The sequence below is a fragment of the Mesocricetus auratus genome, unplaced genomic scaffold (genome assembly GCF_017639785.1).
Source record: "Mesocricetus auratus isolate SY011 unplaced genomic scaffold, BCM_Maur_2.0 Super-Scaffold_100026, whole genome shotgun sequence".
Lineage (NCBI taxonomy): Eukaryota > Metazoa > Chordata > Mammalia > Rodentia > Cricetidae > Mesocricetus > Mesocricetus auratus.
The window spans coordinates 3,105,981-3,178,069 of record NW_024429207.1 but is presented as its reverse complement, the minus strand read 5'-3'; positions in this window follow the sequence as shown (position 1 = coordinate 3,178,069).

The following is a 72,089-nucleotide window of genomic DNA, read 5'->3' as shown; positions in this document are numbered from 1 at the left end:
GTGTTCAATTCAGTTTTTAGCTGTGGGTGTCTACCTTTGCTTCTGACAACCAGTGGATGACAGTTTTAGGATGCCATATAAGGTACTCATCAATCTCATTATCATGGGAGGGTATTTAAGGTAGCTGTAATGCCAGTTGGTGTCATTCTTGTAGATCTGTGAACATCTCACTAGTCCCAGACCTCTCCTCAAACTTATAATGGCTCGCTCTATTATGACATCTCTCATCCTTTTCTCATCTATCCTTATCCTTGCTTACCATTCCTGCTCTCCAATGTCCTCCTCTCCCCTCCTCTTTTCCCCTTCTCTTTCCCCCATATCCTGTGCTTCCCTTCTCCCCACCCCAACTGCCAATCCAATTAGGAGATGTCCCATGACGCTTCTCTGGGTTATCATGCATATCTCTTTTAGGGTCCTCTCTGCTTCCCAAACTCTCTGGAGTTGGTATTGTAGGCTCACAATGCCCTGCTCCCTGTCTAAAATCTATATATGAGTGAATACATATCATTTTTGTCTTTTTGTGACTGGGTTACATCACTAGGGGTGGTTTTCTTCCAGTGCCATCCATTTGCCTGCAAATTTCAACATTCCATTTTTTTCTGCTGAATAGTACTCCATTGTGTAAATGTACCACATTTTCTCTATGCATTCTTCATTTGAGGGGCATCTAGGAGCGTCCAGATTCTGGTTATTATAAATAATGCTGCTATGAACATGGGTGAGCAGATGTCCTTAGTGTATGAGTGTACATTTTTTGGGTATATGCCTTTGAGTGGAATTGCTGCATCTTGTGGTAGACTGATTTCCATTTTCCTGAGGAATACTCATATGGATCTCCACAGTGTCTGCACAAGTTGGCATTCCCATCAGCAGTGGAGGAGTTTTCCCCTTTCTCCATATCCTCTCCAGCATAAACTGTTATTAGTGTTTTTGATTTTAGCCATTCTGACTGAAATAAGACGGTATCTCAGAGTTGTTTTGATTTGCGTTTCCCTGAAGGCTAAGAATGTTGAGCACTTTCTCAAGTGTCCTCTAATGAGAATTCTCTATTTAGTTCTGTATCCCACGTTTTAATTGGATCCTATGGTGTTCTGGAGACTTGCTTCTTGAATTCTTTTTGCATTTTGGAGATCAGACTTCTGTCAGATATGGGTTTGGTGCATATAATTTCCCATTCTGTGGCCTGTCATTTTCTATCGTTTACTGTGTTTTTATCTTGCAGAAGCTGCTCAGTTTCAAGAGGTCCCATTTATTAATTGTAGATCTCGTTTCTGTGGTAATGGTGTTATGTTCAGGAAGCGATCTCCTGTACCAATTCATTCAAGGGTACTTCACACATTCTCTTTTAAGTGATTCAGTATGACTGGATAGATGTTGAGGTCTTTGATGCATTTGGACTTAAATTTTGTGCATGATGATTGATATGGATCTATCTGCTGTCTTTTACATGCCAGCATCAGGTTACTCCATCACTATTTGTTGAAAATGCTTTCTTTTTTCCATTGTATAATATTGGCTTCTTTGTCAAAGATCAGGCGTTCAAAGATGTGTGGGTTGATATCAGGGTCTTTGATTTGATTCCATGGGTCTAACTGTCTGTTTTGTGCCAGTACCAAGCTGTTTTCAGGACTATAGCTCTACAATATAGCTTGAAGTCAGGGATGGTAATTCCTCCTGATGTTCCTTTATTGTACAGGGATGTTTTGGCCATCCTGGCTCTTTTGTTTTTCCTTATAAAGTTGAGGATTGTCCTTTTGAGGCCAGAGAAACATTGTGCTGGTGTGTTGATAGATATTGCATTGAATCTGTAGATTGTTTTGGTAAGATTGCGATTATTACTCTGTTGATCCTACCTATCTAACAGCATGGGGGATTTTTCCATTTTCTGGTATCTTCTTTAGTTTCTTTCTTTAAATACTCAAAGTTCTTGTTATACAGGTCTTTCACCTGTTTGTTTAGAATTATCCCAATATATTTTATGTTGTTTGTAGCTATTATGAAGGGTAATGATTCTCTGATTTCTTTTTCACCCCCTTTTATGTCTAGTATAATAGGGGTACTATTTTTTGTTAATTTTGTATCCTGCAACTTCGCTGATGGTGCTTATCAGCTGTAGGAATTCCCTGGTATAATTCTTTTGGTCGCTTATGTAGACTGTCATATTATATGGAAATAGTGAACGTTTGATTTCTTTCTTTCCAATTTTATCCCCTTCATCTCCTTTTCTTGTCTTATTGCTGTATCAAGAACTTCAAGTACAATATTGAAGAGATTTGGAGAGAGTGGACATCCTTGTCTTGTTCCGATTTTAGAGGAATTGCCTTGAGTTTTTCTCCATTTAGTTTGATGTTGGCTGTTGGTTTGCTGTATATAGATTTTATTATTCTTAGGTATGTTCCTGTTATTCTGGATCTCCCCAGGACCTTTATCATAAAAGTGTGCTGGAATTTGTTTAAGGCTTTTTCGGCATCTAGTAAGATGATCATGTGGTTTTTCTTTTTCAGATTGTTTACATGGTGGATTACATTGATGAATTTTAATATGTTGACCCATCCCTGCATCTCTGGGATGAAGCTACTTGATCATTGTGTATGATTTTTCTGATGTGTTCTTGGATTCAATTTGCCAGTATTTTATTGAGTATTTTTCCATCAATGTTCATGAGGGAGTTTGGTCTGTAATTCACTATCTTGGTTGTGTCTTTGTGTTGTTTAGGTACTAAGGTAATTGTAGCCTTATAAAAAGAGGTTGACAGTGATCCTTCTGCTTCTATTGTGTGCAACAATTTGAAGAGTATTGGTATTAGCTCTTCCTTTAATTTTTGGTATTAATTCCAATCTGAAGCTATCTGGCCCTGGACTTTTTTGTTGGATGACTTTTTATGGCTGATTCTATTTCTTTAGGGGTTACAGATCTGTTTAATTTTTTATCTGTTCTTAATACAATTTTGGTAAGTGATGTCTATCCAGAAAATCATCCATTTCATTTAGATTTTCCAATTTAGTTGAGTACAGATTTTCAAAGTATAATCTGATGATTCTTTGGATTTTCCCAGTGTCTGTTGTTATGTCCCCATTTTCATTTCTGATTTTGTTAATCAGAAGCATGTTTTCTGTCTGTTGGTTAGGTTTGATAAAGGTTTGTCTATCTTTGATTTTCTCAAAGAACCAACTCTTCGTTTCTTTGAATTTTTGTATTGTTTTCTTTGTTTCTACTTTATTGATTTCAGCTCTCAATTTGATTATTTTTCTGGCTTCTCAATGAATTTGCTTCTTTTTGTTCTAGAGCTTAGAGGTGTTCTGCTAATTTTTTAGTGTGTCAATTCTCTAGTTTCTTCATGTGGGCACTTAGTGCTATGACTTTTCCTCTTAGAAATTCTTTCAAATTATCCTAAAATTTTGGGTATGTTGTGCCTTCATTTTCATTGAATTCTAGAAAGTCTTTTATTTCTTTCTTTATATCTTCCTTTACCCAGGGACGATGCAATTGAACATTGTTAAATTTCCATGTATTTTTGAGGTTTCTATAACTTTTGTTGTAGCTGAATCCTAATTTTAAGCTATGGTAGTCCAACAAGGTACAGGGGGTTATCCCAATTTTTTTGTATCTGTTGTGAATTGCTTTATTGCCAAGTATGTGGTCAAATTTAGAGAAGACTCCATGAATTACACCTCACACCCTTATAGTGGGAGACTTCAACACCCTACTCTCACCACTAGACAGTTCCACCAGACAGAAACTTAACAAAAAAAACAATGGAACTAACAGAAGTTATCACCCAGTTGGGTTTAATAGACATCTATAGAACATTACATCCCCCCCCAAAAAGAATGTACCTTCTTCTCAGTCATTACTTTTCAGAAGTAGTTGGTTTAAATGGTCATTTTGATGATGAGCAGCATGGCATTCTTTGTTATTGGAGATGAAAATTTAAAATATTCCTCATGATGCATTTGTTAAATTGTTCACAATTCACAAGGACATTGATTGTATTGGATATTTTGTATTTGTGTTATCAAAATTCTGTATTTAAAGGTACATGTGGTAGAGATAGTTAACCACTAACATATTCCAAAGGGTTTGTTGCTACTGACAAGTGATGGGGGATATACTTCTGTATCCTGTGAATGTAAGTTTCTCTTATTGATTGATGAATAAAGCTGTTTTCAGCCAATGGACAGGCAGGATTCAACCAGGTGAGAAATCCAAACAGGGAAAGAGAAAGTAGTAGGCAGAGTGAGTAGACTTCATGTAGCAGCTGAGGAAGGCCTAAAGATTTAAAATACAGCTAACTGTATGCAAAAGTTTAGGCTAGTGACTCCTTTAAAATCCCTTATAGATTACCTTTAAAGATAAGCAATAAAGTAATTGGCCCTTTCTTTGTAACTGCAAAATGCAGCCTGCCAATAAAAGACCTGCCAAGAATACCTTGTTTTCCCACACATTTAATCTGTCACAAGTTGCTTACATACGAATGTATGTGGGGTTCTTGGGATACTTTGATTTTTACTTGTAGTATGTAAAATGTTTAATCATTTAAGAGATGTGGAAAACATGCTGTTTTATAATATTTGCTTTGGATTCATTATAATAATTCACTTGAAAAACATAATGTAAGCACATTGCAATTCCTATATTGCCTGAAAAAAACATTGCTGTGATATATAAGCTGTGTAAAAAATATACAGTGGAGAGAAAGCACACAGAAAGAACATGAGAAAATCTAGACTAAAGAAGGAAGCCATCAAGAGAGTGTGTGAATGTTTGCCTTGAATTCCTCTGGAAGCCCTGTGGTCCTTGCGAGGAGGCTGACTCCTCCCCTCCCTGCCCGCATACAGCAATATTGTATATGTTTCCAATGTTGCCTATTTGTTATTGGATATTCCATCGATGTACTCTTCCCTGGAGAAGACTTGTTATTCCACTCTCAGCACTTCAAATTTTAACTGTACTTTGCACAGATGTATCTCTTTTTATTTATCCTTTTGTGTTATAGGAACCTTCAATTTGAAAATTAATTTCTCTTAGTAAATTTGGGAAATCAATGCACATATTTTAACACAAAGTTTCTTCAGCTTCACCTCTCATACCTTTCATTCTTGGGCTCCTATTACATGCTTAAATTTTGACGTCATTATACCCATTACAGCTATTCATCTCCTTTATTCTTGTCATTTACAATCATTTCCTGACTACCTTATATGCCATCCTAGAGTCTTCATCCAGTAGCTGATGGAAGCAGAAGTAGACATCCATGGCTAAGCATGGAGCCAAACTCCTGGAATCCAGTTGTAGAGAGGGAGGACGGATGAACAAAGGGTTCAAGACCATGCTGGGGAAACCCACAAAAACAGCTGACCTGAACAGATAATAGCTAATGGACCACAATCCATAGCTGGGGAACCAGTGTTGGACAGAACTAAGCATTCTGAATGTGGGTGTCAGCTGGGAAATCAATGGGACCTGTAACAGTAGAGACAGTGTTTATCCACAAGTGGACTTTGGGAGTCCATTACCCATGGAGGGCTACTCTCTCAGCCTAGATACACAGGGGAGGGCCTAGGCAGACTTTGATGATTACCCATGGAAGGCCTCGCCTTCCATGTGGAGTGATTTGGTTTGGGATGGGGGAGTCAGTGGGGAACATGGCAGGATGGGAGGGAGAGAGAACTGGGATTGATATGTAAAATAAGATTGTTCCTAATTTAAACAAAAATCCATATAAAATGATAAAAAATAAAACCATTTCTATTAATTAATCATTCTCTTGATAAATAGTCTTTAAGTTTTTCTACTTTTTTACAGTATTTCTATGAATTTTCAGGTTTAATGTCTCTAGAGTTTATGTAATTTCACCTTAAAAATAATTAGAATATTCATTTTGTGAAAAATGTTAACCTGATTAATATTAATCAGCCCTAATATCTAGGTAACTTTGAAGTTAATTGTATTGATTATCTATTTACAAGACTAGATTTGTTTTGAGGTTTCCCTTTATTTATGTTTTACTTTATATTAATGAATTCAAGGATTTTTCAGATGTTTCTTCATTTTATTAATCTAAAAATGTCAAAGGTTTATTTCATTGTTTTTCAGATAAATGCTTAATTAAAACCACAAAGCTTTTACCTTATTTGGTGTTCAGTAGCTTAACTACGTTTTCCTATTTTCAGTGTTCAGCTGTGTTGAATGAAGGCTACTGTCTACAAGCATAACTCAGGAATCCACTTATTTTTGAAAAAGTTTTAGTTTTCTTTGTGTGGATTTTATTACCCTAGCACCCACCACTTTTCATTTTGGCTGTCCTCTTGACCTCATTTTACAGAACCTGCTTCATTTTTAAAATAGTTCTATTAGTTATTTGAGACTCTTACATGATGTGTTTTGATCGTACTCAGAACTGTTCCCACCTAGTTCCACCCACATTCATTACTCACCACACACAAAAAGTCTGTCCTCTTTGCTCTTTGTTCCTTCTTAAATACAATTCTATTAGGAAAAATTTGTGCTTCTCAAATATTCTAGGATATATGGCTTTTCCTTGGAGAGTGGTCACCTTACCATGGCTGACACTTTTAGAGGAGACTGATTATCTATCTACAAGGAGATATAAGTTGTCCAGTGTTGCCGGGGTTATTGCTGGGATTTCCTGCCCAACGCCCTTTCCAATGACTGGATTTAATTTGTTCTATGTATGCTGTAACAGTTGCTGTGAGTTCATATGTGCAGCTGTTCTTCTGTGTTCAGAAAACTGTTCTTTTATAGTTCTCTACTGTCTGACTCTGATACTCTTTCCATTCCCTCTTCTTCGCTGAGCATTTGGAGGAAGTGTTGTGCTATACAAATTTTTTCTAGGGCTGAATGGTTTGTAGTGTCTTCTTATCTGCAATCTGGACAGTTTTCAGTCTCTGTGTTCATCTCCAACAATGGAAATAAAATACGAAAGAAGACCTTATCTCAGATAAGAGTTGAGTTATAAATTTTTAGAATTTAATTTAATTGCAAGTTAATTTAATAATGTAACAATCATGGGATCTCCCCTATGGCCTGTGACCTGACTAGCCCAGTGTCATTGCCCATATATTGGTAAAAAACATGGATTTTGTCTTGTGGAATGTGACTTAAATCAAATAATAAAGCAATTGATTACTCCCATGATGTTCATGCTAATGTTGCACTGGTAAATGAACAGATCTTCACTGGTAAACTATCATTGTATATCCCAGGGATTAGAGCTGTGTGAGACTGATCATTTCCATTTTCGTCTGGTAGGCTGTAGAGCACCTTCCAATATCTGTGGGGATGAAACTTCCATGTCAGTGCCAGGTTGAGTTGTCCAATCACATCTCAAGTATGTGACTCCTTCACCAAAAGAAGCTTTCTATCAGGTCCTGGAAATTTACCAAATTCAATTGCAAAAGCCTATGTTATGTGAACCCCTCATTAGTTAACAACCCCAAAAGAAGTAACCCATTTCTTGTGCTGGGAATAGTTAATAAAAATGGTTAAATATTGGTAGATCATTCAGTTAGTAGGTAAATTTTAGTTATGAAGAATTGTAAATTGAGTGACAAGCAATTTGGATTGGGATAACTCAGACCCATTAAGAAAAACATCTGTTGGTTAGGGGTGACAAATGTCTTTAATCCCAGCACTCAGCAGACTGAGGCAGGCAGATCTCTGTGAGTTCAAAGCAAGCCTCGTCTGGACTATAGAATGAATTTTGGACAATCAAGGCTATACAGAGAAACCTTGTCTCACAAAGCAAAACAAAAACAGAAAAAATAAAAATGTCATATTTTTCTCTCACTTATAAAGATTAGCTTTGAATCTTCAGATATGTTTGTCTCACTTGAGATATCTATAGAGGTTATAGCAATAGGCTATTGCTGGGAAGCCTACTTCCAATGGAGGTGATAAAACATACTATATAAAGGCTTAAAGGGGAGTCATGATGTAGGAAGGGGGAAGGCAGTGTGCAGAGGAGAATACAGGCAGAAATAAATAACACTAAGTACTTCGTATATATGAGTACTCTATCTGCATGTATACATGCATGCCAGAAGTGGGCATCAGAACCCTTTATAATGTGTTGTGTAACACAATGTGGTTGCTGGGAATTGAACTCAACCTCTGGAATAGCAGCAACTTTGCTGACTCCCAAGGAAGGCCTTAGACCCTCTGAGGTGTAGATGTGGGTGGGAACTGGAGGAGGGTCAGGAGGGGGGCATGAGAAAGAGAGGGAGAGGTAACTGGTGTTGGTATATAAAATGAAAAACTATTTTTAATAAAAAGTAACACTAAGTACCTCTTGAGTAGTCATAGGGACTCATACTACTATAGAACCCTCCTAAGTGCAAACAGGAGCAGTTCCCCACCACAAACACAGCCACTCCTCACACACACACACAAAACAACCATTGTTAAAACATAGTCTACAATGGAGCAACAATGCCCCAATGAGATACTACAAGCTAAAAAATAAACACGTTCTTCTTAAAGATGGAGAAACTATAAGGTTTGATGTAAAATAGTAATTGCTACATCCCAAAGAGACTAGGACCAAAATTCAGTCAAAAAGATGAAAATGGAAAAATGTTTTGTAAGATTTTCTCTGGAATATTCCCCCCTTTTTTCAAACTTTGAATTATTTTTGGGTTTCTAAAAGCATATTTTTGTAGTTTCTATTGCTGATTTTTATGTCCAGAGTTCACCTAAGTCTGATATTTTTGTGTAAAATACAGTCATCGTGTTTGACACTTTGGTAACAACTATTAATTGTGACATTCACTAGTTGTATAACTCAGGAGTATAATATGTGGATCAATTGCTGGACTGTTTGTTGCTAATCTGAGTCCAAACTTTCTTCACTGCTTTCCTTCTTTCCCAACTCCTGCCCTGCCTTCCTCTACTTTCCTTCTTGCTTCTCTAATTAGTTTCATATTATATTCAACTTCTTTCTTTTAAGGATTCAAAAATTAAGGCCTAGAAACTATGAATCAACATTTCCTTCATAAGTAAAGTTTTATTGGAATATATATACACCCATTCATTTCATCACTATCTTTGTTTTCCTATTACAATAGCCAAGTTGGGAAAACCTGAGAAAGCCTCTGACTAAAAACAAGTAAATATATACTATTCATCTACTTATAAACAAAAGTTTCTCATCTTGCAGATTAGTACAATCTAGAATAGAATTTGTGTGTTAGTATTAGTGGAAACTAAATTCATATATCAGGACTGACGTTTTCTAAAATTGTTTTTGTTGTTTTTCCTTAGTTTTCTAAATACGTTTAATCTTTAGATATACTCCTCTATTTCTCGTTTCCTAGGAGACAGTATCAAAAATTTGTGCTGAATTTGTTTCAATTGTACTTTGAGGATCTGTTGAAAATAACATATGATATGATATTTCCCCTTGTATTTGTTAATGTAGTATCTCAAGACAGATCCCTCAGGACATAGGTTTTGGAATAATGATTTGCATATAGAGTATTTGTAAGGAAATGGTCTCAAAATCAAAACCTGTAGAGACAAAATTGTAAGTGGAAGGATTTGAGCAGCAACAGTGAATAAAAACACTCTAGCTCTCTTGTGGTAAGCAATGGGGCTGTAATAGCCTTATACAATTTTCTTGACCTGAGACAAAGGTGACATAAGATCACTATTTTTTCCAAAGGAGGCACAGATAAAGAAATCTTCAGCCAACTGTAATTTATGAAGTTAAAGGTGACTGTGTCCACCATCAACTCTTCCAACAACTGCTTGAGTTCCTCAATATAGGGGTGGCTATATGTTGGTGAATCATATCTGTATACACTCTATTAAAACAAATTACCATTTTAATGAGTTTATAAATATTTAATATCTTCTGTTTTGTTTCTTTTAATGAGACAGGGTTTCTCTGTATTGTTTTGGAGACTGTCGGTCCAGCCTGGCCTCGAACTCACAGAGATCTGCCTGCCTCTGCCTCCTGAGTGCTGAGATTAAAGGCGTGTGCCACCACCGCTCGGCAAATATTTAATATCTTCTATAATAGGATTATGCACGTAAAACTTTTAAGCTATTATATCATTTTGTAAGCAATTGTTAAAATCAATTTACTCATACTTTGAATAAAATATTGTATTAAGTATATAGTTGATTTTAAGAAATAGTTTGTGTATATATGTGTGTGCTTGTGTGTATTATAGAGAGACAACACACACACATACACACACACACACACACATATTTCTGTGTTCCCCGGATTGTTATGTTTGTTGCAATAGATGGCTCTCCAAAAAGGTTTGCACCAGTTATCTTTTGTGCTCTTCCTTAGAGGCTAAAAATCATAACACATGTCATGATGGTAAAGAGACATCTCAGTGGTTGAGAGCATTTCCTGTCTAGTCAAATCTATGTTTGATTCCTAGCACCTTATAGCAGCTCAAAATCATCTGCAACTCCAGTTTAAGGGGATCTGACATGCCTTTCAGGCTTCCAAGGGCAATAGGTACACATGTGGTTCACAGAAATACATTCAGGTAAAATAGACATACATATAAAGACACAAAATTATTTTTAGTATTAAAATTAACATGGTCTATATTTTCTTAAAGGGAAGCCCTAATTTTACATAAATTAAATAAATGCTAAATATCTTAAATTAAAATTTAAGGGACATCATACTTTTACCACACTACATTACATATACTGGCACATTAATATTTAGAGATTGCAAGTGTTACTTTTTTTCTGCAGCCTTAGCAGAACTCTGTGAGGGCCGTGTGTTTAATACAGGGTACCTTGGTTTCACATAACATTGTGTTATGTTTTCCAAAGTTATTATGTTATTAATTTTCAAGTGTGTTATTTACAATAGAAGTGAATACGAAAGTAACTTGCAGAGTCCCCCTGTTTTTTCTGTGACTCATGACTTCAAGGCTAATTACAGTAAGAAAACTAAACTAGAAACTAACAAACTTCCCTTTAATTATGAAAGAGGTGAGTCAAAACCACATATCTCAGATTCCTGACAAAAATATGGAATCTGGATCCTCAAAGGAATTCCACAACTTAGGTGTTTCTCTTCTCAATACATACCTTCTCAGGTACTTGAGCTACCCTGGGTAGAAGAAAGGTAGAGATTGTATTGTGGTAAAGGGTCTCCATGAGTGAAGTTAGCAAACTCTCCATGTATAGTTACATGTCAAGATAAGCTTAACTACCGTAATATAATAAAACACTACTTGGTAACTTCCCTGAAGCCTTTTATTTAAGCCTTGAAAAAATATTTTCTTTTTTTCCTCTTTAGATCTTTTATTAAAGACTACAAAAACTAGGTTGTGTTCAGCAGGCAAGGCCACCAGAAAACTTTTAATAACATACATCAGGGGTTTATCAACTCTGTAGACCTTTGCTACAATTTAGAAGTAAAACGGTGACCTGAAATGTGAGATTGCCATCCGGCCACTCTGGATGCCCGTGTCTCAGAGTGAACAGTCCAAAAGTAGGATTACTACACTACCTAGGATTATTGATCCTGGTGACCCAGGGGAATTGAATTGTTACTCAGAATGGAAGGAAACATTAATGTGTGTTTGGAGTGAGGCTGTGTTTAGCTGGCCCACTCAGCACTGCAGTAGCCTATAACTATGTCAGAAAAAAATAACAAAATTCAGCTTATGTATAACTGATTCAAGGTCTGCCATATTCATACAGGAGCATTTGAACTCAACTATCATATAATATCATGATAAAAGGACAATAAGGATACAGAAATGCTCATATAAGGTAAGGGCAAATTCACTATATATGACAAAAATGCTCTCTGTATATGACAACTTTCAGAAATGATCATCTGGAGAATAATAATTTCTTTATTTTGCTATGAACAATTTCAATTCTCTTTCATGATATTATAATATAACATATATACACTGATGAAATTTTTGTATTGTGATACTTTCATTATAAGATACAATGGAATTGTACTCTCAGTTAAGGTTAGTGTAAATTTAGTTTTCAGCAAGATATCTGTGATATAAAGTAAAACATTGATTTGCTGCTAATATTATTTGCAGACGAAGTGTGGCTGGGGGAGCTATAACTGTATCTTTTCATTTGTATTTTGATTAAACAGTACTCACAGTAATTCAGTCAAAGGAACCATGTTATTTTGTAGATAATATTAAGATCTGGATATGCTGGATTCTATCAGCAAACAGTTTAAAAATATAGAAACAAGTCTGTCTTAATAAGAAGAAATTCTACCTGCAGACCGTATCTTGATTCTAAGTATAACTAAAACTTACCTTCCTGAATGCATGATGTAGATTTTGAACTTGACTAGCTAGCTATATTATTGTGCAAGCACATTTCTTGCAATACATTTCTCAATATGTAACACTTGCTATTTTGTTTTTATAGTAGAACTTTTTATTATTATAGTATGCATCTTTCTGTAAATTGAATGAGACATATGTTTTTAAGAATTGTGAATAAGGTGAGAATTTGGCATTGAGAATTCAATTTCTTAAAAGTGACCTTGAAAAAAGTCTTTGAAGGGTTTAGAAAAGCATGGCTGAAGAGATTCAGTACTTTTACAAAATAAGAATGGGGGAAGATTCCTACATCCCGTGAGGTGAAGGGAAGCATATAAAAGAAAATAGCTACAATATGTAAGGACAATTTTTTATATATTTTAAAGGAAATAAAGCCAACCTTTTATACTTCTAGGATAATAAATAGTACCTTTCTGAAAAGGACATATGGAAAGGCTTATTTGTATATTTCTTACAGTGAAACCATCAGATTTGAATTTGGTCCTCAGCATCCATACTATTGAGTATAGTACCTTGGTCTTTTCAATCTTATTTCTGGTGAGGTGTGTACAAGCCAATCCCGGCAGCCTGCTGACCTAATCATCAAGCCAGATGTTTGCTACTGTAAGAACTTGTTACACCAGTCAAGGTGGACAACTTCTGATACTACCCACTGTGTACCTCTTACCCAAGATGACTTTATTAGTGGGTGGTGCAGTAGTAGGAATGTGATGACTAGTACTTAATGTTTTCTTAAAACTAGGAAGCAGGTCTCTGGACACATCTGTAATGGATTGTCTAGATTAAGGTCATCTAAGAGAATATCTGTGAGAGATTGAAGCTGAAATCATTTTAACTATTGCTGGCATCACCCGCTGAACATGATATCCTGAACTGTATACAAGGGAAAATTAGTTTAAGCCTTCAGATACAGAAATTCATTTTTGTCTTCTTCCCAGTGTGATATTTAAGTAGACCCTTTCTCCCTTAGGTTGCTTTTGGCAGAGCATTTTTATCATAGTAACATAAAAAGAAACCAAGATGGGAATATTTTATTATATTCTTATTCATAACTATGAATTATGAATGAGGAGAATTTGTCTAAAGTTTAAGGACAGATGAAAGTATGAAATCCAAATGTAAAATAATAGAAGAATGTATGGACTATGTAAGAGGTTTCTTATGTGACAAGGCAGGCATATTTAAACCAGATTACTTTGTATGGCTGTAGAATTTTTCACTACATTTTATTCAGTTCCAAGGATGTATTTTAAATAAGCAATAATGAAAAGTGAGTTAAAATGTGGGCTTGTTAAATATATGAAAGATTTGAAGGAGATAAACTGTAGAAGAAAAGATAGAAAGGGATGGAGAGAGAGACACAAAGAAAAAGAATATAAGAACATGTAGTGAGAGATAAATGGGAAGAAATGTAAGGAATATGTTCACAATTAATATTGGCTAACACAAAAGAGGTTATAAAATTCATCTAAAGAGTAATAAATTCAAAGATATCGATTGGTGTATTTGATATCAAATTCAGTAGTGTATACAAAAATAATGTTGTGGAATAAATAAATCAGACAGTTGTCCAAGCTATGAATGCATTTTGAAGTAATGGGAAGGAGAATTATTGATATAAAGTGAATAGTGAATATATTTCCATATTTACACCAAATGAATATTACAATACAACTTCCTCTTTCTGAGACATTAATGGTACTACTTTGGAAATGAATTAAAAGAATGGAATCATTGGCCAAAGTACAGACAAATAACAATTTGCCTGGGGTATTTGTAGCATCCTCTACAAGATTCAGGAATCACTGTGGAAGAATGAACAGAAAGAATGTAAGTGTCAGGAGAGGTGGAGAGATATATTGAGCACTGGTCTCCAGGAGAATAATGAAATGATTCCTGTATCCTTACTCACAGAGACCGTGTAACTCCTGCTCAATATTTCCATAAGAGCAGACCTGTGGTTATTACATCACGGAAAAGTGAAAGGATCATTTGTTCCTATACCTGCAAGAGGAAGTAAATGCTGTTAACTGTTTATGGGGAGGAAGAGAGAGGTCCTTTGGTGGTGTAGCCACTGCTATTGTCAACAAATTCTGCCAAACTCATTGGTTTAGACAAACTAGGCAAATGAATATGTGAATAAGAAAGACAGAAAAGTAGAAGAGTGCTAGTTAGTAACAGCCAGCAAGGAAAAATAGACAGGGTAGCAAGAAAGAATGTCCAAAATCTGTTACATGTGTGAAATTGTTATGAGAAAGCCGTTGTTATGTATAATTAATATGTAGTAATAGAGGATTTTTTTAAAAGCTCAAGATCAGAATTCAGGAATGATATTTATACTTTTCAGACTCTGAAGTATATCGTGTATAAATGTACAGCACTCCTTCTTTGAAAGGACGAATGAGTAATAAAAGGATCATTGGGTTTCCTATGAAATTGTGGCCCCAAGATGTTTCCGGGACTACACCTCTGACAGCCTCATCAAAAGCATAATGAAGCCAGCAAAAGTATCCCTGAAAACATGAACAGCAGAGAGTCTAGGAGTCCTGAATTCTGGAAGCTTTCCTTCAGATGTGTTCGAGGACCTGGGATAGATGTGTGAAATGGATGTCAAGAAGACACTATGATCACTTGTTTAAACAAGTGGCCCAAGAATAGCTGTGCTGTCTTTATTTTCACAGTTTCAGTGGTTTGCATGCACAGTTTTACCATTAGTTTTGCTTCCTTAAGTTTCTGGAAATGGCTGCAGTAATTAACAGTTCCTTCCTTTTTCCAACTTTAGGCTCTCATTTTTGACATCAGTAGTCATTAACTTTTTGATCTATCCCTCTACTGTTAGAAGCATTTTGCAAGCTACTAAGGAACTTTCTAACTAGGCACACCTGCAGGTAGAACAGTGTACTCAGTTGGCAGCATAAAAAGTGACAGCATCATGCAGGGTGAGAAAGAGTTTTGCCTCCTGTGATTAATATTAAAAACTGATAGGTTCTGGATTCTCATGATCAACTCTTAAGCTAAAGCTGAGTCAAATCACTCTATCTCCACTTGGGACACACCAGGTTTTTCTACTTATTTTATGGATGATATAACTTAGAAACTTACCCTTAATGATTGACACTGTTATTAGAAATGAACTGTGGATTTCTATGATTTCTAGACTGTTTCCGGTAACTCCCAATATCATCTTTTTTCATAACAATTCTTTAAAACTCTTATGGTTAACATCATTCTTTACATAACCATTATGCAAATATATAATGACCTACTGTAAATCATTCAGGTCACCAGTATGACTAGCAGAGTGAAAGCAGGGAGAGCATGTAAAACACATGTTTCTGGTGTCATGCCAAGGATTATGCAGTGAACTATCTACAGGTCTTTGCTAAGTTGATTCATTCATGCTACATCCTGAGCTATATTGCTCAAGAAGCCACCCTGGCTTCTGCCACCTGAATCCTACAGAAAGAACAACACATAACTGAGGAATGCTGAGGGAAGAACACAAGAGTTAGTTATCCAATGTCAAATGATCAGTCCTGAGAGCATATAAAAAAGTTTCATCATGTGAACTAAACAGCTTATACGTAAGAACATATAAATTCAACATATGCATTCAACAACAATGAATAGAAACAGTACCAAAATCCATTTTTGAACTAGGAATGAACACTGATCCACTTCAAGAGGCCCCATAGATTGCACAGCTCTCCAAACTGACATCCACTTTCAGGGAGTCTGGAACAGTCCTATGCTGGTTTCTCAGCTATCAGTCTAGGGTCCATGAGATCCCTCTTGTTCAGGTCAGCTGCCTCTGTGGGTTTCTCTAGCCGGTTCTTCACCTCTTTTCTCACTCCTCCCTCTCTGCAACTGGATTCCAGGTGTCTGCTTATGCATCCAATGGGATGAAGGCTCTAGGATGGCATATAAAGTAGTCATCAATCTCATTATCAGTGAAGGCATTTAAGGTGGCCTCTTGACTATTGCATAGTTTGTTGGTTGGGGGGATCAATGTAGTTCTGTGGACATTTCCCTAGTGTTAGATTTCTATTCAAAGGCATAATGGCACCCTGCATTATGGTATCTCTATTCTTGCTCTCCTCTATTCTTCCCCTGACTCAATCTTCCTGCTCCCTCATGTCTTTCTCTTCCCTCCTCTTCTTCCCTTCTCTTTATCCTAACTAACTCTCCCCTCTCGCCATGCTCCCAATTAGTTTAGAAGATCTTGTCCCTTTTCCTTTCTCTGGGGGACCATGTATGAAACTCTTAGGGTCCTCCTTATTTCCTAGCTTCTCTGGAAGTGTGGACTATAGGTTGGTAATCCTTTGCTGTATGTCTGAAATCTACTTATGAGTGATTACATACAATGCTCGTCTTTTGTGACTGAATTGTCTCACTCAGGATGGATTCTTCTAGTGCCATCCATTTGCCTGAGTATTTCAAGTTTCCATTGTTTGCTTGTTTGTTTTCTGCTGAGTAGTACTCCATTGTATAAATGTGCCACATTTTCTGTATCAGTTCTTCAGGTGAATGGCATCTAGGTTGCTTCTACTTTATGGCAATTATTAATAATACCGCTATGAACATAGTAGAACATAGGTGCATATTGTATGAATGTGCATCATTTGGGTATATGCTGTATCTTCTGTTAGACTGATTCTCATTTTCCTGAGAAACTGCCATACTGATTTCCAAAGTGCCTGTACTAGCTGGCACTACCACCAGCAGTGGAGGAGTGTTCTGCTCACTCCACATACTCTCCAGCATTAAACTGTCATGGGTGTTTTTGATTTTAGACATTCTAACAGGAGCAAGAGGGTATCTCACAGTTGTTTTGATTTGCATTTCCCTGATGGCTAAGGATGTTGAGCACTTTCTTATGTATCTTTAACCTATTTTGGATTACTCTATTGAGAATTCTCTATTTAGCTCTTTACCTTACAATTTAATTGGATTATTAGGTGTTTTGGTAACTAGCTTCTTCACTTTTGTGTATATTTTGGATTTCAGTCCTCTGTCAAATAGGGGTTGGTGAAGATCTTCCCCCATTTTGTTTGCTGCTGTTTTGCCTTGTTGAATGTTTGTTTGCCTTATAGAAGTTTCTCATTTTCAAGAGTTCCCATTTATTATTGTCCTTGTAGTGTCTATACTACTGGTGTTATTTTCAGGGAACAGTCCCCTATACCAATTTGTACAAGGGTACCTCCTAATTTCTATTCTAAGATGTTCAGGGGCTGGATTTCCGTTGAGCTCTTTAATCCACTTGGACTTACTTTTTGTGCATGGTGATAGATATAAATCTATCTGTATTCTTCCATATCCCAGCATCCAGTTATGCCAGTGCCATTTGTTGAAGATAGTATAATTTTAGCTTCTTTGTCAAAATTAAGGTATTCATGGGTGTGTGTGTTCACATCAGTGTTTTCAATTAGATTCCATAGGTTTACTGTCTATTTTTGTGTCAATACCAAGTTGTTTTCAGGACTATAGCTCTATAATTGAACTTGAACTCAAGGATGTTGATGCCTCCAGATATTCCTTTATTGTACTGTTTTTTTGAATATCATGGGTCTTTTGTTTTTCCATATAAAGTTGAGTATTGTTCTTTAAAGGTATGTATGTGAAGAATTGTGCTGGGATTTTGAGGGGTATTGCAATGAATCTGTAGATTACTTTTGGCAAGATTGCAATTTTTACTATATTGATCCTACCTATCCAAGAGCATGGGAGATCTTACCTTTATCTGGTATCTTATTAAATTTCTTTCTTTGAAGACTCAAAGTTCTTGCTATACAGGCCTCTCAGTTGTTTGGTTAGCATTACCCCAAAGTATTTTATGTTGTTTGTGTCTATTGTATAGGATGATGTTTCTCTAATTTCTTTCTCAGCCCATTTATCATTTGTATATAAAAGGGCTACTGATTTTTTAGTTAATCTTGTATCCTGTCACTTTGTGGAAGGTGTTAATCAGCTGAAGTAGCTCCATGGTAAAATTATTTGGGTCACTCATGTAAACTATCCTATCATCTGAAAATAGTGAAAGTTTGACATTTTTTTCTATTTTTTATCCCCTTGACATGCTTTCATTGCTCTACTTAGAACTTCAAGTTCCTTATTAAAGATGTATGGAGAGAGTGGACAGCCTTGTCTTGTTGCTGATTTTAGAGGAATCGTGTTGAGTTTCTCTCAATTTAGTTTGATGTTGACAGTTGCTTTGCTATACATTGCTTTTATTATGTGTATGTATGTTCCTGGTATCCAAGATCTCTCCAAGATCTTTGTCATGAAGGGATGTTGGATTTTGTCAAAGGCTTTTTCAGCATTGTAGTTTTCCTTTTGCAGTTTGTTTATATGGTGGATTACCTTGATATATTTTCTTATGTAGAACCATTCCTGTATCCCTGTGATGAAGCCTATTTGATTATGGTGCATGATTTCTCTAATGTGGTCTGGGATTCTATTTGCAAGTATTTCATTGAGTAGTTTTGTAACAGTGTTCATAAGATGTGTTGGTATGTAGTTCTCGTTCTTAGTTGTGTCTTTGTGTGGCTTAGGTACCAAGGTAATTGTAGTCTCCTAAAAATACTTTGTCAAAGACCCTTATGTTTCTATTGTGTGGAACAGTTTGAGATGTATTGGTATTTGGGTTTTTTTGAATTTCTGGTAGAGTTCTGCATTGAACACATCTTGCCCTGGACTGTTTTTGTTTGGGAGACTTTTGATGACTGCTTCTATTTCCTTAGGGGTTATAGTTATGTTTAAATTGCCTATTTGTTCTTGATTTAATTTAGGTAAGTAATATATATCTATCTAGAAAATTGTCTAATACCTTTAAATTTTAGATTTTGATGAGTACAGATCTTCAAAGTGTGACCTGATGATACTCTGAATTTCCTCAGGGTCTGTTGTTGTGTCTCCCCTTTCAGTTCTTATTTTAATGAGCATGCTCTCTCTCTTTCTCTTCCTTTTGGTTAGTTTAGATAAAGCTTTGTCTATCTTATTAATTTTCTTGAAGAACCAACTCTTTGTTTCTTTGATTCCTTGAATTATTATCTTTGTTTCTACTTTATTAACTTTGACCCCAAAATTCATTAAATCCTGGTGTGTATTCCTCCAGGGTGAGTTTGCTTCTTTTTGTTCTAGAACTTTCAGTTGTACTGTTAATTCTAGTGTTAATATTTTCCAGCTTCTTCATGTGGGCATCCAGTGCTATGAACTATCCTTTTAGCACTGCCTTCAAAGTGTACATTAAGAGCTGTTCCAGCAGCAGGATCAGGTAAAACAGACCATGCTTCTGGGCCTGTTTTCCAGTGCTTGGGGATCACCTGGGAACTGCACAGAGCTTCCAATCCCAGCGGGAGCCAAACACCCCAGACTACAGGACTTCTCTCCCACCAACGAGACCAGGAAACCAGAGGAGCCAGGGAGACCAGGGGAGCAGTTCTTCCAGCCACAGGATCAGAACGAGGACAAGGAATAGAAGAACCACCAGATTATTGGACTTGCTAGCAGCCACCAAAAGGGAACTATGGTCCCCCGAACCACCAGACCAGTAAGGGGCTCTTTCTGTACCCACTAGAAGAAGAGATGGGAAAGAGACAATACAAAAACACACTCAGCAACAGAAAAACAAATATGACACCACCAGATTCTAGAGACTCCACACCAGCAAGACTCCAACTTTACAATGCAAATGAAGCAGAAGAGAATGACCTTAAAACCACTTTCATGAAAACGATAGAGGCCCTAAAAGAGGATATAGGAAAATCCCTCAAAGAAATGGAAGAAAAAAAAAAACAAAACAAAAAATGCAAGAAATGGAAGAAAAAACAAACCAAAAAAGGCAGGAAATGGAAGAAGAAACGAAGCAAAAATGCAAGAAATGAAAGAAAAAACAAAGCAAAAAATGAAAGAAATGGAATAAGAAATATACCAAAGACGGCAGGAAATGGAAGAAGAAACAAAGCAAAAATTGCAAGAAATGGAAGAAAAAGCAAACCAAAAAATGAAAGAAATGAAAGAAGAAACAAACCATAAAAGGTAGGAAATGGAAGAAAGAACAAACCAAAAAATTTATAAAAGGTAACAAATGGACAAAAAGATGAACCGAAAATTGCAAGAAGCAATGCAAACACTGCAAGGGTTGAAAACTGAAATAGAGATAATAAAAAATTACAATCTGAAGAAAGGCATGAATTAGAAAAGCTGGACAAATGGTCAGGTACTACCAATACAAGCATTACCAACAGAATACAAGAGATGGAAGAGAGAATTTCAGGTGTTGAAGATATACTAGGAGAAATGGATTCATCAAAAAAGAAAATCTTAAGTCCAACACATCCTTAACACAAAACATCAGGACATATGGGACAACATGAAAAGACCAAACCTAAAAAAAATAGGTATTGAAGAAGGAGAAGAAAACTACCTCAAAAGGGCAGAAAACATATTCAACAAAATCATAGAAGAAAACTTTCCCAACCTTAAGAAAAACATGCCAATGAAGGTACAAGAAGCTTAAAGAACACCAAATAGAGTGGACCACAAAAAAGTCCCCTCACCACATAATAATCAAACCCCAAATATACAGAAAAAAGAATGAATATTAAGAGCAGCTAAGGAAAAAGTCCAAGTAACATATAAAGGCAGACCTATCAGAATTATACCTGACTTCTCCATGGAAACTCTGTAAGCCAGAAGGTCCTGTATAGATATTCTACCAACACTAAGAGACCATGGATACCAGCCCAGACTACTATACCCTGAAAAGCTCTCAATCACTATAGATGGTGAAAACAAGATATTCCATGGCAAAACTAGATTCAAGCAATACATATTCACTAACCCAGCCTTACAGAAAGATTTGGAAGGAAAATACCAACCCAAGGAATTTAACTACAACCAGAAAAACATAGGCATTAGGGAATCCCTCTCTACCAACAGCCAAAAGAATAAAGGGGTGAAATTTCACATATAATTCCACCAAAAACAACCATTGCAAATCGAAGAAGGATGAGCAATCAATGGTCATTAATATCCCTTAAAAGTAATGGCCTTAGCTCACCCATAAAAAGACACAGGCTAGCAGAATGGATTCAAAGACAGAACCCTTCCTTCTGCTGCATACAAGAAACACACCTCACCCTCAAAGACAGACATTACCTGAGAGTTAAATGTTGGAAAATTTTTTTCAATCAAATGGACCCAACAAACAATCAGGGGTAGCAATCCTAATATCTAACAAACTAGACTTTAAAATAAAATCAATCAAAAGAGATTTAGGAGGTCATTACATACTCATCACAGGTGAAATCCACCAAGATGAAGTGTCTTTCCTGAACATCTATGCCCCAAATACAAAGGCATCCACATTCGTAGAAGAAGCTTTATTAGAATTTAAATCACATATAAAGCCCCACACAGTTATACTGGAGATTTCAACACACCACTCTCACCACTAGACAGGAATTCCAGACAGAAATTCAACGAAGAAGCAAAGGGTCTAATAGAAGTAATGACCCAACTTGAATTAACAGACATCTATAGAACATTTCATCCACATAAAAAAGAATATAACTTCTTCTCACCACCACATGGAACCATCTAAAAAATTGACCACATACTTGGCAACGTATCAAAACTCAGCAGCTACAAAAAAATTGGAATAACTCCATGCATCTTATCAGACCACCATGCTTTAAAATTAGAATTCAACAACAATACAAATTGCAGAAAACCTAAAAACTCATGGAAATTGAATAATGCTCAACTGCACCATTCCTGGGCCAAAGAAGAAATAAAAAAAAGAAATTAAAGACTTCCTAAAATTCAATGAGAATGATGACACAATATACCCACAGCTATGGGACACTTTGAAAGCAGTGCTAAGAGGGAAGTTCATAGCACTAAGTGCCCACATGAAGAAACTGGAGAATAGTTATACTAGAGAATTAACAGCACAGCTGAAAGCTCTTGAACACAAAGAAGCAAACTTCCCTAGGAGGAGTAGACGCCAGGAAAAAATCAAATTGAGTGCTGAAATCAATAAAATAGAAACTGGGAAAACAATACAAAGAATTGATGCAACAAAGATTGGCTCTTTGAGAAAATCAACAAGATAGAAAAACCTTTGTCCAAAATTACCAAATAGCAGAGACGTACATGCAAATTAACAAAATCAGAAATTTAAGAGGGGGACATAACAACAGACTCTGAGGAAATCCAGAGAATCATTAGGCCATACTTTGAAAACCTGTACTCCACAAAATTTGAAAATTTAAAGGAAATGGATGACTTCCTGGATAGCTATCATTTGCCAAAACTAAATCAAGAACAGATAAGCTATTTAAATAGACCTATAACCCCTATGGAAATAGAAGCAGTGATCAAAAGTCTCCCAACCAAAAAAAGTCCAGGTCCAGATGGACTCAGTGCAGAATTCTACCAGAAATTCAAAGAACAGCTTATACCAATTCTTCTCAAAGTATTCCACACAGTAGAAGCAGAAGGGTCTTTGCCAAAATCTTTCTATGATGCTTCAAGTACCTTGATCCCTAAGCCACACAAAGACACAACTAAGAAAGAGAACTTCAGACCAATATGCCTCATGAACATTGATCCAATAATACTCAATAAAATATTGGCAAATCAGATCCAAGAACACATCAAAACAATCATTTGCCATGATCAAGTAGGTTTCACCCCAGGGATGGGGGGATGGTACAACATACGAAAATCCATCAATGTAATCCACCATATAAATAAGCTGAGAAACAAAAATCACATAATCAACTCACTAAATGCTGAAAAAGCCTTTGACAAAATTCAACACCCCTTCATGATAAAGGTCTTGGAGAGATCTGTGATAACAGGGACATAATTAAACATAATAAAAACTATATACAGTAAACCAACAGCCAACATTAAACTAAATGGAAAGAAACTCAATGCAATTTCTCTAAAATCAGGAACAAAACAAGGCTGTCCACTCTCTACATACCTTTTCAACATGATACTTGAAGTTCTAGGCATTGCCATATGACTACAAAGGGGGATCAAGGGGATACAAATTGGGAAGGAAGAGGTCAAACTTTCACTATTTGCAGATGATATGATAGTTTACATCAATGACCCAAAGAACTCTAGCAGGGAACTCTTACAGCTGATTAACACCTTCAGCAAAGTGGCAGGCTACAAGATCAACTCAAGAAAATCAGGAGCCCTACTATATACAGATGATAAAAGTGCTGAAAAAGAAATCAGAGTAGCATCACTCTTTACAATTGCCACAAACAACATAAAATACCTTGGGGTAACACTAACCAAACAAGTGAAAGACCTGTATTGCAAGAACTTTGAATCTTTAATGAAAGAAATTACAGAAGCCCTCAGAAAACGGAAAGATCTCACATGCTCTTTGATAGGTAGGATCAATGTCGTAAAAATGGCGATCCTGTCAAAAGCAATCTACAGATTCAATGCAATCCCCATTAAAATCCCAGCACAATTCTTCACAGAACTTAAAAGAACAATAAGCAATTTTGTATGGAAAAACAAAAGACCCAGGGTAGCCAAAGCATCCCTGCTCAACAAGGAAACGTCTGGAGGCATCACCATCCCTGATCTCAAGCTCTATTATGGAGCAATAGTCCTGAAAACAGCTTGGTATTGGCACAAAAAATAGACAGGTAGACCAATGGAATCGAATTGAAAACCCGGATATTAACCTACACACGTACGAACATCTGATCTTTGACAAAGATGCTAAAAATATACAATGGAATAAAGAATGCATCTTCAACAAAAGGTGCTGGCATAACTGGAGGCTGGCATGTAGAAGAATGCGGATCGATCCATGTTTATAGCCATGCACAAAACTTAAGTCCAAATGGATCAAAGACCTCAACATAAATCCAGCCACACTGAACCTCTTAGAAGAGAAAGTGGGTGGTACCCTTGAACGAATTGGTACAGGAGACAGCTTGCTGAACATAACCCCAGTAGCACAGGCAGTGAGATCAACAATTAAATAATGGGACCTACTGAAACTGAGAAGCTTATGTAAGGCAAAAGACACAGTCATCAAGACAAAAAGGCAGCCCACAGAATGGGAAAAATATTCACTAATCCCACATCTGACAGAGGGTTGATCTCCAAAATTTACAAAGAACTCAAGAAGCAAGTCTCCAAAACACCAAAGGACCCTATTAAAAAGTGGGCTGCAGAACTAAATAGAGAGTTTTCAATAGAGTAGTCTAAAATGGCTGAGAGGCACTTGAGAAAGTGCTCAACATCCTTAGCCATCCGGGAAATGCAAATCAAAACAACTCTGAGATACCATCTCACTCCAGTCAGAATGGCTAAAATCAAAAACACCAATGACAATTTATGCTGCAGAGGATGTGGTGAAAGGGGGACACTCCTCCATTGCTGGTGGGAGTGCCAACTGGTTCAGCCACTTTGGAAATCAGTATGGAGATTCCTCAGAAAAATGGGAATAAACCTACCACAAGACCCAACAACTCCACTTTTAGGCATATATCCAAAAGATGCCCATTCATACAACAAAGATGTCTGTTCCACTATGTTCATAGCAGCTTTATTTGTAATAGCCAGAACTTGGAAGCAACCCAGATGTCCCTCACCCGAAGAGTGGATAGAGAAAATGTGGTACATCTACACAATGGAGTACTATTCAGCAGAAAAAAATAATGTAATCATGAGATTCGCAGGCAAATGGATGACACTAGAAGAAACCATCCTGAGTGAGGTAACCCAGTCACAAAAGGAGAAACATGGCATGTACTCTCTCATATATGGATTTTAGACATAGATCTAGGGAGTGCCAGCCTACAATCCTATGGCCAGGGAGTTTTGGAAACAGAAACTTCATTTAGTGGCTGATCGAAGAAGAGGCAGACTCCCTTGGTTAAGTACTGAGCTGAACTCAAGAAAGCCAGTAACAGAGAGGGAGGACTGATGACCAAAGTGATTAAGACTGGGCTGGTTTAACCCCCAGAAACAGCTGACCAGACAAAGGTTAACTCTTGAATCCCAGGCCTCAGCCTGGGAATCCAGCATGGGACTGATCAAGACCCCCTGAATGTGGGTGTCAGTGAGAAGGCTTAGGTAATGTGTTGAGCCTTGGGCAGTAGATCAGTACTCATCCCGAATATACACACGGACTTTGGACTCCCATAGAACAATGTGAGATGCACTGTCACCCTGAACTCTTGGGAGAGGTTCTAGGCCCTGCCCTGGATGAAATGACATACTATGGACACCCCCATGGAGGGCCTCACCCTCCCTGGGGAAATGAGCGGAAATTTGGGGGGTTGGTGGGAGGGCACAGGAAAAGGGGAGGGAAAGGAAGAGGGACCTGGAACTGACTTGTGAAGCAACCTTTTTTCTAATCTAAATTTAAACTGCCAAATAAATAAAAAAAGAAAAAATAAGTGTTCTTTAAAAAAAAACATGTACAATAGTTTGGATATGTTCTGTCTTCATTTCCTTTGAATTCTAGGAAGTCTTTAATTGTTTTTGGTAAAGTCAGATTATCAATTTTTTGTTTTTTTCTGAGTGTAATTGAATTCCTTGTGTTGGAGTTTTTCTTCCAGAACTTTCTGTAGGGTTGGATTTGTGAATATGTATTGTATAAATCTGGTTTTGTCGTGGAATATCTTGCGTTCTCCCTCTATAGGGATTGAGGATATTATTGGTTATAGTAGTCTGGGCTGGCATAAATGGTTTCTGAGTTTTTGAAGAACATCCACTTTCTTGCTTTCAGGGTTTCAATGGAGAAAGCAGGTATAATTCATATAGATTCCCTTTATGTGTTACTTGACATTTTTCCTTTGCATATCTTAATATTCTTCCTTTGTACTGTATGTTTGGGGCAATGGGACTTTTTTTTGATCCAGTGTATTTGGTATTTGGTAAGCTTCTTGTACTTTCATTGGCATGTCTTTCTTTTGGTTGGGAAAGTTTTTTTCTATGGTTTTGTTTATTATGTTTTCTGCACATTTGATGTGGGTTTCATCACCTTTTTCTATACCTATTATTGTTAGGTTTGGTCCTTTCAGCATGTCCCATATTTCCATGTTATTTTGCTTTAGGGATTTGTTAGAGTTAGATTTTCTTTGTTTGATGACTCTATTTATCCTACTGTATCTTCAATGCTTGAGATTCTGTTTTCCATTTCTTGTATTCTGTTGGCTATGCTTGCATCTGTAATTTCTGATCATTTACCTGGCTTTTGTATTTCCAGCATTCCCTCAGTTTGTGTTTACTTCATCAACAATATGTCAGTTTTCTTGTATTGAACTGTTTCCTTCATGTGTTTGATTATTTTTTCTTTGTTTTCTTTAAAAGATATTTTGATTTCTTCTATTTGTTTAAGGGATTTTCTCAAATCCTAGTTGAGGGTTTCTGTCATTTCATGAAGTTGTTTTTAAGGTCATTCTCTTCTTCTTCCTTTGTTTTGGGATATTCAGGTCTTGGTGGTATAGATCTCTAGACTATGGTTGTATCATATTGTTTTCTGTTGTTGAATGTGTTTTTATATTGTCTTCTTCCCATCCCTTCTTCCAGTTTCTTCCTCTCCTGGTGGTTGCAAGTCCAAGGTTCCCTTTTGGTGGGTGCAAGCAGTTCCATTACTCTGGTGGCTCTCCTCTTCTATTGGTTGGAGGCGGCACTAGTACTGTGTGATTGCCAGACACTGGATGGCCTCTTCCACCAGGAGGCCACAAGCCTCAGGAAGCTCCAAGCAGGGCAATGGAAGGCAGGGTGGAATCAGACCCAAGCTTACATCCTTCTGTTGGTGGAGGTTGGACCAGGATATTGGTAGTAACTGGGTTGGCTGGACAGTCAAGATGGGTTCCCCAGCGCTCAGTCCCAGGCCTTAGGAGTCTCTGAGCAGAGCACCAGAAGGTCAGAGTTAGTCTTACTACAACTTGTTATGTCATGTTTTATTGATACCTGTGGAAGGCCTACCACCTTTCTGAAAAGAAACAAAGGCTGAGTGGATTGGAGGAGGAAAGTTGGGGGGAGAGAATGGGAGGAAAAGAGGGAGGCAAAAGTGTGACTGCTATATAAAATTAACCATTAACTGACTAAAATGAATAAAAATGTTTTTAAATAAACTGCCTGTAGCAACATGGTAGATGAATAGTGAATGCAAAAAACTAATTTTGATTCTTTCATGTCATTTTATGTGGGCTCTCAGAAGTAGTTGTGGCATCACTCTCCAAAATATACAGCTAAATGCAAAGGGACATGCTGCAAGTTTTACCTTTGATTCAAGTTCGCTAGGACACATCATTTGCTGAAATTCTTATTACTCTTATTATGCTTTTTCATGCACCCACTGAAATTAGTCAAGGAAAAATACTCTGAAATGCCTGCACTAGGATCTGTTACTTGCAAGTTATTCAACAACTTAAAGTCATTTAGTAAGCTACAACAAATTGTAAGAGAGCTTTTTTTTTACCAAAAATGTATTATTGTGATAGGAATTGGGTCACATGTTGCAATTTTATCCTCCATTTGGAAATATTGGTTTAAAAGTTTGAAGATATATCTGGATATTGGGCTGTGCTTGTGAGCATGCAGACATCTGTAAGAGAATCCAGACCAAGTTGTACCATGAAAGTTGAACTCCAGGCACTTGTGAACCACTTGGTACAGGGTCTGGAATGCAAAGTCAAATCCACTGCTAAAGAAATGCGCACTCTTATCTACTGAGCTATTACCCAGCACTTAAGGTGAGGAGAATATGTTCACAGCATAGGAAACATAAATCTAAAGTATTTAATACGATTTGCAGTCAGTTCTATATAAAGTATGAATTATCATAGAAATCTCAACATCTGGATTAACGCCATTATTCTTAAAAATAAAATATTATTCCTTCCTATCGTTTACTTATGCTCTTCACTACGAATATATGACTATTTTTTTACTATACATTCCTAACAACAACCTAAATCACTTGATGTTTAAATATTTCAAATCTCATCCTATTTATTTCCGTGAGAAGATTAAATGGTTGGTACTTTGTGTGGAACTTAAAGCCATGTATGAGACAATGGGAATTCCAGACCACATAAAAACTCATAAGAATATATTGCTATCTTTCCCTGAAGCACCAAATAAATATTTTCTAGTTAAAAGCAATCATATTTTTCATAAAGTAGTTATTCTGAAAGTCAATTACTTGTGTATTTTTCAGTTAAAAATTCTCTTAAATTGATCATTTTGAAACCTTAAAGTTTTATTTTACTTGCTTGAAAATGTTTTCTGGTTTTGTGCTTTGTCACCAAATGTGGAAGAATTCTGGTTTGGGGGATACTGAGTGGAGAATGTGTTTACCAATGTTATTTTATATTTCAGATTTGCAACATAAAAGTAATGTGACAGGAGTATCCACCCAGTTGCCCCACAGAATGTGGATGGACTGTACTTGGTTTCAGAGTTTGAAGCAGGGAGCTTATAAAGGTTGAATTTTCAAATTTTTTATAGCACTTTAAAAAAATGACTACATTTTGTGTTTTTTTCTCTCTGAATTGTTCTGTCAGTCTTTTTAAAAATCACAATATATCTGCAACAATATAGTAACTCCCACACAAAGAGCTGTTTGGATAGCTTGTTGTGATGTGGCAGGTCCAAATTGAATAACGGAAGGAAACTCTTAGCAGCCCATGCAAAAGAGCATTGTTTCCCTGTAATAAATGTCATAATTTCATAGAAGACACATAATAGAAGCAAAGCACCTTTACTTATTGGTGTGTAATAATCCTTTAGAAAGATTGACACATCATTAAGAAGACCTTGTCTACCTTTGACAGATCTTTCCAGTGAGGTGTCATATGTCTTCAAATGTGTTTTCTTATTACACTCTTATCCATTCACACATAACTAAAAGAACTCTTCAAGTAGGCAGCATTCTTCTGTGATGCAAATAGCAGTAACTTGGCACTTGAAATTAGCTGCTTACTTATGAAATTACTTTTGCCTCCTCTGTTAAATCTTAATCTATGACACAAAACAATAAATAAACTTGTATAATTATTTCAATACTTGTAACCTTTACTTTCTTGGTGTGTAAAGTAGAAATAAAAATTTATTGACAAAATTGTTCCTAGAATCAAATTAAACACTCTTTAGAAACATCTAGTAGGTGGTTTGACATTAAAATTAATAAATAAGAATTGTGTTTCCTTTGTGATACACAATTTCTCACCTAGACAAACAAAGTAGTGATATGGATGACTGGATCCTGGATGACTATAACTAATTTAACTGTTGATTTCCATTAATTGACATCAAATATTTGAAGTTTTTTTATGTAGATGTTCATAAGGCACATAACAAAGATTTTAATAAAAATGGAAGTACTCAAACAAAACCCGTAGTTACTTGTCATTTTAATGAGAAATTTGTAATGCTTATGTTGTCATTATTATGCACTAAATATTTTATTTGCATTATGTCATTTTATCATTGAAATGCCTCAAGAAGACCATTCTGTAAATATTGACATTAAAAAAATCTGAAACAGCATCATACAGAAGATAAATATCTTCTGTTTATCATACAGTTAATGAAAAACTGAGGCGAGCCAAACCACAGGGTCTACAAACAAATTGAGTATGTTATAATCTCATACTTTATGATAGTACTATATATAATTTCTGAAGATATACAAATTAACTATAGTATTCACTAATTGCAATTTTGATAATTTATTTTTGGTAGGGAATACACAATACTGTTTCATCTTTCCCATTGATTTCAAAAGTCATGCATACAATCATGGAGAAAATAAGTTACAGTTCTACTTATAGCCGAGACTAAAACTTCTTTCTCATCCTTATTATTTCTTGGTATTTTCATCAATATTATATTTTGAGCTTTTGTCTTTCATTTGAGTATAGTATCTGCTTTATCTTTGCATATATGAGTTCCTTCAGGTATCTAGTGACTTTAGGAAATGTAACAGAATTGTTTTGCATTGCAATAGAAATGCCATCTTCCATGATTCTTTGCCTCCACTAAAGTCCTAAAGATATGTCATCATTTAGTCAGGAATTATCTTTAATGACTTGAAATTTGTAACTCTAATAACAGACTCCATCTTGATTTTTCCTTACTATTAACTCATTTTCTTTAATCACCACTCTTCACAGTCTGTAAAAACACACATATCTGCCCCATAAGACAAAGTCTGTAGTATCCATCTCCAGAGCCTGTTGATATTGAGCATCCTATGCCACAGAAAACTTCATATGGCAGCAACTGATACCTGTCTTTACCTGGGGATCTCTAAACACACCAGCCACCCATGCCGAAACCCAATTGAAAAACTTTCAGTCCCAAATCATTTCCTACATGCTGAGTGTAATGCAAACTAAAAAAATGGATTTGTTAAACTATTAGCATTTTTAGATCTAATTTAACTTGAACTTTTCTCCTAGTGAGTATTTCTTTACACTAAATAATTGATTAATGAGTATTCCTTTAAAAATAAGTTAATAATATATTGAGAGAATTTCTTTGAATCTGTATACATAATAGTAATAAAAGCAAAGGAAGAGATACCTTAAAATGTTTTACAAAGATGTCAAATAAGGACATTAAAATTTCTCATTAAATTCCCAAGCTATATGTATAATATTTTGCGAAAAATGATGAAGGAAATACATTGTTCCTATTATTGTTGATAGATTTCATTTGTCAAGGAAAATGGTATTGCATTTATATATAAACATAACATTACCAGCTCAGTTTGAGAGAAAGGAAAAGGAACTAACATAAATGCAAAACAATTTTTTGTTTATCTCAAAGGACTAGAAAGTGATTACTGATTGGCATATCCTAAGTTAAATAAAGAGAGACAAACTTTGTTTTAAATCTTCAGTTTTTACTCAACACTTCATGGAGGACAGCATAAAGATTGGTTACATCAGTCACTATACCGTTCTCTTGCCAAAGTATTCACTTTCTCTATTGCTTTGTCATTTGAGCATATGATCTATCTGTTGTTTATTTTCTCACACTTTTCCCTTAATATTTATTACATCAAATATTTCTCAATGCCTGTATACTCCCTGGTAGTAAAATGTGCCTATAAGATGAATATTTCTGTAACTCAAAGTTTAATTTAGTTAAATTAAATACAAATCTGTTTAAAAGTGATATTCCTCTCTCCTCTCTTCTCATGTATCTCTCATTCATAAAAAAATCTACACAGCGAATGTATTCAACAACTTCATACTTGCTGTGAAATCTCTATTGAAAATCTTTCAAGTAACAATTTTATATTCTCCTAACAAATGCTTCTGAGTTCTTGGTAATATAGGGAACTTTAGGAGTCACTAAACATTACCTTTCTTCTTTCATCAAATGATAAAAATCAGTATTTTCATCTCTTTTAAGTCCACAGAGCTTTCTTACTCTATTTGAGAGCACTGATATAGATTCCTCTGAGCAACTGGCATGGAAAAGTTCTATTTTAATGTATACTTGAAAACACTGGAGAAATAATTCTGCTCAACTTGAAATCCATCATCCTCACTTAAGTCTCATCTTTACCTTTTAAGTACAATGTATTATTTTAATAATATTTGTAAATGATGTAGTCAGATAAATCATGTTTATAGCTGGAGAGAATTATGAAAATACAAAAGAGACATTCTATTCTAACACATAGTTAATTGTTTAGTAGATATAACAGACCTTCATTTAAAAAATCACAAAAATACCTGAAATTGTAATTAAGAGAAATATGCAGTTTCATGAGAGTTTATTCATTCCAGTAATACACATTTATTGCCTATCTTCTGTGTGACATGTTCATCTGTATTCAGCACTAGTCTGACCCTTCTTCTAGAGAAGGTAATTATTCAGGAAGTTAAATTATAAAACATCCTACTTGAATTAAGTACAGTTTTATATTGCTCTACCCAAGGGTGGGAAATTAGTTAAGTGTTTTGGACAAAACTGTTTCATGTGAAACAACTCAGTAGTCAGAAAAACAAGCAAATACACAAACAAACAAAAAACAAACAATGATCACAAGCAGCAAATTACAGAGTTCAGGGATGTGTTCAAAATTCCCATTTCTTTGTCAGTAAACTTGCCATTTGTATATAACTGTGATACTGGAGTTTGTTTGTTTGTTTAATATTGTTATTTGTCTATCATATTTATCTGCTGTAGGGTTTTTCATTGAAATTTTGTATGTAGAATAATATCTGTAAATAATTAATCTTTGATTTCCTCTTTCATTCTTTGTATCATTCTATTTTCATCACCTGTCTTTTTGCTTTAGTTCAAACTTCAAGCACTATTGATAACAAGATGGGAAAGTTCAGACACTCTTGTCTTGTTCCTAAGTTTAGGGAAAGTGCCTTTAGTCTGATGGGGGATGTTTTTCTGTATACATGTTTCTCTTATTGGTTGAAGCATAAAATATTGTTTCACCAATAGAGGCAGGAAGATAGGTGGGACTAGGAGATGAGGTGAATGCTGGGGAGAGAGCCAGGGTGAGAATTCAAGAGATGCAATGTATTCCACAGAGGAGTGGGCATTCCCCCGTAAACCAAAGTCACATGGAAATGCATAGATTAAGCAGAGCTAGTCAATAAAAATCCATAACTATCAACGAACATTTTATAATTAATATAGCATCTGTGTGATTATTTGGGCCTGGTTTGACAAGAAACTCAAGTAACAATGACTCTCCTAATACAAAAACTCTTCTATGTTAACCACTGTTCTGTTCACAATAGCCATGAAATATAACATCCTAGATGTTAATTAAATGATCAATGAATGATGACAGTGTAGTATATTCCCATAATAGAATAATTTTAAACCATGAGAAAATTTGAAATGTGAGCATCCCAGGTATTTGGATGGAGCTGTAAACAATAACTATAAGTGAGTTAACAGAAATTAAAATGTCACATTTCATCCAGTTTATATGATTCTTTTGAAATTTTACATATGTGTATTCCTACAGGATGTTCCTAGAAGCTAGGATATTAGTAAGGACTTGGGGATATGCTTTCAATGAAAAGAAGACAGAATACAGTGATATAGGGGTTCAAAGGGAATAATGGAGATGGAAGATACAGTGGGGTGTTAGATGGGGAAACACAATAGAGGTGGGAATAAGAGAAGGAATACATACATAACAATAAGGATTTTTTAGAAAAGTCACATGGAAACTTGATGTTAAAAGGAATGCGTGTGTGTGTTTGAGTATGAGTGTGTGTGTGTGTGTGTGTGTGTGTGTGTGTTTGTGTGTGTGCATTTAAACTGTTTGGCCCTATACAATTTAATTGTTCTTCTAGTAGACACCATAGCCTAAAAAAAAATTGCTTACTGATAGGAATGAATTATGTCTTTGGAATTTTTACCCAGTGAGATCACATATACCTACAAAACTTGCTGACCACTGCCACTGTAATTTATTCCCCTCCTGGAAAGGACAGTAATACTCTATCATTGAAGATGACATTTCCTTGGGTCATACAATGTGCAGAAATCAAGGTGGTAGTCACATGAACCTTTCATCCTACCTGGACAATTTCCACAGTGCTGGAAGAAAAAAATAACAGTCATTATTTGCCATCTATAAACCTTGCACAAAAATCAGGCCTGGCAAAATCCCAGCATGGAACTGGCATATCCCCAGCAGCAAAGCTATTGATCATTAGTTGCATTTGGAATAAAGAAAATCAAATTTCTTCAAGAATGTGTCTCCTTGTATGTTAAGAATGTGTCTCCAAGTACCAGAGTAGATGGGCAAACACAAATTAGACACAATAGATTGAAAAAAATTACACAGAGTTGGGTAGGAAAGAAGGTGGTTATAGGAGGATTGAGGAAGGCTGTATATGGTCAAAGTATATAAAATTTTTTCTAAAAAGAAAAAAAAGCCTAGCTATCACAGTCTGATACTACAAGAAATGCTCTACATCCATAATCATTTATTACTTTATTTTGTCTTGAATCATTCACCTTGCGTAAAACAAAACATATACATATGCTTCTCTTTTACCTTACTACATTTCATTAACAATGTGTAATCCAATTTTATGAAATCCAAAGATTCTGTCACTTTATATTTAAAATCATGTCATTTTTAAAAACAAAAAATATAAAGACAAATTTATATTTGCCAAGACATTAAGATGACTGAATTACAATACTGAGAATACTAAAACATGGAAAAGATTGGAGACAGATAGTATAATGACATCATGGGAAGACACAGAAGTAAACTAATTTTCACCGTTAATAAACTGAATACCCTTCAAATGAATGTTTTAATGAGTACTGACTATTGTACAAAGATATTGCTTGTACAGATTTCATTGATAAACTTTTTCAGGTATATGTGAGAAAATGAGAAAAAAATGAATGATTTTAAATATGCAGACTATGCTGCTCTAATCACGTAGTTTACAATTACCTTAAAAATCTCCCCTCATTCATTGAATTATACAGCATACAGGTTAAAATTCAACTAAGTTGGCACAGGACAGAGGTGATCACTGGGTCCCCATCTTAGACCTGATTTCCTCCAACTCGCCCTTGGGGACTGCAGCCAGGTCAACTCCTCCCTTGAAGGACTTACCAAGCAACCAGGAGCCTGCAGAGAGAGCTGGGCCATTTCTGCCCACACTCAGGGCAGAGGTCAGAGGTGAGCACCAGGTCCCCATCTTAGACCCGATTTCCTCCAGCTCACCCCTCTTGAAGCCTCTGGCTTGGGGGCTGAAGCCAGGTAAACTTCCCCCAGGATCAAGTGACCAGGATCCTGCAGAGAGGGCTGGTACACTTCTGCCCACACTCTTGGCAGAGGACAGAGGTGAGCTTGCCCTCTCTCGGGATACTCTGGCTTCAGGACTGAAGACAGGAATACTCCCACCAGAAGTGCTACCAAACAACCAGGAACCTGCAAAGAGAGCTGCTCCACTTTCACCCAAACTCAGGGCAGAGGGCAGAGAGCAGAGGGCAGAGAGTATTGGATTTGCTTGCACCCACCAAAAGGGATACCTGGTCTCCTACCCATCAGGAGAGGAAGAGATTCTTTCTACATCCACTGGAAGAAGTTATGGGGAAAAGACAATATAAGAACTCACCCAGCAACAGAAAAACACATATGACACCACCAGAGTCTAGAGATTCTACACCAGTAAGATCTGAACACCCAATGTGGACAAAGCAAAAGTGAATGACCTTAAAAACCCCTTCAGAAAATGATAGAGGCCCTCAAAGAGGATGTGAGAAAATCCCTTAAAGAAATAGAAGAAAAAACAAACCAAAAATTCCAAAAAAAAAATGGAAGAAAAGGAGGAAAACATGAGTAAAAAATGACAAGAAACAATTCAAACAATGCAAGGATTGAAAGGTGACTTGGAGACAATAAAAAAACAGTCTGAAGGAATGCTGGAAATCCAAAAACTAGGGAAACAGGCAGGTACTACAGACACAAGCATAACCAACAGAATACAAGAGATGGAAGACAGAATCTCAGGTGGTAAAGACACACTAGGAGAAATAGATTCATCAATCAAAGTACCCAGGAAATATGGGACACTGTGAAAAGACCAAACCAAAGAATAATAAATATAGAAGAAGGGCAAGAAACCCAACTCAAAGGGACAGAAAACATATTCAACAAAATAATAGAAGAAAACTTTCCCAACCTAAAGAAAGACATGCCAATGAAGGTACAAGAAGTTTACAGAACACCAAATAGAGTGGATCATATAAAAAGTCCCCTTGCCACATAATAATCAAGACCCCAAGTATTTTCTTTGAGAAAATCAAAAAGGTGGACAAACCTTTATCCAAACTCACCAAACAGGAGAATGTGTACATGCAAATTAACAAAATCAGAAATGAAAAGTGGGACATAACAACAGACCCTGAGGAAATCCAGAGAAACCTCAGGTCCTACTTTGAAAACCTGTACTCCACAAAATTCAAAAATTTAAAGGAAATGGATATTACCTGCCAACATTAAATCAAGAACAGATAAGCAGTTTAAATATACCTATAATACCTAAGGAAATAGAAGCAGTCATCAAAAGTCTCCCAACCAAAATAAAGCCTAGGGCCAGAAGGCTTCAGTGCAGAATTCTATCAGAAGTTCAAAGAACAGGTTATACCAATTCTCCAAAATGTTTTCCATGCAATAGAAGCTGAAGGGTCTTTGCCAAACTCTTTTCCAAGACTTCAATAACTTTGATACCCAAGCCACACAAAGACACAACTAGGAAAGAGAACTTCAGACCAATTTCCCTCATGAACATTGATGCAAAAATACTCAATAAAATACTGGCAAATCAGATACAAGAACACATCAGAAAAATCATCCACCATGAGCAAGTAGGCTTCATTCCAAGCATGCAGGGTTGGTTCAACACAAGAAAATCCATCAATGTACTCTATCATAAACAAGCTGAGGAACATAAATCACATGATCATCTCAGTAGATGCTGAAAAATCCTTTGACAAAATCCAACACTCCTTCATGGTCAATGTCTTGGAGAGATCTGGGATAAAAGGAACATACCTAAACACTATAAAAACCATATACAGCAAACCAACAGCCAACATCAAACTAAATGAACAGAAACTCAAGGCGATTCCACTAAAATCAGGCACAAGACAAGGCTGTCCTCTCTCCCCATACCTCTTCAAGTTCTAGCTAGAGAAATAAGACAACAAAATTAGATCACGGTGATAAAATTGGAAAGGAAGAGGTAAAACTTTCACTATTTGCAAATGATATAACAGTTTGCATAAGTGACCCAAAGAACACTTACAGCTGATTAACAACTTCAGCAAAGTGGCAGGATGCAAGATCAACTCAAGAAAATCAGTAGCCATACAATATACAGAAGATAAGAGGGCTGAGAAAGAAATCAGAGAAACATCACCCTTTACAATTGCCACACACAAGAAAAAATACTTTGGGGCAATGCTAACCAAACAAGTGAAATACCTGTATCACTAGAACTTTGAGTCTTTAAAGAAAGAAATTGAAGAAGATGCCAGAAATTGGAAAGATCTCCCATGCTCTTGGATATTTAGTATCAATGAAATTTGCTGCAGAGGCAGAGGCAGGCAGATTTCCAGAGAAACCCAGTCTCAGAGAAATAAATAAAGAAATAAAAGTAAAAGAAATAGAGTAATAATAATAGATAAATAAAATAAGCCACTTAAAGATGGAAAATACACAGAAAGTCTGGATACTGTACGCTATTGTGTTTTTCAGTTTTTTGATTGCTAAGGAAAGAACAACTACTAAAGTATAATTGATTATAAATGCTGCTGAATTAATTCAACTTATATCTTTTGAAAATGCCTTGACTTCAAAATTTAAGTATAAGGATATGTTACTTTGAAAAATAGTTTTTGTTTATGTTTCTACAGAAAATGAAAAGCTGAGGATTCCTTCCAGGCTTCTGTGGTTTGATGAACAAAGATCCCCGGAAGCAATGACCTAAGTGTCAACATCTAAAACAGCTAAGATGATACAGCTTTTACAGATCATGAAAATAAGTACTTATACAGGTTTCTGAGTTTTGTCATGATCCCCATGGCAAGAACAGTGCCCCCTACCAGCATGAAGCAGTTTCGAATGAGCTACAACCAAATCCTCATATTGTTAATAAAACTTTGTTTTCATTTAAATGGGGTTGTTTATAATTGGTTAATGATCACAACGAATCTCTTTTTAAAGGAAAAAGGGGATTATGGTATGGAAATGAGTACTTTGTATTGGTATGGTTTTTCATTTATTGAGACAAATTCAAGGTCAATTTTGTTATGTGTATATTTCTCCTCTTGATTAAGTATTGTGCTTTTACTGATCTTTTAAAACATAATGCATAATTCAATACAGACTATAGATAGTTATTCATAATAGGAAGAACTTATACAGAGATATATTTGAGATAGATACACAGTCTTCAAACCTTTCAAAGTCCTTCAAAAAATGGAATTTAAAATGGTTTAGTGTTTTTCTTGACAGTGAGAAATGTCTGCTTGTGTGTTTTTTGGGGACTACAACACAGCAGAGCCCAGGCGACGCATGGGGAAAAATCAAAGTGGCTTGCAAGGAAAAGGCATCTCTCTATAAGTGGAATCAAATTGAACACTCTGAGATTAATCCACAAACCTATAAACACCTGATTTTTGACAAAGAAGCTAAAATTATACAATTGAAAAAAGATAGCATCTTCAACAAATGGTCCTGGCATAACTGGATATTGGCATGTAGAAGACTTCAGATAGATCCATGTCTATCGCCATGCACAAAACTTAAGTTCAGATTGATCAAAGCCCTCAACTTAAATCCAGCCACACTGATCCTGTTAGAAGAGAAAATGGGAGGTATCCTTGAATGAATTGGTATAGGAGACAGCCTCCTAAACATAATACCAGTAGCACAATTAATAAATGGGACCTCCTGAAACTGAGTAGCTTCTGTAAGGCAAAGGACATAGTTAGCAAGACAAAAGGCAACCCACAGATTGGGAAAAGATATCCACTAACCCCACATCTGACAGAGGTCTGATCTCCAAAATTTACAAAGAACTCAAGAAACACGTCTCCAAAACACCAAAGGACCTAATTAAAAAGTAGGGGTCTGAAATAAATAGAAAATTCACAATAGAGGAGACTAAAATGTCTGAGAGACACTTGAGAAAGTGCTCAACATTCTTAGCCATTAATGAAATGCAAATCAAAACAACCCTGAGATATCATCTTACTCCTGTCAAAATGTCTAAAATAAAAACACCAATGACACATTATACTGGAGAGGATGTGGAGAAAGGGAACACTCATCCACTTTGGAAATTGGTATGGAGATTCCTCAGGAAAATGGGAATCAGTCTACCACACGACCCAGCAATTCCACTCTTAGGCATATTTCCAAAAGATACCCATTCATAAAACAAGGATGTCTGTTCCATTATGTTCACAGCAGCATTATTTGTAATAGCTAGATCCTGGAATCAACCTGGATGCTCCATAACTGAAGAGTGGATAGAGAAAATGTGGTACATCTAAACAATGGAGTACTACGCAGTGGAAAAACACAATGGAATCTTGAAATTTGCAGGCAAATGGATGGCACTAAAAGAAACCATCCTGAGTGAGGTAACCCAGTCTCAAAAAGACAAGCATGCTATGTACTGAATCATATATATTGATTTTAGATATGGATGAGGGGAGTATCAGCCTACAATCCCAGGGCCAGTGAGTTTGGGAAACAGGTAGGTTCCCAAGAGTTATGCATTATACCCCAGAGAAGTGGAAAGAGGTAAGAACTCCTCAGCAGATTGGTTACAAGGGGGAAGAAGAGAGAGAACCATGAAAAAGTGAGGGGGATAAGAGGAGGGTAAAAGAAGATATGGGGGAGCCGGAAGGCTGAGATAGGGTAAGATTCGGGGAGAGCAGGATGAGACATACCATAATTGTTGTAGTCATTATAGCTTTGAGGAGAGAGCTGACACTAGTGACATTCCCAGATATGTACAAGGATAACACCAACTGGAAAACTAAGTAATAACGAGAGACTACATTAATAGCCCCTACCTGATAATAAGGATGGTGACTACCTTATGTGACATCCTAGAACCTTCATCCAGTGACTGATGGAAGCAGAGACCGATGCTCACAAATAAACAGTGAACTGACCCCCTTGAACTCAGTAACAGAGTTGGAGGAGTAATGAGCAAGGCAGTCAAGACTGTGCTGGTGAAACCCACAAAGACATCTGACTGGATAAGGGGGAGCTCTTGAACCCCAGACTGATGACTAAGAGGCCAACAGGGGACTGATCTAGACTCCATGAATGTAGTATCAGTGCGGAGGCCTCAGAAATCTCTGGGGCTTTGAGTAGTAGATTAATGTTCACCCTGGCATACAAATGAGCTTTGGGAGCCCATTCCACATGGAGGGATGCTATCTCAGCCTGGACACATGGGGAAGGGCCTAGGTCCTTCCCTGGATGAGATGACAGACTCAGGAGATTCCCCCAAGGAGGTCGTTACCCTCCCTGGGAAATGATGTGGGCATTGGGCTGGGGGTAGGGGGATGGGAGTGGGGCTGGTGGAGGGAGAAGGGGGGAGCTGAGATATACATTTGAAGCATGCATGCTTCTAATTTAAATAAAAAACATACATAAAAAATTCAACTAGGTTAACTATGTATTTGAAGATATAGTAAATTGTCATTTCCCTTGTGGCAGTCATTCTCATTCTTTCAATGAGCAGTTGATGAACACTGCCAGAATGAAAGATGATCAGTAGTAATAATCCAGAAATATACATACTGACTTTTTTCCAGCCTTCGTCCCGTATATCCTAGACAAGCAGGATATATTTTTGCTATTGATTGTGCATTGGGATGATTTAGATAACAAGAGTTAATAGTGCATTGCAAAAGTGCTGAGGTTGAGTAGATGACTCATCAGGTTAAATACCTGCCACAGAGATACAAGGGCCTCCTTATGATTTCAGAGCCCACATAAAAGTAGCTGGGTGTGGTGATAACATGACGTTGCTTGAGAAAAATAATAGCATCACTATCTAGTAAGCATATAGTCCAACGTGTAAGTACCAAATCAAAAGAGACTTTTAATATAAGTTGGAAAAGCCAGGTAATGTAAAAACATAATTGGGTGCAGGATGTTTTTGAGGAATTACAGCTAAGAATTTCCTTTAACCACCTCAACACACACACACACACACACACACACACACACACACACACACACACGAGAGAGAGAGAGGGGGGGAAGAGGGAGAAACAGACAGAAAGTTAAGAAAAATAAGTAAAATGGTTTTTAAAAATTACTAACAAATTTCAACCAATTTGTCCAAATGATGGGGCAATCTATATGCTAATTACTTTTAGTTTAGCTTTATATAAATATAATACTTCTTAACAGAGCTGAAGGATTAACCAGCAATTTGGATCATTTGTGGCTCTTGCAGAGAACCAAAGTTTAGTTCCTAGAATCCACGCAATGGCGCACAACCGTCCCATCCATAACTTCAGTTTCAGGAGATTCAATGACTTCTTCATAGCTCCTCAGGTATCAGGCAAGTATGAAATATGGAGAGATACATATAAGCAAAGTCCTTATGCACTTAAATAAAATAAAATATAATATTTTTAAAAAATCTCACAGGACTCTATCAATATTAATTTTTTCAGTTAAAATATGTAGAATATTAGAGATAATATACATAAAGAAAATTTTATAAACAAAATATTAGAATACTAGATATTTGTGTCAGAAAAACAGATTTAAAAACAAGTTCAGTACTTTCTTAAGAAATCCTAATATTCAAACATACTGGGGAAATACTCATTTATATGCTTTTAATTTTTCTATCAAAGAATAAAATCTGAATTTTAGGGAAACGTATATATTTTGTTGAACATTACCTTATATTTTATATGTATACTGCATTAAGTTTAAGTATGGTTTAAATCAATAATAGTTTTATATTTATAGATTATCTTAATAAAAGCATAGATATAGTACAATTGATATATCCATGCATTTATTGAAATAATAGACTTTACACTCTATCTCTAATTCATACTGACCATAGCTTTTGTTGTCAACATCTAGTAATCAAAATACAGGATAAAACTATCTATTTATCATGCTTGTTGCATATAACAAATTATAGCATTTGGATGAGGCACAAAATTCTGGAAAAGATGGATAAAAGAACCAATCACCATTCAAATATATAAGCCTACAGAGGCAATTCTCATTCAACCCAACATAAAAATACTATTTTTGATTATTCTTTCACACATCAAAAATTATTATCTAATGACCTGAAAGTCCTTAATCATAACTCAACAACACATAGATACAGGGATTCTCTCTTTAAACTCAGAGTGACTGAGGAGGGTCAATAGTAATTAAAGCATATATTATTACTATTCAGTAGGAAGAGATGGTATTTATACAAAGGGGGCAATAAAGAAGAAGTTGATGGGATCAAGAAATCAGAGTGTTAGCATTGAAATACAAGTTTTACATTGAGCCTAGATTGTCAGGTTCCCTGGAATAGATCTCACTCTGTTTTTTTTAACTTGTTTGGTTATCACTGCCTAGGATTCCACTTTATTGCTTTTTCCTCTTTGTTGCATCAGTCATGCTTAAAAGAGTGAAGTGGTACTGGATGTTATAGGAATGCTTTGGACTGAGCCCATACTGTGAGATAATAACACTGTCTGTCTTCAACTTTCTATTTAAAATAGTTTTGTCACTAAGGAAAACACCACTTACTAGTCACTATTACACACACACACACACACACACACACACACACACACACACACATATATATATATATATATATATGTAATTTATGTATATTTCTTTGGTGATCGGAATCACTGTATAACTTCTAAAACATTGTGATATTACTTAGCTTAGGAAAGAGTTTATATGTGTGTGCTTTGGTTGGGGGGTGGTCATTATAGTGAGAGAAACAGAAATTCTTTTCTATCCTACAGAGTTATGTGCTAAGCAATGGGATAATTCCTTTCCTTCATGTGTTGAGCCAATAAACAAACTATTACCGAAAAAAAAACAACCAGCCTTTGAACTACAGTAAGTGTAAATTTGAATCTAGAAACAACTCACAAAAGTTTATCCAATTTTAAGGTTTTAATTAAACCTTCTGCTAAAAGATAATGATTGAATCTAGCTGATTACATAAAACTAAATGGGTTCCTAGTATGTTAAATTATTTTTTAATAATAAAAGGAAGTTAACAAGATTGGAAAAAGAAGAAAGATTTCAAACATAGAAAACATATTGTGTAACAGTAAAGGATAAGTTTTTCATGGACAGCTTTTGGGGGTGTGTGTGAGTGTGTGTGTGTGTGTGTGTGTGTGTGAGAGAGAGAGAGAGAGTGTGTGTGCATGTTTGTGTATGTGTGTGTGTGTGTGTGTGTGTGTGTGTGTGTGTGAATGTTCCTGGGAATGCATGGTTGTTTGTGTCCTCTATGGACTGGGGCACAAAATTGTAATAGTGAGAGACAGTAAAGTAAAAGAAGTAAGGAGATAAGAAGCAGAAGGTAAAGGCATTTAGTGATATGTAAGATATATATGTACATATAATCTTATATATTATGTACACAGTATTTGTACACCTTTATGTACATGCACCATATTATATAGTTATAAAATAGCTCTCTTTACCAAAATTAATTATATTGTATGGTAAATCTAAACTAATTTTAAGACCCATTGAACCTGGATCAATGTTCATTTAATCAAATATGACTAGTTAATCAGAGAAGCCCTTTAACTTTCTAGATTATGAAAAATAAGATGCTAGGTAGGAGCAACAAGAAAACACTTTTGTTGATCTTAATTTAAACTTCTGTGTTGTGAAGCATGACTTGTAATGGAAGGAAACTTTCTAGGAGATGACCTGACACTCATTTCCTTAAAGAACCGAATTACTCCATTGACCCAATAGCTGGAAATAGGTACAAGATGTGATGAATACTCTGAGAGCCTACTTAGGAGCTTGTATGGATATTATAGTTAACTGTGTTCTGTATTTTACCAATGAATGCTGTGAATAGCAAATTTAAGATGTCTTAAGCATTTAGAGTTATGCCATCATGTTACTCAGATTTTGTACTATGTAAAGTTGAATAGAGTTGCAATAGAAACCTAAACAGAAATGTACAGTGGTGGTGTTTTTCAGCAATGTGGCAGGATACAAGGTAAACTCAAAAAAATCAGTGGCCCTATTATATACAGATGATGAAGTGACTGAGAAAGAAATCAGAGAAACATCACCTTTTACAATAGCCAAAAACAGCATCAAATATCTAGGGATAATGTTAACCAAGGAAGTGAAAGACCTGTATATCAAGAACTTTGTGTCTTTGAAGAAAGAAATCAAAGAAGACACCAGAAAATGGAAAGATCTCCCATGCTCTTGGATTGGTAGGATCAACATAATAGAAATGGCAATCTTGCCAAAAGCAGTCTATAGATTCAATGCAATCCCTATCAAAATTCCATCACAATTCTTCAAGGACCTGGAAAGAACATTAATCAACTTTATATGGAAAAACAAAAGGCCCAGGATAGCCAAAACATCCCTAAACAATACAGAAACTTCAGGAAGCATCACCATACCTGACTTCAAGCTCTATTATAGAGCTATAGTCCTGAAAACAGCTTGGTATTGGCACAAAAATAGGGAGGTAGACCAATGGAACCGAATCGAAAGCCATAATTTTAACCCACACACCTATGAACACCTGATTTTTGACAAAGAAGCTAAAACTGTACAGTGGAAAAAAGAAAGCATCTTCTACAAATGGTGCTGGCATAACTGGGTACTGGTATGCAGAAGACTGCAGATAGATCCATGTTTATCGCCTTGTACAAAACTTAAGTCCAAATGGATCAAAGATCTCAACATACATCCAGCCACACTGAAACTTTTAGAAGAGAAAGTGGGAGATACTCTTCAACGAGTTGGTACAGGAGACCACTTCCTAAACATAACACCAGTGGCACAGGCACTGAGATCGACAATTAACAAATGGGACCTTCTGAAACTAAAAAGCTTCTGTAAGGCAAAGGACACAGTCAAAAAGACAAAAAGGCAGGCCACAGAATGGGAAAAGATATTCACTAACCCTACATCTGACAGAGGGCTAATCTCTAAAATTTACAAAGAACTCAAGAAACAAGTCTCCAAAACACCAAAGGATCTACTTGAAAGGTGGGGTACAGAGCTAAATAGAGAATTCTCAGTAGAGGAGGCTAAAATGGCCAAGAGACACTTAAGAAAGTGCTCAACATCCTTAGCCATCAGGGAAATGCAAATCAAAACAACTCTGAGATACCATCTTACTCCTGTCAGAATGGCTAGAATCAAAAACACCGAAGACAATTTATGCTGGAGAGGATGTGGAGAGAGAGGAACACTCCTCCACTGCTGGTGGGAATGCCGACTCATACAGCCTCTTTGGAAATCAGTATGGAGATTCCTCAGGAAAATGGGAATTAATCTACCACTAGACCCAGCAATTCCACTCTTAGGCATTTATCCAAATGAGGCAGGTTCATACAACAAGGGCATCTGCTGCACTATGTTCATAGCAGCATTGTTTGTAATAGCCAGAACCTGGAAGCAACCTAGATGCCCCTCAACTGAAGAGTGGATAGAGAAAATGTGGTACATTTACACAATGGAGGATTACTCAGCAGAAAAAACAATGGAATCTTGAAATTCTCAGGGAAATGGATAGCACTGGAAGAAACCATCCTGAGTGAGGTAATCCAGTCACAAAAAGACAAACATGGTATGTACTCATTCATATATGGATTTTAGATATGGATCAGGATAGTGCCAGTCTGCACTTCCACAAATAGAGAGTCTGGGAAACAGGACAGAACCTAAAAGATATGCATATATGCATAGTACCCAAGAGAAGAGGATGGAGACAAGATCCTCTGAATGGATGGGGAACACGGCGAGGGGTGGGGGGGAGTGGGTCCTGGGAAGAATAGAGGGGGTAAAGAGGAAGGGAGTTGGTCATGGGGGAACAGGAAGTTGAGGGGGTGGGGGTAGAATAGGGGGAAGATGGAATCATAGGATCGAAGACAGATCAGGCACCAGAGTGACCTCGAGTGATCTAAAAGTATAACATCACTTGGCAAGCTAAGCAATAGTGGAGGGACCACCTCGAATGCCCATTTCTGATAATGAACTTGATGTCTATAACCATCCGGGAGCCTTCATCCTGTGACTGATGGAAGCAGAGGCAAACACACAACTAAGCACTGAACTGAACCCAAGGAACCCAGTGACAGAGAGAGAGGAGTGATGAGCAAATTGGCAAAGAATGGGCTGGCCAAACCAGCAGAGACAGCTGATCTGAACAGGGGAGTGCTCTTGGACCCCAGACCGACAGTGGGGAGGCCAGCATGGGACTGATCTGGACCCCCCAAATGTGAGTGTCAGTGAGAAGGCCTGGGCAACCTATGGGGCCCTGAGCTGTGGATCAGTGTCTATCCCTGGTATACAAACTGTCTTCATGTGCCTATAGCACAAAGAGAGATGCTCTCTCAGCCTGGACTCTTAGGGGAGTGCCTTGACCCTACCAAGAGTAAAATGACAGACTCTAGATATCCCCTATGTGGAAGGATTTGGCAATAGGGTGGGAGGGAGGGGGAAGGGGAGTGCGGGAAGAGGGGAGGGAGAGGGAACTGGGATTGACATGTAAAACAAGCTATTTAAAATTAAAATAAAAAAATTGTTAAAAAAAACACAGTTGGAACTCCTGTTCTGTACCAACCTAGTACCTCCCTTGAGAAAGATGGCTGTCAGGTTGGAAGAAGAAAGAGTGAGGCATGTCAGTCCAAACCAGGGTGGATTGTTCCTAGGTAATGAAACCTATAACCTACTCACCACTTGCCTCTTGGATTCCACAACATTTCTTTAACTACCTAGTTACTTTCCTTTGAAGTTAGTTTCTATTCTGATATCTTTCTTTCTTTCTCCTCACTGTGGCATCTTGAGGAGAGATTGAAAAATGAGGGTTAGTGGAAATGGAGCGAATCAAAACACAGAATCTTGCTTTCCTCTGTAATAAATACAGGCAGCAACTCTAGAAGACATCTAGGAAACTCATCCACATCTGATTTAGATTTTTGAACTTTGATTTGATATTATTTAGATAATACTCAGAGCAGGTATGAAGGATAAGAAGTGATGTAGATTCACATAGGGAAAGATTTCAAACCTGGGTCCTTGTTCCAATATTATGCAGCACTTTAGAACCATCGGAAGGGATAAAGATAATTTTTCTGGACAAGAGAAATAGTGGTGTGTGTTGGAAGGTAGAATATAGTGATAGTGACATCATCTGTCCCCAAGTTTTGACGACCTACTTTCTGATAGAATCCAATTCTTTCAGAATTGGGTGTGTGATGAGGAAACATTCTCTTAGTTATGTTTTATGAAGTGTGAAAGGGGAAATGAATTTTAGATGCACTTAGAGTTCAAATGTAAAATTCTGGGACCAGCATTAATCAAGCAGTTGTGACGTAAAGATCAATGACCTTCAGACTTTCTTTATCAAATGAAACTCCTATAATTTCTCCAGCATTCAGAATACTAACAGTAATTATGTGATGCTACCGCATTTGCTTCTGACTTCAGAGGCCACGAGCAAACAAAAAAAAAAACCAAAAAAGGAAGCTATTGCTGTATTGCTAAACAACAAAAATCTTGCAATTTTGTAGCAATTTGTTATGCATCAAGAGCTAACAATTCAATGTTGGTATCCTTTAATAACTCACTAACAAATTCTCCTCTGACAAGAATCTTTTTGTTTCTTTTTATGTATTGTTTTGTTTTCAATCAGTTCCAAATAATCATTCATTTGTTTTTGTTTGTTTTTTGTTTTGTTTTTTGTTTTGTTTTGTTTTTTACGAGACAGAGTTTCTCTGTATTGTTTTGGAGGCTATAGGTCAAGCCCAGCCTCGAACTCACAGAAATCTGCATGCCTCTGCCTCCCGAGTGCTGGGATTAAAGGCGTGCGCCACCACTGCCCGGCTCCAACTAATGATTCATTTGTAACATGTAAAATGAGTTTGAATGCAGCTTCTATTCGAAGTAGAATTTTACAATGAATTTCGTATGCATCATGTCCTGATTTTGGAGTAGAAGAACAAACAGACTAACAAAAATCCACAAAATTTTAAAAGCTCTTTTAAAAGATCACTCTATTACAGTTTTGAGATTCAGGAAAATAAACTCTAATAACCAAGTTTCATCTTCAGGGACAAACTAAATCTATTTGGTGTTTCTGATATTAGTTTTTGCTTATAGTCCTTTATAATTCATATCTTAATTATTTATTGTAGAGAGAGAGAGAGAGAGATCTTAGGTACCTGTAGTGCTGACCACACCCATGGGCAAGGTCACAGGTAGGCAGAAGGTAAGGAGGATAAAGGAGGGAAAGGAGACTTGCTTTCTCTTTGGGTTCTGTTAGGGTCTCATAGAGCAGCAGAGCGCTGACCTTAGTTTCTCAGCTTCTCGTGTAAGTGACTTCTCCTTAATAAAATATCATATGACTTACCTACCCTGTGTAGCAAAATCTTCCTCAATAAACTATAAGGATTATTTTGCTTATATTATAATGCTTCAATCCAATTACTCCCAACTTTTACTACTTTTTCTATCTCTATGTGTAAGTAGATGTACTGCAACAATAAAAACAATTAGAACCATACAGCTCTATTCCAATTACTTTCTACCATGTAAACAATGTGCTAAAACTCACTTGCTATTTGCTGTTTCCACACTGTATTGTTATGTGTTGCAATTTTGATTTACAACCATGTGATAAAACACTTATTAGATGGAGTAAACTTTTAAAGCTGAACAACAATTATTTACTAAAGCCATATGGATTTAATATAACCCAATGTGTTTCATGGTTCCAAAAGTCTTGTAGCAAATATTGAATATTATTTCTCTAAATGGTATTTAGCATAGAATATTATTGCAATGGCCAATCAGTTATTACAGTGTAACTTCAACTCATATAATTAATATGGTTTTATTTAAGTGTTGGGCTTATTAACATTGAAACAGTGACTTGCTAACCTTGACAAAGTGTGTACCGTTATAAAATCTTTAACATTTATTCACTCATATGAACCTGTTTTAACCATTAAATATAGTGAAAAATAAAGTTCTCTAATATTATTAATTAAAAGTAGACTAGCACAGTTTGTAAATCAATGATACTGTTGACATTTTTAATTAAAATTTTAACATTTTATTTGCATATATTAATTGTAAAATAATGGGTTTCATTGTGACATTTTCATACACGCATATAAGTACTTTGATCATAATCACCTTATAAATTAAAATTTGAAAGTTTGTGCCTGATTCGGTTTCCATCAGAAAGCAGATCAAAAGATATTTATAAAGCACCAAGTTTGTCAACAAGAAATAAATTGATGTTAGTTCAGTCTATGAAATCAAAGGATGCATTTTTCAAAGCCAAAACACTGAAGTTTAAGTCTGTGAATACTCTGAATAATTGAAATGCTAATGTAATATTGACCAGATATGGGTATTATATCACTAGGTCATAAATTGAATATGGGTTTAATTGTACTAATATTTACAATGACTAAAAACTTAGGAAGACAAAGCAAAATGACCTATATTTTTAGTTTGGATTTCAATTGCTATAACCAAACACCATGACCTTTAAGTTGAGGAGGAACAGGATGTTTTCAACTTACAATTTGCTTCTAGCTTGCAGGGAAGTATAGACAGGAACCTGGGGACAGGAAACAATGCAGAGGTCATGGAAAACTGCTGCTCCCTGGTATGTTCCACAAGGCTGCCTCAGCTTGCTTTCATATAGCACTAGGGACCTCCATTCCAGAAATACCAACTCCAACTGTGAGCTTCACCCACCAAGATCAAACATTAATGAAAATAAATTATATGGCTGTACACAGGCCAAACGTTATGAACATTGTCTCAATTGAGAATCTTCTTCCCAAATAGCTCTATCATGCCTTAAACTGAGGAAATAATAATAAATCTAGTAATAACTACTTACACAAAGCACAAAACACATCACTAAGGTTTAAATATAATTTATTGCAAATTACTTACATATTTCTCTTTTGTTTTTCAGAGAAAGTTGATTTATTACTGGAATGTTATATCCTAATTAATCTCCATTCCCTCAGTTCCTCCCTACTCCTCGCCCCATCTGATTTTACCCCATGTTAGTGTCCCATTAGAAAACAGAGAGGATTCTAAGAGATACCAATAAAATGAAGTGAAATAGAATTGCATGCATTATAGTAAGATAAGACAGAAAATAGCATGACAAAATAGAAAAAAAAATACACAGAAGGAAAAGCGCCCAAGAAGAGGCACAAGAAACATAGATCCTCATGTTCACACTCAGGAATCCCATAAAAGACAATAAACTGGAAGTAATAATGTTTATAGACAGGGCCAGCAGGATAAACTGAGAGAAGCAACACACACAAACAAACACACACACACACACACACACAAATAAAAAATAAGATACTTTAAAGGAAAAACAACACTGGAAAAAGATTATAAGACAAAGAACCTTCTATGATGGCAGTTGAATTTATTTTCTGTTGATCATCTACGGCCAGTCATGCAGTCTAACTTTAAGAGCAATTTTGTTTATCCAGTGAGATTCTATTGGAGGAATCTAAATTTCCATTTGCAAATGATTATCAGTTGGAGATTGCGTATGGGTTAGGGATGGAAAACTGTGTCCCCTTCCTCTTTCAGGTTTAAGACCCTATATGATGCAGACCCATTAAAGGCCTGTGCATGCTGCCTCAGTATCATAAGTACTCTGGACTTTTGTGGCTAGAGGGCTTTGCTTCCTTGGTGTCCTCCACTCCTTCTGGCATTTAAACTCCCTGCTTCCTCTCCTCTCCTCTGCTGTTCCCTGATCCCTATGAGGAAAGACTGGATGGACACATCCCACTTAGGACTAAATGTTTTAAGTTGTCGTATTCTCTGTATAATACTGACTGTGGGTCTCTGTATTTGTTCCACGTGCTTCAGGCAGAAGCTTCTTTTATGATTGCTGAACAAGACACTGATCTAGAACTGTAGTAGAATGTCACCAGGAGCCATTTTATCACTACGTTTCTATTTTTAGTACAGTGATGTTTGATTTATCCTTGTTCCCTGGTCTATCAATCCTCAAGTTCATGGCCAACCAAGCATTGTCAGGTGTGGATTCTATCCTTTGTGTGGAGTGGGTGTTAATCCAAATCAAATATTGGTTGCTAACTGCCAAAACTTTGCGACAGCACTGCACTAGCATACCTGACAATAAGGACACTGTTGGCAATCAAAGACTTTGTGGCTGAGTTGGTGTATAAGTTTCTCCTTTGGTTACCTAAGAGTAGCTTCTGGTACCAAGAAGGGCCCATAGAGGAGAAGGCTCTATGTAGACATCTGCTTGACTTCTCTGTGTTCAATGAGCTATATCGATATTGTCTTCAGCAATGGTGCTATGCTGTCAGTTTGTGAACTACAACCTATATACATGGTAGCAGCCTGGATTGTTTGGGGATTCCCTACAGAACACTTTGGTTAACAACTGAATAGATGTAATTCAATCCTAGTATTGGAAACTTCATTTGGTAACAGGAGATATGTAGTTTGGACTGTTTTCCCAATTTTTTTAGTAGTATCATTTAGATCAATTGCATAGATGTATATATTTCTGGAAGCTTCTACAATATTAAATTTAATTACTACAACAAGAATGGCCCTATATATCAGCTGCATATCCCTATTCCTTCTCTTGTCCTCTTTCCTCTACTTCTCAACTTGATCTGTTGATCCCCCAGCTACAGCACCTGTTCTATCTATCACTCTATTTTATTTCTCTTCACTAGGGCAAAGTATTTGTTCTCCCTAACTTATTACTCTATGCCTGACTTCTGTGGTTGTGTGAATTGTAGCTTCATTATCATTGACCTAACAGCTAATATCCACATGTAAGTGAATACATTTCACATTTTGCTTTCTAGGTGTGCATTACCTTACTAGGATATTTTTCCTAGATCCATCCAGTTTCCTGTGAATTCCATTGTTTTCAGTTTTTAATGGCTGACTAATACTCCATTTTGCAAATGTCACACGTTATCTTCAGGTAAAGGACTTCTAGTTTTTTTCTGCTTTCTAACTATCATTGACAGAGGAGAAGTGAACATGTGTGAGCATATTAACTTTTCCTTGGGTATAACCCAAGAGTGATATAGCTAGATAGTAGAATCATTCTGTTGTCATCTTCTAGAGAAACCCAACACTATTTTCCATTGTGAACATACACAGCTGAATTCCATCAATCATTAAATGAGAATTCACCTTACTTGAGAACCTCACTAGCGAGGTCTGCTACTTTTTATTGATCTTAGCCATTCTGAAAGATGTAAGATGAACTATCAATGTAATATTGATTTGCATTTCCATGATGACTAAGTTCATTGAACACTTAAGAGTTTCATAGCCACGTATTTCCTTATTTTGAGAATACTTTGTAGATTTTTAACCTGTTTTTAAATTTGGTTATTGGTTTTTTATTTCTAGGTTTGTAATTATTTTTGGAGAGGATATATATCGATATTAAGTATCTTTCCAATGTGTACTTGGTAGAAACCTTTTACCATTCTGTAAGTTGCCACATCTTCAATTTCATGAGGTCCCACTTATTAATTGATGAATTAGTGCTTGGGCTAACGGTGTTCTCTTCAGAAAGAATTTGTACTGTACCAATGAGTTCAAAGTTATTCCCCATTTTTTCTTTAATTAGTTTCAGTGTATGTGGTTTTTGTGGCCAGGTCTTTGATCCATTCAAATTATAGGTTTGTACTTGGTGATAAGTTGAAACTCTTTGAATTCTTAAATATGTAGCTATTCCTTTTTTACCAACATCATTTATTAAACATGCTGTTTTTTCTAGTATGTATTTCTGGTTTCATTATGAATAATCAGTTGTTCATATGTGTGTGGATGTATGTCTGGATTTTAAATTAATTTTCATTGATCAATGTGTCTGTTTTACTGCCAATAACATGATGCTTTCATTATGATAGCTCCATGAGATTTTAAGTCTTTCGATCTTTATCTTGTTGGTGATAAACAGCTTTAAACTTTAGTGGTCAGATATGATGCAGTGAGTTGTTTCAATTTCTTGTATCTATTGATGTTAAGAGAAGCTTTCCTTGAGAAGGAGCCTTCTCGCCCGCCTGGTTCCAGATCCGCATCAGACCCAAATAAACACACAGGAGGCTATATTAATTATGAAGCTGTTGGCCTTGCTTGTTTCTTACTAGCTAGCTCTGACTTAAGTAATTACCCCATAATTGTTAATCTAAGTATGTTTCTTACCGGAGAATAGTTCCAGGCTTCCTACCCCCATGGCGTTACATGTTGACTCTCTGTGTTCCTCCTTCCCAGAGTTCTCCTGGACTCCTAGTCCCACCTATCTAGATTCCTATTGGCCAGACAGTCTTTATTGACAAATAACAGGCAAATAACAGGACTTCCCCAACATCTCCTCTTTTCTGTTTAAACAAAAAGAAAGGCCTTAACTTTAACATAGTCAAATTGTATATAACAGAACAGTTATCAAATAAGAACATAGTTACAATATTTTAGCAAGATTTAAAGAAAATATCATCCATCCCATCCTTGTGAATCCAAAGTCCTATATGTAGCTTATCTTTTATCATAACTAAGGAAAACTATAATTATAACTATCTGTCTTCAACTCCATCAAAGACCACAGAAGGATAATATATAAACACTAGGATTGACAGAGGTATCTTACTGCCTGGACAGTCACCCGAAGTTCCTCTGTAACGTTGGGGCATCCATCTTCAGCCCATAGGCCACAATGTGTCTGGAACACTTCTCAGCAAAGCAGGAAATTTCAACCTGTCCATCTGTGCTGGCAGTCTGTCAGTCATTTTTTTTTTGTCCTGTAGAAAGTCTTGTAGACTCTTCCATGAAGCAGGAACCCTGTAAGACTGAGTTCAGCAGTCACTTTTCTGTGGGTCCTGCATGTCCAGATTATACAACAAGAGTCAAGCAGTACAGGCAAGAGCAGTTACTTGCCCAAATGGCTAATCTTGCCATGTTGAAAGCAAACTCCATAACAAGTTTCTTCGATGCCCATCTTCCTCTCAGACGTAATTAGTGCTGCCAGGAGCAGACATTTCTCATTGTCAAGAAAAGCCCTAAACCATTTTAAATGCCATTTTCTGAAGGTCTTTGAGAGGTTTGAAGACTGTTTATCTATCTCAAATATTTTTCTGTATATCTAGAAAACCTAACTAACCTAACTATAAATTCTGACTATTAAAAGTAACTATCTATAGTCTGTATTCAATTATGCATTACGTTTTAAAAGATCAGTATAAGCACAATACTTACTCAAGAGGAGAAATATACATATCACAAAATTGACCGTGAATTTGTATCAATAAATGAAAAGCAATACCCAGACCATAATTCCCTTTTTTACCATTAAAAAATATTGGCTGTGATCATTAGCCAATTATAAACAATCCCTTTAAATGATAACAAAGATTTATAAACAAGATGGGAATTGGGACGTTGCTCATTCCAAACTGCTTCCTGCTGGAAGGGGGCGCTGTTCATACCATGGGGATCATGACAAAACTCAGAAACCTGTGTAAGTCCTTATTTTCGTGGTCTGTAAAGCTGCATCATCTTAGCTGTTTCAATTTTTGGGACATCTGGTCCACTGCTTCCGGGGGTCTTGGTTCGTGAAACCACAGAAGCCTGGAAGGAATCCTCAGCTTTTCATTTTCTGTGGAAACATAAACTAAAACTCCTTTTCCGAGTAACATATCCTTATACTTAAATTTTGAAGTCAAGGCATTTTCAAAAGATATAAGTTGAATTAATTCAGCAGCATTTATAATCAAGTGTACTTCAGTATCTGTTCCTTCCTTAGCAATGAAAAAACTGAAAAACACAATAGCGTACAGTATCCAGACTCTCTGTGTATTTTTCCATCTTTACGCGGCTTATTTATTTATCTATTATTACTTTATTTCTTTCACTTTTATTTATTTTTCTCTGAGACAGGGTTTCTCTTTGGAAACCTGCCTGCCTCTGCCTCTGGAGCAATTCCTACCGGCGTGTGCCACCACAGCCAGCTTTTGTATTTATTTACCACTTTGTCGTTTCATTTTCTCTCTCAATCTCACATATATTTTTAAACACACTGTAAACCTTTAGAGATTTTCTTCATCCAAGTCTGACTTTACTGTAAATCTTTATGTTTTTCTGGCCACGTGTCTTATCTGTAAAACCGCGGCTGTTTTAAACTGCCAGTTTTTCGTCAAGATGGCGGGCGTAAGCGTGACTCCAGCTTACCGCCTCAGTCCATGCTGACATCCAGCAAAAGCTGCCACTTTCAGCTGTACATACACACCTTTCAATCGTTAGCAGAGTCTCTTAAAACAACCTTGCTGGGTTTTTTTTTTCTTTTTATGCTGAGTTAGGAAGACTCCGGTAAGCGAGCCACGTGAATCTCGACTTGTTGCTAGCAAAACAGAGCATACCTGAGAAAATGCTGCTACCAATATCTGTGCTTCTCTCCGTTCTTCTGTTTCTAAGATTCCTTTAAAGCTTTTGTTGTTTTGCGTGGAAATTCAATCCCGCTCGTGACAACCATTCTGTTAAAGAGAAGATTTTTCTTTGCTAGCCGCTTCGGTTTATCCCCGCCAGTTGCCTGGGCTCTGCCGCTTTGTAGACCCCAAATAACACACAAGACGCTATATTAATTATGAAGCTGTTGGCCTTGCTTGTTTCTTACTAGCTAGCTCTGACTTAAGTAATTACCCCATAATTGTTAATCTAAGTATGTTTCTTACCGGAGAATAGTTCCAGGCTTCCTACCCCCATGGCGTTACATGTTGACTTTCTGTGTTCCTCCTTCCCAGAGTTCTCCTGGACTCCTAGTTCCACCTATCTAGATTCCTATTGGCCAGACAGTCTTTATTGACAAATAAGAGGCAAATAACAGGACTTCCCCCAACATATTGAGACTTGCTGTCTGTCTGAATATGTTGTTAGTTTTGGAGAAAGTTCCACATGTTGCTGATTAAAAGGTATACTCTTTTGTTTTGGGGTAAAATGTTCTCTAAATATTGGTAAAGATTATTTGTTTTATGACAACTGTTAGCTCTAGTATTTTCAATTTAGATTTTTGACTACATGACTGGTCTGTTGATGAGAGTGGGGTTTTAAGTCTCGCCTTTTAAGTGTTTAAGTGTCAGTGTGTGATTTTTGGCCATATTAATGTTTATTTTTTGAACTTGGGTACAGTGGTGTTTGGTGACATCAAAAGAACATGGGGAAGAGGTTAATAAGAGGAAAGCTATGGTCATGATGTACAAGAGAAGAATTTAAAAAAACATAAAATATAATATATAAGCAAAGGAACTAAGAAGTATAAAGTTAAATAAAATACTGAACAAAAAAAAATAAAACTCACAAGTACCTCCAAGTTAATTTTGTGTTGTTCATCTAATGCTGGACATGGGCAGCGTTGTTTCTATACCCAGTGAGACTTCAAAGAATTCTAATTTTTCTTTCCTGAGTGATTTGGAATAGGGGTGAGGCTGTTGGAAAATGATGTATATATCATTACCATATTTAAAATAAAAATGCTGCTTCATTAAACGGAAAGTCAATGTTCTCTTTAAAAAATTAAACAAAACCCACACCAAACTAACAAGCAAACAAAGAAAAAAGCTACATAAATCGTCATAATAACCTTCCCTCAGTTGAGTCTCTTCTCAAAGTTTACAAATTCTCCCTGGCATGCATCTTCCTGGAGACTAGTCATGCAAATATGAAATGTTTAACAATATTTCAAACTTAAGTCAGACCAGAATTAAACTGTATAAAATGCATTGCAGAATTTTATAACTCAACACTCTTATTAAATTGCATTTGTGTGAGAAAATTAATAATAAGTTGTTAACTGTAACACACATGCAAAGAACTATCTTGGAAGAATTTTGTTTTACTACCAATAATAGGTAAATATTGAGTTATTATTCTCTTGCTTCTTTTTTTCCTTTGGGTTATATATCAATTTGTAGTTTAAGTCAGTCTTTGCTTATAGTGTTTTCAAGGAATTTTGCTTTCATTAAAATGAATTTATATAAATGTAAATAATAAAAATAAACTGTGATAAATAGCATTTTTTTCTAATCTGTGTTTCCCATTATGTTCTTTATTTCTATTTAGGCTGAAAACTGAGTGATAAATGTCCAGTGTAATCAAACTAAATTTAAACTACAGATTCATAAAAATGTCAAACAATACAAAGTGAAATGATTGCTTTTCAGATTCTTATAAACTATGAGTTGAAGTATTCTTGTGTAAAAAAAATTACCTGCCATAGAAAATTTTAATCAAGATCATAGTTTTTTTAAATTTAAAAATATAAAGATAAGAATTTTACTGTATTTTAACATTATTCTACTTGAAATTTCAAAGATTAGATTATTGATGGTTGTAAACACATGATCCATAAGCAGGGAGCATTAACATAATATCAAGTCTCACATTTGATAAACTATTTGTCCATGTGGGAAGTGATGTCCATTGATGGGGAGTGATGTCAGATGCATTGAACTAAACTAAAATAAACTGATTTTATGATACCATAACAAAAATGTTCATGCATGAAGGTGGAGAAGCCACTGTAACTGAAGAATATTTCAGAGTTCTACACAGACACAAGATTATGGGTTACTGATAAGATCTGATAAGGTCATAGGTCATTTACACTGAACTTCACAGAAAATCACTAGTTAAAGACATGATAAACCAAATTCAATGGTGCATAACAGAATGTGAATGACCTGTAACTTATAGATATCAGAAGCTCTTTTCCCTAGTTAACGATGAAAACAGAGCTTCCAATGTTAGTTGTTTGTGGTAGAATTAGTTTGCTGAGAGAAGACTTTGAAGCTGCAATCCATGACAAATAAATAAGTGCAGTATATTCTTTTTAAACACAGGTTCTCAAAAACAAGAGACAAGACAATGAAGATAATATCATAGAATTCAGTGTACATAATTCCATGCAAATTTGAAGATACCCATTGATATACACAAAGCATGATATGTCACACAGTTCATTTAGAGAATACAATTTCTAGAAGACTGCAGATTTTTTAAAATCAAAAGAAAATATATACATAAATATAATGGGATTGCATGTGTCTTATGGAAAAATGTTTACGCTCAACTCATTCAGAGATATTGTTTGTATGTGGCACACTCATATTCACTCTAGGATGCATTTTAGTGTCTTAAAGTTTCATTGTAATTGGAAGAACACTTCATCAAAATCAATTGTCTTACTAAACAAAATAATTTAATGAATGATAGTTTTAAATGATACTTCTTCATTTTATTCCCTCTAAATTTATTTATTAAAAACATCATCTTTTTTAATTTAAAACACATACAAGATATAACAGCCATTTGGCAATTATGTAGTGCCAAATGTCTTTCTGAGTATGTGAACTTAAATTCAATTTGCTCACAAATCACTAGCTAAACAAATAATCCAGTCTCTAAATCAAAACTACCTATGGATTTAAGAAATTTGGATGATATAATGACTGTCAGAGTTTCTAACAGTATTTTGACAAATAGGGATTACAACTACTAATATTTCAAGTAAAGATGAACTGGCATCTCTGAAAGTTCAGCTTCTATAGAGCCATGTAAGACATGCTGTAAATCCTCAATTCTAGAGTATAATAATGGGCTCTCACAAAGCATCATCTAGGGAAGTCAAGCATTGAAAGAAAAAAATTAAAAATTCCTAAGTAATTAAATTTCCTACGGATTTTGTGATGTTTGTCTTTTTGTAACTGGGTTACCTTACTTAGGATTGTTTCCCAAATTTTTAAGAAACCTCCATTCTGGTTTCCACAGTAGCTGTGCAAATTTTCACTCCCACAAGAAATTGAGATGTGTACCCATGTTTCACATCCTTGCCAGGATGAGGTGTTATTTTTCTTTATTTTGTTCATACTGACGGATATAAATTGGAATCTCAGAGGAGTTTTGATTTGCATTTCCCTGAAGGGTAAGAAAGGATGTCTTGATGGGGGAGCATTTCCAGTGTGTGGTAGAAACCTGATGAAAGGGAAATAGTGGATATTTAGTCTTAAATGGCTGTCTCCTGTAATCAGATTGGTGACTATCATAGTTGTCATCAAAGAGCATTTATCTGATGACTTAGAGAAGCATTTGCAGAAATTCACAGCCAAGCATTGTTCCAGGTTCAGGGAATGCTACTGAAGTGAGAGAAGAAGGATAGTATGAGCCAATAGGTCAAGGTCATCACCAGGGAACCCTCAGAGATAACTAGCCTGGGCTCATAGGAGCTCATAGACACTGACCCAACACCCATGAGAGTCCTGCCCCTTTCTGAAGAAAAGTAGAGCAGGGGTGGATTTGGGGGCCAGTGTTGGGGAGGATAAAGAAAGGAGGTGGGGGAGGGAATGGGATGAGAGGAGGCAGGGTATCTGTGGTCAGGATGTAAAAAATGAGCAAGTTAATTAACTAAGATAAAGATGAACTTCAGACTTTGGCCAGCAAGGGTAGAGTGTTCCAATCTAAACTTGCTGTTATTGTTATCATTTGAATGGGGTAAACTTGTGTTAAGCTTTGGCATCACCTAACAGAGAAATTTCTGGGCATATCTTTTAGGTCTTTTTCAGAAAGGTTTAATGAGAGGTGAAAAATGTACCCTTAATATAGCTCATTCCATACTGAATGAACAAGAGAAGTAGAATCCAAACATTCTCTTGACTGTTAATTATCAATGTAGTGTGACCTGCTGTGACACATGATCCCAATTAGTCTTAACAATAAAACACTGAGTCATATATCAGGGTTAAAGCTGAAAGATAAGGGAAACAAAGGAATACCCATAGTTAACCATTACCTTTCTGAATCCTCTGACCAACAGGGTTGAGATCCCATCTATGCCCTGTCTCATAACTTCCTTTCTCTCCATTTGCCTTATCATTCCTATCCAATGCCTGTATAGACCTCCATATCTCTATTGTTAACCGGTGCCTAGATCTACCCTCTGATCTTCAGGAAAGCTTTATTTGTCAGAAGACAAACATGTTATCACATATTTCCCCCTTTTGGTGTAAATGAAAAGAGAAGGCTTTAGCTAACATAGAAAAACTATATACATTAAGTACATTAACTATTTACAATATATACAGGCAATGATTATATTCACAATATCTAGTTCACTAGCATTTGACACATTCAGATAAAATACCCATTATCTATACTACCTTGGAGAGTCCAAAGTGTTGAAACTAATTCATTCTCTATCCTACTTTTGTATTATTTATGTCAAACTATCTTTTTATGTCTTTCAATCTTATACAGTTTACTTTTCTTTGGTGACTTTCTTACTGAATTTGTTAACAAGGAAAACTATAACTATAACTATCTAGTCTCAATTCCATCAGAGATACTAGAAGGAATTAATGATGCATTAACAAACAGGAAGTGCAAGCAACTTGCAATAATGTGCCTGGCTGCATGGACAGTCACACAAGTTTCCTCTGTAACCCTTGAGCATCAATCTTTGATCTGCATCTTTGTCTTTCACAATTTCCCTGTCACTATACCCTGAATGTGTAGGACAGAATAAGCCAAAATTCTTCTGTAATTTCTTTATGTGAACTACTCTGTTACAAGAAAGAGAAATGAAGAAAGTAAGGGTTCAGGTGACAAGATTGCTCTTCATCCTAAAGAATCATATTTACATAATTACTGTACAAGCACAGATTGAGAATTCAAGTGTAAACAAGCTATCAAAGAACATCAGTAATGTTACTGAAAAATTATTCAAAATGAGAACAAGCAACACCTGATAATTTCAGATATTATGTGAACTTTATGTGTAAGCAGCATTCTCACACATTGTTAATAAACACATTATAATATGAATCCGGTTTTGACAAACCATTGTTTTGTTATCACAGTTAAAACAAATAATCCTTCACATTTTTTCAATAAATGAGCATGAATATTTTGACTCTAACAGAAGGCAAACTCAGTCGCATCATAACTATGATTTTTTGACAGGTTTTTACTTTGGGAGAGTAATTGTTACTTCTTTTATGTGAAAGAAAGTGGTGTTATCAGTATTTTTCAACCTACATTTTATTATCTGTGTATTATTTATATTTATTTGCTCATCCACTTAGTAATTTTCTATTACTGTAATGCAAACTTTAGAATCGTTTTACTTTTAAGCTAATCACCCATATACATGTCATAGGAAAATGTATATAAATAAACATGCATAGTTTTTCTGCTGTTCATGAGATATTAGATTTTGATTGCAGAGAAACTGTACTTATAATAATAAAAAGACTCATGAATTAGAAGCATGCATCATAATATGCAATGTTTCAGATAGAAAATATAGATGGGTTAAGTACTATAATGTAGATCCCCAAAGGTACAAATACTAAGTTAGCAACAATTAGGTGTATTACTACCTGGTACTCAAGACATTGTTTCTAGGCTTGGATTGATAGAAACATTTGTATGCTTTAACATTCAGGCAGTTTTTTGGGAGTGTATAAGGGAAAAATGCACGTGTGATCAACACAATGAACCTCAAAGATCTTGGGACCTTCTCAAAATTGCATCACTGTAAAATACTTTTCTAAAGCACATGCTGACAAAGATCTGAATAAAATAAGACGGCATCTGGCATGTGAAGTAACCTGGAGCATATATTATTTTGTTCCTTTATTCAAAAGAAGATTGTACTCAGTTACTATGTGCCAATAAATATATTCATAAACCACAGATATTAATTTAAAAGGACTTGGAAGATAGAAAAGTGTCCATATAAGAGAATAGTTTGCTATAATTGAGGATTAAATATGGCCCTGAGCTTTAAAACAATCAGATCAACATTAATAATGACATAACCCCATAATTCAAACCAATACAGAATGAAAGAAACAAGGATTGATGAAATTTCATCATAGAACTCTATTTTATACTTTGGCATATATTATCATATAAAGAAGAAAATATTATCATACTTTGAAATATTTGACATGGAAACATTGTGGTGGGAAAATGGTCAAACTTAAGTTAAAATCTAGCAAGAGAATTTGTGTTTTAACATCTCTTGAATCCATAATTAAAATATTCTGTTAGATAATTCTTTCAGCCTGAATATTTTTCACTAATAATTCTACTGAAATTGTAGAGCATTAATATTACAATCAAACTTTTACAAGAAGTAGAAGGAATAATAATTTCTTTATTTTAATGAAGCTAATTTTGTCCCAGAAAAACTAGATAATGACAACAAAGCAAAAGTAAAAAGTCATTGTCAAACTTTTTTTTGGTTTTTCAAGACAGGGTTTCTCTGTATTGTTTTGGAGGCTGTCCTGGGACTCGTTTTGTAGACCAGACTGGCCTCAAACTCACAGAGATCTGCCTGCCTCTGCCTCCCGAGAGCTGGGATTAAAGGATATGTGCCATGCCGGGCAGTCATTGTCAAGTTTGCCTATATCTTGGGGTTATTTTAAGTACTTAAGGAAACATTTTAGAGAATTTAGCATCCATTTGTAATAGAAGTAAACTATAGAGATATAAGAATAAGACACAAGTGAATGTTGATGAAATATATGCAAAAAACACATAAATATACTTTATCATTCAAAACTGATAGTTTCTCCCTAAGAGTAAGAGAAAATCAAATATGTGCGAATTCTTATGAAGTCTTCAAATCAATAAAATAATCAAAGTAAGGGAAAGACATGTAAATTTATATAGTTTAAAATATCCCTATCTCTATATTATATAATTTGTTGTTTATGTAAAAACTTTTGAATTACCATTTTAAAACAAACTATAAAAAACTCCCCTTTCAAAATTAGTTGAATTCTGCAAATTACAAATATAAGGGTGACTGAACAGTGTTAACCTTTCTTAGTTGAGACAAAAATACAATATAAATGTATCAAATGAGAAGGTTATCACTGTCATACAATAAAAAACAAAGCAGAATCTTTGTGATGATGCAGAGAGTGGTTTTCTTACACACTGATTGTGGGAATGTAAATAGGACAGACTCTATGAAAATACTTTGACAACTAAAACAATAATGTATCTATCATGGTATGTCAATTGAAATCTTGAGCAATTTATGTTGTTTGATACAGAATCAGTGTACCTTTAACCTAAAATTCTCTTGTCTTTGCTGTTTTCATACTGAGATTGTATACATATGTTACCATACCTATTTTATGGAGCATTTACCATTCAGCAGTTGACACTTGTGTTCATACAAAATCCTATAGATAGAAGTTTAGCAGTTTAATTTCCTTTCTGTATCTGATAAATAATGAGGCAAAATGTACACCACATGCTATTTCTCACCATAAAAAATAAATAACACCATGACCAGAGACAACCTCAACAGTTATAAATGTTAGCATAGTACATTTTCATATATGTACTTTCTCAAAATATGAAGAACCTTGTGCGTAAATTGTGGGGATAAGCAGGCATTGTATGCAGATATGAAATCAGAGGACCATAATGGGAAGAATAATTTTGTTACAGTGATGAAAATATTCTAGGATTCAGTTTATCAGTTTTAATTTGTTGGCTATTACAGTTTTCCATGGTTTGTGAAAAGTTGCACTCGGACAAAATTGTATAATGGATATCACTGTATAGGATTCCAAATAAATAATTAAAATAATTGACACCTCATTATATTATGTTATTAAATGAACTCAAATATTGTCAAAATGTTTTGTTATATTTTATATGTAAACTAAGGAAAATATTCAACAGAGATTTAGCTACTTTATGGTGTTAATGAAATATCCTTAGTTTTATACAAAATATTTGTAAAGCATTTATCCCTTAGTTCATTTTATGAATGATAATAAAACCTACTCTAGAATTTTTGTTTGTTTTTAATATAAGACAATTATATAATTATATAATTTAAGTCACACAATATCTGTGAGCTCAAGGTTTGCAGAGCTAGTTCCAGAACAGCCAAAATTACACAGAGAAACCATATGTCAAACAAACAAAAAAACAAACAAAAAATAAAGAAAATGATACAATTTCATTTTGTTTTGTTTTTTCCTGTAATGCTAAATATTTGTAAAATATCAAACTTTACGCTTTCAAAGTCACTTTTTTCATATTGTTTTATTTAAATTTTTACACATGTCATTCACTCTCCATTCCCTTCCCCTTCTGTGATCCCCAACCACCGATCCTCCCAACCCCTCACAACCACTCCATCCCCCCTCGCTTCCCAGGGAAGGCAAGGGCTTCCATGAGAGATTCTCAGATTCTGTTACATTATCCCAGCCAGGGCCTAGGTCCTCCCCCATATGTCCAGTCTGAGAAAGCATTCCTCCAGGTGGTATGGGTTCCCAGATTCCACCTGTATGCCAAGAATACATACTGATTTAATCTCCAAGGTCCCACAGATTGCCAAAACCACCTCTCTGTCACCCAGGTTTGGTGGAGGGATGTCTGGATAAGTCCCATGCTGGTCCATCAGTCATCAGTCTGGGTTCCATGTGTTCCACTTTGATTAGGTCAGCTGCCTCTGTGGGTTTCACCAGCTTGATCTTGATTCCTTAGGTCATCACTCATCTTTGCAACTGGGTTCCAGGAATTCAACTCCATTCCCAGCTGTGGGTGTTTGCCTCTGCTCCCAACAGCCACTGGTTGAGAGTTCTAGGATGGCATATAAGGTAGTCATCATTCTCATTATCAGACTAGGGCATTTAATGTAGGCTTAGTGCCAGTTGGTGTCATTCTTATAGATCTGTGAAGATCTCACTAGTTCGAGATGTCTCCTCCATCTTATAATGGCTCCCTTATTTATGGTATCTCCCATCCTTCTCTCCTCTATTCTTACACTGGCTCAACCTTCCTGCTCTCCCATGTCCTCCTCTCTCTTCCTCTTTTTCCCCTCTCTTTCTCACATCTCCTTCTGCCCTCCCCACCTTCCCCCTATTCAATTAGGAGATCTCATCCCATAACCCTTCTCCAAGTTAATATCCATATGTCTCTTAGGGAGCTCCTTGCACCCCAGACATTCTGGAGGTGGGATTGCAAGCTGGCAATGCCCTGCTCCATGTCTAAAATACATATATGAGTGAGTATATATCATTTTTGTCTTTTTGTGACTGGTTTACCTCACTCGGGATGGTTTCTACTAGTGCCATCCATTTGCCTGCAAATTTCTCAATTCCATTTTTTTCTGCTAAGTAGTATTCCATTGTGTAAATGTAACACATTTTCTCCATCCACTCTTCAGTTGAGAGGTATCTGGTTTGTTTCAGGTTCTGGCTATTACAAATAATGCTGCTATGAACACAGTTGAGCAGATGTCCTTTTTGTATGAGGGTACATATTTTGGGTATATGCCTAAGAGTGGAATTGCTGGATCTTGAGGTAGACTAATTTTGATTTTCCTGAGGAATTTCCATACCAATCTCCAAAGTGGCTGCAGAAATTGGCATTCCCACCAGCATTGGAGAAGTGTTCCCCTTTCTCCACATCCTCTAATCATAAACTGTCACTAGTATTGTTGATTTTAGGCATTATGACAGGACTGAGATGGTAATTCTGAGTTATTTTGACTTGCATTTCCCTGATGGCTAAGAATGTTGAGCACTTTAGTCTAGGTAAGCCACCCAAAGAATTATAACAGGGAACTCCTACAGCTGATAAACACTCAAAAAAATCAGTAGCACTCCTCTATATTGACAATTAAGGGGATGAGGAAGAAATCAAGGAAGCATCATCATTTACAATAACCACAAATGCCATGAAATATCTTGGGGTAACTCTAACCAAACAGGTGTAAGATCTGTATAACAAAAACTTTGACCCTTTAAAGAAAGAAATTAAAGAAGATACCAGAAAATGGAAAGATCTCCCATGATCTTGGATTGGTAGGATCAACATAGTAAAAATGTCAGTCTTAATAAAAGCAATCTACAGATTGAATGCAATCCCTGTCAAAATACCAGTTAAGGACAATCCTTAACTTTATATGGAAAAACAAAGATCCAGAATAGCTAAGGTAACCCTGTACAATAAAGGAACTTCTGGAGGCATCACCATCCCTGACTTTAATCTCTTATTACACAGCTATAATCCTGAAAACAGCTTTGTATTGGGACAAAAACAGACAGGTAGACAAATGGAATCAAATCGAAGAACCTGATATCAACCCACTCACCTTTGAACTCCTTATCTTTGACGAAGAAGCTAATACTATACAAAGGAAAACAGAAAGTATCTTCAACAAATGGTGCTGGAGTAACTGGATGCTGGCATGTAAAAGACAACAGATAGACCTATATCTATCACCATGTACAAAACTTAAGTCCAAATACATCAAAGAACTCAACATCAATCCAGCCACACTGAATCTCTTAGAAGAGAAAGTGGGAAGTACCTTTTAATGAATTGGTACAGAGGAATGCTTCCTGAACATAACACCAGTAGCACAGACACTGAGATTGACAATAAATGGGACCTCTTGAAACTGAGAATATTCTGCAAGTCAAAGAACACAGTCAACAAGACAAAATGACAGCACACAGAGTGGGAAAACATACTCACTAACCCCACATCTGACAGAGGGCTGATCTCTAAAATTTACAAAGAACTCAAGAAGCAAGTCTCCAGAACACAAAAAAAGGATCCAATTAAAAAGTGGGGTACAGAACTAAATAGAGAATTCTCAATAGAGGAGTCAAAGGAACTTCTTAATTGGAAGGTTTTGTCCAAGAGTTTATGAGATTCTGCAAATCATGCAGGAAGCATAGTTTACAGTAATCATTTCCTAATGGAAAAGATTCTTCGAAATGTGTACATTAATAAAAGGATGCAAACTTGGTGAAGCAAATGACTGAGATGACACTCCCCAACTGAATCAGTTTCCCTTACAGGAGATAAAGTTAGATGGACTCTTCAATAAGCAGTGTTTGTCAGAATACCCAGAGAGATATTAATGTCAGACATGCTTACTGCTATGGAGATGAGTAACATATATTTACAAGAAATCATTTTTGTGCAAATCTAGCTGAGCTTTGATGGCTATTATTTTTATTTCACATAATACAAACACAGTGTGATTAATGTTTGTTTAGGGATTGTTTTTTCTTTCTAGTCTATTATTCAACTTCAGATATCTTTGATGTGACAGTTTTATCAAGTATCTCATTACAGTATGAAACACTCACTCATGAGCATATAGCAAATTGTGTCTTAATGTGATTTTTAGAAATGATATTTCAGACTCTCGCAAAAGCTATCTTTTGTGATATTTGATGCTAATCAGAAAAAACTAAAAAACTCAATTGTCTAGAAGAATCTCTCAGTATATTGGCTCACAAAATGTGTGAAAGTTTCACAGGGAATTGATACTTAGGTTAGTGTTTATTTGGATTATATTTTAGGTTAACCCCAATTCTGATGAGATTGCGCATGGTCTATATCCTTTGCCTTCGAATGGGCTGCTGTGCAGAACTTTCATTCCATTTCTTTGTGAGTCATGTCAATGTAAAGGCTGAAGAATACCCCACATCTTTGCCATTCATGCTCATATATTTTCCCACTATTCCTTCTTTCCTTCCTTCCTTCTTTCTTTTCTTCCTTCTGTATTCTTTTTTAACAGAACAATCAAGGTGCCAATGCAATAAAAGCCCTCCTACAAAGTCTGGGCAAGGTACTCTAATAGGAGCAAGTGTAGGTAAACAGATATACCTACTGACATTTTTAAGAATCCTACAAAATCCCTAAGCTACATGACCACAATCTATATTCAGAGAACCTGCAAAGCAAATCAATGTAATTATTCTTAATGATATTCTGCAATACTTGTAGATCAGTGTTCTGTGCAATTGTCATCAGAGAAGTTTTATCCAACGGCAAATGGAAGCACAAACAGAGGCCCACTCTGGGCATTATTTGGAGACAGAGGTTAAATTGGCTGTCTCATGAGTTCCTTCTCTTTGGAGATCTTGGAACACCACAGAAGAGGGGTAAGAAAGATTGTAAGAATCACAGAGGATGTAAAAATCAGAAAAATGTGGTCCACCGAATAACCTAATCAGGGATCACACTGATGGACAGAGTGACCATGGAGACTGCTAGGGCCTATACTATCCATTCCAGCAGTATAAGGTATGGTTTGCCATGCCCTCAAGTTCTGCTGCATTATTGCCTCAGCACAACTTTCAGAAACAACAGATTATAAGTCAAGGGTTTTATTTCTGGGTTGGTGTTTGTGTTTCTCTTTCTATAGCCAGAAGTTTACCTGTTCACATCAAAGAGACAAGATAAATGAGTCCTCCTTATCCTGAAAAGCTTCAGTAAGGCAAAAGACTGAATCAAACTAAGCAGCATCCTCCAAAATGAGACAAATTTTACCAATGCCACATATAATAGAAGTTTGATATATATATATATATATATATATATTTATTTATTTATAAAGAACTTGAGAAACTAGGTATAAAATAGCAAACAATACCAATTAGAAGTGGGGTACTAATATGAATAGAGACTTATACAATTTAATGAATACATGAAAATAATAAAGACTCCTAAAAAAGACATGTCAAAATATGTGTTGGTATCTAGAAATCAAACCTTTTCTGTTACAAACAAAAGAGCCAAAATACATTGCTGTAATTATAACATTTTTCTACATGATAGTAATGTGGAAACTATTATTCAATATTAACAATCACTACTTGATTGAGATATGGACCTTGGTTGCATAGTGAATATTCCAACAAAGTTTTGAAGGATATGAAAACCTGCAGAAAAATCAAAACTTAAATAGCTAAAATAACCCCAAAGAGAAATGAAGTATACCATATAAAAGGATATTCCAGGAGCCAGACAATTGTGGCACAGTACTTTGGAGACAGAGGAAGGCAAATTTCTGAGAATTTGAGGCTACCCTGGTCTACTGAGAGAGTTCCAAGGTAGTCAGTGCTGAAGAGAGAAACGATGTTTTGAGAAACACAAAAATAACCGGGCTATGGTGGCACATGCCTTTAATCCCAGCACTCAGGAGGCAGAGGCAGGCAGATCTCTGTAGGAGTTCAAGGCCAGCCTGGTCTACAGAGTGAGTTTCAGGACAGCCTTCAAAACAATACAGAGAAACCCTGTCTTGAAATAGCAAAAAATAAAAGAAAGAAAAACACAAAAATAAAATAATGAAATGTAAGAAAGAAAGGTTATTAAAGTATTAGTTGAAAGTGGGGGTTGACAAGATAGTTTTCTTAGAAATATTCTTAAAGAATGTGGATATTTGGATATTTATTATGTAATTTAAGTGTTCTCCAACCCTTTTGAGTATACTATTATAGAAAATGTTATATATATATGTATATATATACACATATATATGACTGAATTTGTATTTAAGGAAAATGGAAGGCACTAAGAATAATCACTAACTTCATTAGCTCCCTATGATCATCAACATTATATTTCCATGCTCCAGAGCTTCTCCCTATAGCCTTGCTACATTTCTCCACACCTGGTAAAGTCACGAGGCCTAACTTAATCTGCTGAAACCTACTCAGGTCCAAAGATGAACATAGTGATGATGTACTTGCTGCTTTCTTGAGTCAAATTGGTCCTAGGATGGTACTGTAGGTCTGACTGTAGCCATTGCCTCCTCATCCAAATAACTGGGATGTTGGTGAAGTTCCTGGCTTGGCAAAATTATTTACCCTAACATAATATTTGGTGCTGGGAAATGTACCCTCCTTCATCTGCAGGTATAATTGCTGTAAGTTTTACAGCTCTGAAGGGAAAAGCTTCCATTATATAAACACAGCATCTCTGGAGGGAAAGGTTTCCCCAAACGAGGTACTGAAGCTCTGAAGGGAAATTGTCTGGTTGCAAGTGTTAAAGTTCTGATGGGACAGGTTTTCTTTATGCAACTGTTACATCTCTAGCAGTACAGAAACAGGTAATAGCACAAAGTGAACCCTCACAACAAAGCACATGAGAAATTTATTGGGAGAGACGCAAGGGGGTGGCTGCCTCTGCTTGGGTGAGAAGCATCAGGGAATTGGACAGAAGATGGGTGGGCTCATATAGGATTTTTTAATTTATGGATATTTGTTTCTCTGTCATGCTAAATTGCTAGTAAACTGAACCTTTAGGAGGATGGAGTCCACACTCATCTGACCAGTATAAATCATAATGTTTTGTGGAAACAGATGGTTATAATGGGTCACAGCGGGGAAGGAGGATGGGGTTAGGAGTTTCTCGGGCTTTTTGGATCTTAGAAAAGTAGACAGGAGAGTCATCTAGGCTTCTTCATTACTTTTTGGGTCTATCAGGTTCATGCCTTACTTTCTAAACCTGAGTTTTGTTAATAATAGAAAAATTTAGATAATCATTATTTGTGATACCCGATGTGGAGTATTGTTAAATCATGCCAAAGGGAGAACACATCACTTCATCACTGCGACTATGGCCCTGTGCATATGTTTTTGTAGTGCAGGGTTTTTCAATTGCAGTCTTTCTACTGCAGCCTCTACCTGTTGTCTCCTTCATCTGGCCCAAACACTGCTTTGATTAGACACACCACTTCCAGCAGGTGTCCTCACACCCTGTCATATGAGCCTCCGTTGGACACCCTGTTTGGCCATCAACCCAAGCCAGATGAGCTGCCTTGAGACCCAACTGGGGCTCCGGCTTTGACTACTGCTGCCTCTTCTACAAGCTACCCAGAGAACCATCCATGCAGTGTCCATGTCCTCTGTTCAGCCACGTTAACCAGCAACATCTAGCATTTTACTCCAGCACAATGACCATCAATGACACATCTAGTTACCCTGGCAAACAGCTCCACCTTTGCTGCCATTGTCAGCAGATATGGGTCTGCCAGTAAATACTGATTTTGCAGGTCAGAGCGAATTTGGGTCACAATAGATTCAGGCTTCTCATGAAAATAGAGGCAACCAGTTATAAACAGACAATTCATCATCAGCTATGTTTTAGACATATGTACAAGGTAAGTAAGGATATTATAATACAATCAGCCCTACCTCATAGTATGTATTAATGCATGTAAAGTTCATTTATGCACCTTGAGAAATAGCATATGTTCATATGTGTATTATTGCTATAATGATAATTTTCACCATGATACTGATACTAATAACTAACTATGTATAATTCCACTTTAGGTTTGAAGAAAACATTTAAAGCCTAAGAACAACTGTTAAGAATTTACAATTGGGAACTTTCTCAGTATTTAAATTTTGTAAAGAAGTTGGACCAGTTTAACCAGTGACTCATAGTTATGCTAAGCAATAATTTGAGGCAGAGAAAGTAGCTGGTGCTTAAAACATTTACTGAGAATTGGATAAAATCAGGAATACCAATGTAGTCCATACCTGACATGTGGGTGGTCCTTGGTTTGAAATTCATTGCAGAATGAGCTTGCAATGTATATCTGAACAAATAAATGGTTTATATCTAGTGCTGAATAGCTTTAAAAAAGAGATACTGTGTATGATCTTCTATTATTATTTCCTTTGACTGTGTTTTGACTTTGAAAATATATGCTTCGAAAATAACTGGAGAGAAATCAAAACAGGGGTTTATGAGTTTTTAACCTAATTCAACTTGAAAATTATTGAGTGAGATTAATATGTTTAATTTCTATTCATCTGCTTGGATAAATGAAGCTTGTCTTTGGGGAGGGGTTGAAATTTTTAATACTGGCTCGAGGAAATTACAGAAAGTTTTCTCTCTCATATTTTATTGTCAAACTTACATGAACTTGCAATGTTAGGTGGCTCACAGGATATGTGTTGATCAGATTGTTTCTACTAATGTCTGAAATGAAAGAATTTTTGGGAAATTTAAAGATATGGTTTTCTTAATACAGTCAGACATGAATAGATGCAGAATAATATAATAGTCATTAGTATCTCAATCATGGCTTGGGA